Source organism: Gordionus sp. m RMFG-2023, chromosome 1, assembly GCF_954871325.1.
Source record: "Gordionus sp. m RMFG-2023 chromosome 1, tfGorSpeb1-WG-v2, whole genome shotgun sequence".
Classification (NCBI taxonomy): domain Eukaryota; kingdom Metazoa; phylum Nematomorpha; class Gordioida; order Chordodea; family Parachordodidae; genus Gordionus; species Gordionus sp. m RMFG-2023.
In genome coordinates this window covers 924,091-996,179 of record NC_088775.1, presented here as the reverse complement: position 1 = coordinate 996,179, position 72,089 = coordinate 924,091, and the positions used below count along the sequence as shown (strand labels likewise).

The following is a 72,089-nucleotide window of genomic DNA, read 5'->3' as shown; positions in this document are numbered from 1 at the left end:
ATCATTGGATATTAATAATAAAAAGTCCTTCATTGAAAAAGATACATGGAGAAAAGATGACAGATATGAACTTCCTGTTCATTTGGAAGAGAAACTAAATCTCTTTTTTTTTAAATTAAATGGCACTTATTGTCAAATTTTTGCATTAGGCATTAATTAAAATTTTTGCATTATAACATTATAATTCTTCTTAACATAATATCGAAAATATTTTTTTTTTTTTACTAATTTTGAAATAAAATAAATGAAAATACTCCAATTTATATAACAAATTTCTATACACATCTCATTCAGTTAGTATTATTGGTCCGCAAAGGCAAAAATTTTAAGCCCGAACAGGATGGGGTTAGTTTTCGCTCGACCCGGCTTCAAATTTTAACCGAGGTTGTCTGTTCCGGTCAGGTTCAGACCGGGTTTTTAAATAAGGCTAACTGATTAATAATTACCAAGTTAGCTAAACTATATTTTGAGTCGTGCATTATTATTATTCAGTAATAATTTCTAAAAATGGGATCTCAAGTTTTCCTAGAAATTGTAAGGATGCATTCTTATTAAAAAATGGAATAGGTATTGATTCGATGTATCAACACTGAACTTATTGAATATATATATAAAAAAAATTTGTGATTTACCCATAACAATTCAGTTTCAACTTATAATCTTTATAGACGCAGTTACATTCGATACAATTTACATCTGTATATACTGTGAAGGGTTTCATTTTCTCATGGCTTCCGAGGGGCAACGTACAATTATCTAAATCATAAAATATTCAATTTTTCGTTTTTATTTTAAGTAAGTGTTCTAGTTACAGGTTGTCACTTTCAATAGTCGCAAGTTGGTTAATAACCATATACATAAATATTCCTTATACTATGTTATATATAAAATAAAATTTTAACGTAAGCTAAACTAAAAAAAAAAGTTAGAAAGAAAGAAAGAAAGAAAGAAGTTGTAAAGTTTGTGGGGTGGTCCGAAATAAGGGCGTGGTTTTCTATCTCGAATCTCCGGACCGAAGCGGCGCGAAAAAATGGTATTAAATTATTTTTTTTATATTAAAAAATGTATTAAATCATGCATTCTAAGAATAGGAGTAAAATCATAGAATAAGTCATTGAATGAAATAATAAAAAAAAATGATGTAGTCCTTACCGTCACTAAATAATAATGTAGCTCCATCGTAATGATGGGATGGCCATATGATGACACATATCAAAAACAACTCGGTGATTAGATGGGACCGTAAATTCTGTAATCGAGGCATCATCGTTTGATTCTAGCTTAATTTTATATAAAAAAATATATATAATTAGTTGTAATTTAGCTATTGGCCAAATCTTCAGACGCTGACAGAATTTTTTATGCTTACTTCAAATTGAGCTTTTAATTTTTGGAAAAAAAAAACTGTGAGCTGATGTGAAGCGGATTTTTAGCTGGGAGAACAATAAGGGATTCCATCCTTCCTTACCACCCACTGTTTCATCTCGATAAAAAACTTATTCTGTATCCTCATGATAAATTTTCATATGTTTTCTTCCAGTGATCTTTCGCAATAATTTCCAAGCATATCTCTAAAGATTTCAAAAATGGAAACATACCAGAGATTTCTACTCTATTATTGATTATGCATAAAATTTAATTATTCCTCCCTCTCGCTCAGCTAGAGTCACCAGTTCCAATCGTTTAGTTTAAGTGTCGTTCGTTTCAAAATGAATTTGAGTATTTGTCTGTTCCAAGTGATTATATTTTAATCAGAAACGTTAGATGATTTATTTGATCAAAGCAATCTCCTATAATTAATTTCTAGGGAAAGCCGACCAGAATACGGTTTTAAAAAACCGTACGGGTTATATTTATTTTAATCCGCCAATAGGTTCTATTTAGGTTTTCGTTTCCCGACTTAAAAGAATAAATCCTATTGATTGTGGAGGGGGTTTAAACTGGTTGGGTTGAACGATATAAACTATTTTATTTATTTTTAAATCTAATTCAGTAATTACTTAAAAAAACCTGATAAAAAAAATTATCACTGTTTAATGCGATTTGCCTAACTTTGATCGTAAAGTCATTTGATCGTAAATTTGGTCCATTTTTTTCTGATTGGTCTATTTAATCGCAACCCTAACCCTAACCCTATTGATATATGTTTATTAATAGGTATACATTACTACATTAATCTTATATAAAGAATTAGAAAAATTACGTGCATATAAATTCATATGAATGAAAAAATCGTCCATTTTGACCTAAAATGGACCAAATGGACCTTTTTACGATCAAAATAATACGATCAAAGGAGGCCCTCCCCTTAATGCGGGTTAAAATTAGAAAATATTAAGATATTATCACCCACTCCCCCTCTCTCCTCGCTATAGGTAGAGGCCTAACGCAAATAACTCGGGGTCCCTTTAAGATACTTTTATAGATACATGTATCTCCTGTATATGTAAAAAAAATTGACTTGAATCCTTCACCGCTACGGGGATGTATGCTACCCCCTCAGTTTTCACATTTAATCATTTGGCTTCTATATTATGGCCCTCGATATGATTTTTGCTACCTTACAGTCCAGTGACTCACATAATCTATTCGTCATAATCATGTAGAATCCTATAGGGTTAGCCTGTTTCCCAGCTGTTATATTATGAGTTTAAGATTTCTTCCCTATAAGCTTATACTGAATTCGGGTTTAGTCTTTAGAAAAAAATTTACCACGTGGTGTCATAAGCAATTTCGGACAAATATTTGGTTCCATGCCTCTAATATGATCTTCATTTCTATACTCAGAGCATGCCACTTCACTCCCTACCCTCATATTATATTCAACTGGTTGATGCGCTCTACTAATTTTTTTTCACTGCCGAGGAACCACGTTTTATATTTTAATTTATTATATCGTTCCCATTTTAGAACATTTTACACCCCCCCCCCCCCACTTCCTTAAAAACTATTTTTATTTCCTTAGGGAATCATATTCTAAGCAGTTACAATTCTCGAGTAATATCACTTAGCAATACTTTCTTCTGTCCTTAACATTCTTAGTTATCTGTCTCCTCTTTAATCATCTTCTGATCCAATAATCAAGTCTCTCTTCTCTTCCCTGTGCAGCAGCAAACATTTCCTTTCAATCTCCATAATCTTACCAAGATTTATTTCTCTCTCAGTGATTTAAGGTATAAACTTTAACCTTAGACTTCCCTCCAGTAAAATTCAACCTCCTCCTCCCTCCCCCCACTAACCAAGATTTACATAAAATGAAAAAGACTAAAGGGTATGGTTAAGGGTAGGAACTGAGATCTTAACCCCTGATATTTTAATTGACACAATTGAATGTTAGAGGATCTTAAACTTCCCCAAACTTAGATTCATTTCCCAGTGTCTAAGAAAATATTTAAGCCATCAGACAAATATTGTTTTTTTTGTAAAAGATTCACATATTTTAAGCCAAAATAATTTAGATTAACCTGTATCCTCAAACGATCTGATAGAATAAAATTACTAGTATCTCCTTTTTTGAATGAATACAGGAATAATATATTTTTTTAAATAGAAGTTGAAAACTTTAAATAATTTTAAAACATTTTTTAGCAATAGAGAATGAAAATTTAAAACTTTAATTAATTTAAAACTTTATATTTAAAACTTTAATTTTGTATTTAAAAATATTATATTCAAATAGTTTAGAAGAATAAAATCAAAATTAATTTAGTAATAATCGTAATATTTAAAAAAATAATATCATAAACACTATGATGATCTCAACAATTTAAAAAGAACGTCATACATGAAATAATATATAGTATTATCATCATAAAAGTGGTTTTTATAATAATTAACGAGTTATTTATATTTTCCCATTCCTCTAAAGATGAACTAGACCTAGTTGTCTTGAGTAGTGGTAAAAATTTGTCATTATACCGATTATTAAATACCCATATTAAAATTATAATATTTCTAATGATAATAAGGAAATTCCTATGATATTAAAAAAAAATGTCTAAATTACTTAAATTAGAGCCCTGAAATAAATTCCATGTGTAGTGTGATGAACCAAAAAAAAACATAAATAAATATTTTTCTAAGTATCTTACATTTTACATAAAGTTATGAAACTGAAACCTAAGTGAAAAAGTCATAAAATATATTTATTTTTTTATAAAAAAAATTTCAAAAAGTATATATTTTCCTTGTGAATAATAAATTCTTCCATAAAATTAAAATAAATAATATTACATATACGCAGTAAGAGCATATAATACAAATTCGTTTAAATAACTACAAATATAGTAGCTAGAGAAGAATTGAGAATATAAAAACATACAGCTGACGAATAAACCTCCTCCATTTTGAACCGTTACCTCCCCAAAATCTCTAAAAGTCATATCTGCCCCTATCTCCTTACTCATAAAATATTCGAATATTGTAACTCGACTCATGATTTGATTGTAAAAGATAAATGGGTCCACAATCTCAAAGTTATTTAACTAGTGTAAACAAAGAAAGAAAGAAAGAAAGAAAGAAAGAAAGAAAGAAAGAAAGAAAGAAAGAAAGAAAGAAAGAAAGAAAGAAAGAAAGAAAGAAAGAAAGAAAGAAAGAAAGAAAGAAAGAAAGAAAGAAAGAAAGAAAACTTTATTTTTTATAATCTTCTCTGGATATTTTTCTAGTTCTGTTAATATTTGGACTGAGGGCTCTATTAGTTAATGTGTCATGTTCTTTAAACAGTAAGTATAGTAAGTCGCTTTTCTTCCTTTATCTTCCTACTATTCGTTCCTTACCAGATATCCGCAAAACTCGATCCGTTTCTGACCTTTAAGAATCTTTGCTTAAGTGTCCGCCCTATATATTTAGCCCAACTTGCTCAGGCCCTCTTTTAAAATCAAAGGAGTGGCTCTGAAACCTTAAAATTTTTACGAAAAAATCTAGCATTGTCCATTAAAAGTTTTACTATCCAGTTTAGGGCAAATTGTTTTATAGGAATTTTCATTGTGTTCACACTTTTTTTAAATAATAATATCTTAAAATCTATAACTTTTTTTATGTGAATTTACTATTTATATATTTATAAGATTTTTAGCATTTTAACTGTTTAATTAATTTATGAGAGATCGCACTTTACCTAATGAACGAAAAACGAAATAAAATAAATTTTTATGATTGAGCTAGCTAGTATTGTTAAATTTCCCAACGTGTGTCAACTATAAAACAGCGTAGTAGCTAGGTATTTATCCAAAAATATTAGAATCGATCTTGAAGTTGAGGACTCAACTTAAAGGCTTGATTTAGTTTTTTAGGCTAAAAGCTTGACTAGACCACAAGAGAAATGAAAATAGTCAAAGTTAGTTAATTTATCAACTCTAGTTAGAGTTAGCTAAACAGATTTAAATATAAAAGGTAACACTTGTTCAAAAAAAACATAAGTATAGGAGTTTTAAAAAAAACGGTATCGTCCCTCTAATTCGTATGAAAATTTAGGAAATAGGTTTTTTGTCGTATTGCAATAGTTCGTTCCCAAAAAAAAGCCAATTTGCAATAGTTCGTTCCCAAAATAGTTTGTTCCCAAGATAATTATGAAAATCCAAGAGATTAAAGCTAAATCGCAACAATTATCAATAAGAAAATTGTAAAGTATATATTATTTAATTTGCATATAATAATTAATTTTTTTAGAAAACTAGGCAAAACAAAGAGTGCATATAAACAAAGCTATTATTCAAATTCTAATAATCAAATGGTTCAATATATGTTTGATTAAATCAAAATACAACAATAATATTATCTATTCTAACAAAATTTTAATTCAATTTATACATTATCATGCAAAAAAAAAAGAGATTGCATTTTTATATATTAATTAAAAATTTTATTATGAGATATTTCATATAAATTTTAATAATGTTATATCAAAGATATATTTATAATAAAGAGTTTGCTAAAATATTGTAAATTATCTGCTATTTATATCATTTTTAAACAAAGCTATTATACAAATTCTAATAATCAAATGGTTCAATATAGTTTGATCAAATCAAAATACAACAATAATATTATCTATTCTAACAAAAATTTAATTCAATTTATACATTATCATGCAAAAAAAAGAGATTGCATTTTTATATATTAATTAAAAATTTTATTATGAGATATTTCATATAAATTTTAATGATGTTATATCAAAGATATATTTATAATACAATTGTGCTGTCTATTATATATTAATGGATCTAGAGCATTAAGAGTTTGCTAAAATATTGTAAATTATCTGCTATTTATTTTTTAATATATACTGTTCTTGTATTAATATAAATATTAATTACAATTTAGCCATTTAAATTTAATTTAAAATAAAAAGCATTTTTTTATTTATTTGCCAAATCTGTAACAACGTTTCAAAATTATACAATTTTATAATCGCTTCAAATATATTTGTGGCCATTTTTGGTCATTTGACGTTTTTTCACAAATGTTCATACGATCTAGTGGACCCTAACCAAAAAAACATTTTTAAAAAACAATGAAATAAGTTTATTTTCATAAATCATGAATGCTGTTTAAGATTAAATTTTAAATTGAATTCGCAGTTTTTGAGTTGCATTAATGCCATCTATTTGCTTAGTATTATTATAATTAAAAGAAGAAGAGATTGACAACATGTCAATAAATATTCGGAGAGTTTTTTTTTTTTGAAATTTAAAATAAAATAATATAATTATGAAAGGTATCTTATGAAACAAAAACAAATGAATTTTACAATCAGCTGTTTCCTTTATATCACCTTTAAATTTTTTTTATAACCAGCCCATTATATCTGTCCTATAATATAGTTTATTAATTGAATATTATTATTATTTGTAGATTGACGTTAAACAGATGTTGTCAGTGGCATAGTCATTTCCAATGGGATTTGCATGATTTATTTATGTTAAGATCGCCAAACTTGTTTTCTTATCACGTTTACTTGTAACTAAGCCAAAAAATTAATAATGAGAATACAAAAAACTAGGAGATTGATTGTTACTAAATTAATTTTTTTTTTTGTATTCTATCTATTGTTTCAATACAGTTTTAAATACAAATTTAATGTTTTAAATACAAAGTTTAAGTTTTTTTTTTTTTAAATATAAAGTTTTAAAATTAATTAAAGTTTTTAAAATGCAAAGTTTAATATTTTCCCAGTAAATTTTTTTATCTTCTTTTCCAATTACTCTCTCTCAATTGATCGAAAATATTTTAAAATAATTTTTAGTTTTCAACTTCTTTCAAAAATAATACCCGGATTTATTCAACCGGTAATTCAATTCTAACATATCATTTGACGTTACAGGTTAATTTTAAATATTTTTGGTTCAAAATCATTATGAATTCTTTACTTAATATTTATCTGAAGCCTATATTAATACGATGCCACTGGAAATAAAACTAAGCTTGGGAATTTGTTCATAAGTATTAAGGTATCTAATGAGAAATTGCGTCATTAAAATATCAGGGGGTTAGAACCTCAGGACCTAACCATAAACATTAGTTATTATCCATTTTATAATTGAATAAATTTGTATACAGTTTCAGGAGGGCTGAGCTGAGTTTTTTGATTTGACAGAAGAGGTGTTTAAGGTTCATAATATTATTATGATTGTTTACCTAAACCCTTGAGAGAAGAGCTAAGTACGATTATGAAGATTGAAAGGAAACTTTTGCTGTAAGGCACAATATAGAAGAAAAGAAAGGCATGATCATCAGATCAGGAGATGATCAAAGAGTAAACAGATGACTTAAATTTCATGGGTAGAATAAAGTAGGGTTGTTAATGAACTGGAGAGGCGAGTGACCTATAATATTACAGGTGATAATATTGAAATTGTAACCTTACATCACATTTGGCTAAGAAAACTATTCCCCTAGGAAAGAAAGTGAGATTAATTTTAGAAGTGGGGTAAAAAAAATATTAGAAATGCAAAACTTTTAGGGTTTTGTTTAGAAAAATGTAGAGGATGCCAACATGTCAGAGATATGCTCAAATTACAATATATGATTTTCCGCAAAGAGAAAATTAGATTACCATTAAAAGTGGCTTGTTTTTTGTATAGAAATGAGGATCATATTAGAACCTTGCAACGTAGTTTTTTTTAGCCAGAAGCTGCCTTTAGACCTGTGGCAAAATATTTTTTTAGACTTAGTCCTGAACTTTGAAAAATTTTGTACGTTTAAGTATATTATTCCATTTATTACAAAATATGAGAAAGTTAATAATAGTAAATTATTTTCCAACTAATTTTTTTTTCATTTTATATTTCTGATATTTCATTCAATCAGACAAAAAAAACAGGAAATAAATATAACATTCACTTATCAGTTCCGGAGGGAATGGCGCTGATAAGCATAATCCTACAGAATTCAACATCACGTGACAATTCACCATGCGAGTCGCTGAGAACTGGTAAGGTAGTAAAAATTATATATCGAATGGCTATAATGTAGAACAAGAGATATCGATTAATAATTTTGTAGATAAGTAGAGAGTAGATGAAAAGAGTTAGATAGTACGATGAAATGGAAGATACAAATAAGGGCAGAGGTCATAACAGACATTCCCGGCAGAGCTGAAGAGGTCAAAAAATTTTTTTACAGGTATATAGGAGATAGATGAGGCCTTAAATATGGGAACATGGGAAAGAGATTCGTAAAAATATATGCAGAGGACTCTAATGTATTTGAGTCAAACCTCTACATCTAGTGATGGTAGGAGAGATAAGGGGGGGGGCATGATATCTTCTATTTTAAAATTTTTAACAAGCATTAAATATTGATGGGTTAATTTATTTATATTAGTTTCAATTATTTAACAAATTTGAGTAATTACTGTTATACCATATATTTGATTATCGATCGAACCATTCAAATAGATCCACAACAAAAATAAGATTGCACTTAAGTACGAGTTTAAAAAATAATTTTTGGAATCTAATTTACTATTATAATCGATTTGGTTCCTACACCTGTATTCTATTTTTAAATCTTCCTTGGGGATAGGCTTGGCGACATTAGCACGGAATCGTTTAGAGAAGCGGCAGAAATATTTATCGTTTGAGAGTTAGTAGCGAGGTGAGAAAATATAATATACTACTCTATGCAAAATGAGTTATTTATCGATGAATCTGAAGAGGGGAGAGGAGGTAGTTATAAAATGTATCATTTTTTAGAATTTTAACCCACGTGACAACTATCGCATCTGCTATGGGAGTTTGTTCTTGAAAATATAGCGCAGGTTAGGGAGAAAGCTCGAATATTAAATTTGTGCCTCGATGCTCAGAGGATTTAATTCTGCAATCGCCTTTAGCCAAATTAGCTAATTTTACCCAATACACCAAACTACTAATTATCAAAAAATTTTAAAAAGATATCGAGCAAAATCAAATAGATGTATCAATCAAAGAATTTTCGGTCTCTTCTAATCATAAGAAGTTTGTTATTGACATGTGTCATAATATGGTCGTCCAATTACGTTCGCGGAAAAACCTACTTCGAAATAACTAGCAATGGTGAGCCAAATTTTTTTTTGTTATTATTTAATTTATATCGAATAATTAATCTATCACGTCAATCATTTATAGAATGTTTAATTATATATAGTTTTTTTTAAGGCTATGCGTCCTAAATGAAAAAAAATTAATTTTGAAGAAAAAAAATAACATAAGCTAAAGAAAGAAAGAAAGAAAGAAAGAAAGAAAGAAAGAAAGAAAGAAAGAAAGAAAGAAAGAAAAAAGTAAAATAGTGTTCTAAATCATATACACATATATTTTAATTATAAATGTGACCGTTGCTACATGAGGCGCGGTTGGTAAATGGTAAAATATATAAATGATATATTAGACTTATAATATTAATCTAAAAAAAATTATACTAAACCTACCCTCTATATGGCTTTATAGAGATATCGATTAGATATGGCATTCAGAATTTATTTTATTTTTTAACACTAATTATACTTTTAGAACCCCTTGCCAACATTGAGCCTCTTTCCATATCTGATACTTAACATATTAACTAACCAACTCCAACCTCTTATCTTATATGTATTTTAAGAAAGAAAGAAAGAAAGAATGAAAGACATAGTATTGGCAAAATATTTATTTACCAGGTTATTTACCTACTCTTGCATCTTGTATCATCTATTGAGAGTCAGAGACCTGCAGGCCCCGACCCTAAGCCAGGCTTGGCCCGTCGTATTTTAATTTTAAATTTAGCCCGGGCAGGACCTGAAAATTTTTTTACGATATCCGGGCCGTACCGTATATTTTAAAACCAAATATTTGAAATCGCCATTTTTGCTGTAAAAATCAAAAATATATAAACAATATTTTAAAAACATCCGTGCCGGGCCTGAAATTTTTCTTAATTAAAAACCGGTCTGGGCCGGGCCGTACAAATAGTATCTCTCGGCAGTTCTCTGAGACAAGTATCTGTAATACTTTTTAAATTCCAAAATAAAAAATGAATTTTTTTCATGATTTAGGTAAATGTTCGCTGTATTTCTTAGAGCTCAAGGATTCTTTCAACCCCGGCGAAATGTGGAAATCGCCTCACGACATTTGTATGGAATGTTCTTGCACGGCAGAAGATGGATTCATGCAAACGGATTGCAAAGAGTAAACTTCACGAAACATTTTATAAAATTTAGTCGAAAAATTAGTGTTTTATGGATCCTTCCGCGTGAACCAATTCACAGATAGCAGCTGTAAATAAAATGTTAGAGACCTGTATAATTTAAAATATCCTCTGAATTGAGATAAATTTTTTTTTCTCCAGCCCTAATGAATGAATAAATCTCATTTATTGTTACGCCTGCAAAAGTCGTAACAGTTAGGAAATATCGCCAACCATAGCAAAAATCATTTACTGATGAAGTCGCACTGCTAGAAATATATTTCTTGGGGTTAACCACATAATAAATAACTATACTAAATATAGCAAATTTTTTTTCTTTTTTTTATCACAAATTAGATTTATTTGATGCTTCTTAAAATATTTTTTAAATTTTAAAATATCCTCAAAATTGAGATAAATTTTTTTTTCAGCCTAATGAATGAATAAATCTCATTGTTGTGCGCCTGCAAAAGTCGCACTACTAGGATATATCGCCTGAACCAACCAGAGCAAATAAATCATTTACTAAGTCACACTGCTAGAAATATATTTTTTGGGGGTAATCACATTATAGCAAATATTTTTCTTTAAAATCACGAGACTTGTTTGATGTTTAAACATTTATAAATTTTAATATTATGATTTTCTATGTCATATGAAAGAGAATTGTATATAATTATATATAAATTACTAAATTTATATCTATTGATAGATATAGCTGTTAAAACTAAGTAAAGATTAAAATATCAAGGACTTTATTCATTTTGTTTATAGGGCTTGAAAAACGTAACTTAATCCAAATACCAAAACATTCAGGTTTTAAGATCAAAATTGATCTTTATATCCTAGAGAATTGTTGTACAGAAGTCCCAGCTCTGATAATAACCTGTATTTTTTTTTACTATAGAGTATTAATGGTGTTCAATAGCTTGTATTTCATGTAATCGAATAATTCTGGATATTTGAAAAACTCTTAATTACAATGTTGTGGTTTATGAATATATCAAGTTTAAGGATAATTCTGGCAGCATGGCTTGCACTTCTTGGCCTCCTATAATATCGATTCCTAGTTGGTTTTGGCGCTAAGATATCGGAATTATCTAACTAAATCTCAAACAATTAAGTATTTATATGTATAGTGTTGAACTCTATTGACTTTTTTTTTAAAATGTGCCTCTTAAAGTATTAGAATATTATCGTAATTTTATTCCTTATACACAAAAAAATTTTTTTGTTTCGAGTAGCGTCGGTGTCCTAGTCGGTTGAGGGATTCTCAATATTCTGCTAAACGAATCCATCTAGAATAATGTTTTTAGCCGACTAGGTGGTCACGTGATTATTAGTGGGCTCGTTATCATTACTAGGTCAAGCCTTTGCGACATTTGAAATCGACAGGCGATTTTCAGCCCTTGTGATATCTAGCAAAAAAATTAGTATTAATTATATTTATTTATTTGTCACGTGATTAGCCTAGAAATATTTCCTAGTCACGTGTGACACTTTTGCAGCCGCTCGGTGAGATAAAATCGAACCTACCAGAATGAATAAATGAATGAATAATTTTATACTCTAACATTTTACCTTTTTTTTTATATTTTATATTATTCGGTAAAACAGCTGTGAATTTTTATTGGCACCATGTATTAATACCGACAATCGGACATTATACCCTGATTGTTGCTCGAAGACCTGCGAATCCGACAAATCCCTAAACATCCTGGATTAATATTTTTTTATTGATTTAACTATTTTTTTATTGATTTAACTATTTTTTTGAAGATAAGTCACAATATTTTACGATATATATATATATATATATTACACGAATTCCCTCACAACAAAATAAATCTCATAAAAATGTTTATAATCTTTTCTTTCTTTCTTTCTTTCTTTCTTTCTTTCTTTCTTTCTTTCTTTCTTTCTTTCTTTCTTTCTTTCTTTCTTTCTTTCTTTCTTTCTTTCTTTCTTTCTTTCTTTTTTTTTTTCTTTCTTTTTTTCTTTCTTTCTTTCTATCAATATTACATATATACCAAAGACAAAGATAATTATTTCATATAATTGTAATTTAATTACAATTTAAACTTTCCAATTACATATTACAATTTTAAATATTTCAATTGTCTATACAAATATTATATAAATTATTTGGAATTAGTAGAAAAAAATACCAAAATTTTTTCGAAATAATATTCTTTTCAAAAGATCGATTTTTTGACTTACTGTCAATCATATACTGTCACGCATACTTAGAGCATTTCTGGTATCGCCTTAGCCTTATTCTTCCATATGCTAGACACGTGTGTATATAATATTTATACCATATTTTTCTTCGATTTTACTTATCATTGATTCAAATAAATTTCCACCCTAATTTTATCATTTCGAAATTTTCGTCTTCATAGAAAATTCCTAGATATGCAACCTATTAGGGACCCATTTATAGTGAACAGGATTTAACGCGCAACATCTATTCCCGCGGAAAGTAACGCTACGACTACGTTTATAGTAAACGAGTTATCTTAAAGCGTTGAGTTATTTAACTCGGCATTATTACAGCTGATTCAGTTATTAGTTGAATCGTGTCTCACATTTTTTTTAAATCAACGCATCGAAACATATGTTTTCCAAATTTTGTCAGCCATTATCATCGTTAACTCTCTCCATATTTATCATTTGCTATAGGAGAAAGAGGAGGGGAGGGGATATATCTAATTCTATAATTGCGCATGCGCACTGGAACTTTATGAAATAAGAACTTTATAATATATTGTTGATAATTAGAGAAAAATACAAACTTTATATCTTTTTTTTCTTTTTAAAAATTATGGTAATAGAATTCAATTCCTTTGTCGTGAAAAATTGGAGAACATCATATGAATAATTAAGATCCCCATTTTTTTAACCACTAATAAAAATATTTGCATTTTTAAAAATAACACGAACAAACATAGCCCATCAATGTGTCCCAAGCTGGAACCCCCCCCCCCCCACTTCTCCACCCCGGAAATAAAATAATCAGATGATTCTAATTTTATTGCCTTTCAGCCATCTTTCCCAAGTAATTCTTATTTACATGTAAAACCCCAGCTAACATGGTAGAAATTATCGCTTAGAAACAAAATACACGGATATTGAATTAGAAACAGTTATACCCCTCTCCTAGCGGTAGTAAAAAATTCTTAGGATCCATCCACCTGTAAAACAACTGCGAAAGGATCTGTTTACTTCTGTATAGAGGGCAAATATTTTGGTTGGATTTACTTGCAAAACAAAAAATAAACAAAGGTTAGCTGAAAGGAATAGAACTTACTTATGCCTCTAACAAAATCACGGGCAGATGTGTAATGTGGTTAGAAAAGATCCCGGACCAGACTACCCTGGATTCCAAGACCCCCAATTTTTCAAAATTTAAAAAAGATTCAAGCACTTAATTTTTTTTTTTACATTTCTAAAATTAGGACATTTTTGTCCGGTGTCTTCTCTTGGTCCTTACTTTTGTCGAGGACATTTGTATCCATGATTCCTATTAACCATAGGAGGAGAGCACATTAAACTTCATTTTTTCCGGAAGTAGATAAAAAAAACAGAGATTTTTTTTGAAACGCATTTATTATACCGATAAATAATTTCAAAATAGGAAAGAAAAATAATAGATCTGCCCTAATTAGACAGGTGTGCTCAATTTGTTTTGAGGTCAGTAAAATAATTCAATATTAAACTATAAAAAAAAAATACAAAAAAGAATGAAAAATTAAAATTAAAGACAATTAAACTTTTTTTTTCATTTGTAAAATTTTTTAAGAAATTTTTTTAAGAAATTTTTTGGAAAATTCTAAAATAGAATTTCTAAAATTCTAAAATGGAATTTTCTAAAAAAAAAAAGAGAATTTAATTAAAATCTTCTGACAATTTTTAAATTAAATTAAATTTTTAAAAATTTTAATCAATATGTTTCATTCATAATTAATTCAGTAAAATCACAAAAATAAAAAACAGTTTTATTTAAACAAATTAAACAATTAGTTTTTTTTTAAATATAAAAAAAACATAAAAAAAACTTCCCAAAATGGCGGAGTGCAAAAAATCTGCCGAATCTTGGATTCTACTATCGATTCTCACATATTCCGCCATATTCACTCATTTCTTCCAGAATGTCGTTACGGGTAAAAAAAAATTATATTCGTAAAACGCGATGACATAAAATAATACCTAGGCTGACGGAAGCGTCGTTGAATGGCAAATCAGTGGACACGCCATTTTGGTTCGTGTTAAAAAAACTAATATTAAATCGATAACTTGCTTTCTTATTATCTAGAGGATCAGAACAATCTTTTTGATAAAGTCTGCGCGTCAGACATAGGAATTACGGGTAACAAAAATGGCTTCTCCAGCTGTTTTTATTGTTGCACACTTTTAATGGATGCATCGTCAGTCTAGGTATTATTACTATGTCATTGGTAAAATGTTAGCTTTTTCGATTTTGTTTTTATTTTTCAGCCGGAAATGGTTTTTTAAAATAAGATATTCCGATTATGCTGCTGGAATAGCTGGAATGAAAAAAAAAATGTAAATTCCAGATTTAAGAATATCTACAACTCTCCTAAGAATTTTTTTAATTTTTTTTACTATTCATAAGTATAATTAATTTTAAAAAACTTTCCAAAATGGCGGAGTGTAAAAAATCTGCCAAATCTTGGAGATTCTCTTATCGATTCTAACATATTCCAGCATATTCACTTATTCTTTCCAGAATGTCGTTGCGGGTAAAATTCTGTATCAGTTTAAGTTTATTATATTGTAAAATGTTATAGCTTTTTGATTTTGTTTTTATTTTCAGCCGGAAATTGTCTAGAGATTAGATTAGGAATATGCTGGAACGAAAAGAAAATGTAAAATCCAGATATAAGAATACCTACATTCCCTAAAGAATTTTAGATAAATGACATTACGTATTTTTTCGGATAATGAATTACAAACATTTTAGATAATTTAATGACAATATAAAAAAAAATATTAAATAACGTCATTTATATAAAGGAAGGAGAGAAAGAAACAAAGAAAAAGAAAGAAAGAAAGAAAGAAGAAATAAAAGAAAAGAAGAAAGAAAGAGAAAAAAAAATGTAAGAATTTTAGAAAAATAAAATTTTTACAAAAAATTTCTATGAATTACAAATTTTTAAATCGAATTTTTTAAAATTATTTTACCAAATAAAAAACGATAAAAATGTCACATAAATTTTTGTTCTTTTTTTAAAAAAAAACAAACAATGGATTTAACTTGTCGTTAAATTTTGAAAAACTAATTTCTAATAATCCATAAATATTGAACAATCACTTCTTGTCACTGAGAAAGAAAGAAGGTAATAAGGAAAGAAAGAAGGAAGGAAGGAAAGAAGGAAAGAAGGAAGGAGAAAAAGGAATTAATTTGAATTTTTTTTATATAGAAAGTACAGAAATAGGACATAAAAATGAAGCGAACTTGACGACAATTATTTATTTACATCCGACGCTGTTGGTGCCTAAAGCATTTCTCACTTCCGGTAAATCTGATTCGGGTGCCGAAATCAGGAAAACAACTTTAGGTTAATATGTATAAATTAAATTTGTGAGGTTTTGTTTTTCGTAATTTTGTCCTTTACGACACATGGGTTTCTCCCATTTTAAAAAAACTTTTATTTTATTATTTGTAACCGAAGAATCATAATGATGTCAATCATTTAATTCTTAATTCGATGTTACATTCTACCAAAGATCATTCCATCAAAGATAGCCTGGATTTTGAATTAACCAGATCAAAATCTCCCACCATTTTAACGCCATCTGATTTGGGTAGCGGTTTAGAAATGGATATGTCGAACGTTTCCGAAAGTCATTCGGGAGACGCCACACATAATTTAACCGCCAAATATGGCTCTGGGAACTTGACTTCCGATTTGAATTCCGTTCCCTCGAGATGGAATTGGCTTTCGACTACCGGAAGTTCGAAAGGCGTCGATACTACGTCGTATAAGCAAGCCCACGAGGCCGCGTTGAACGTCACGATGAAGCGTATCACTTTGTCGAGCTATTCCTCCACAAGTCATTTCATTTTCGTTATTGTGTAAAAATTACGTATATACCTAGGTGGATAAGCCATCAATTTACTTACATTAAGAAAGTGCCACATAAATATTTTCAGTATCTATATGACAATGTTTTTGATAAAATATCCCTTTGCAGATCGTGCTGAAGATGGTGCCAGTATTCTCTGCAAATCGAACTGCTCGAGTAACGATGCTAACAAGACCGTACTTCTCCCCGCCAAAATTTTGACCATTCCGCGGAAATATTCCAATCTTACCGCGCATCGCGATTCCGTTCCGGCTAGTTCCACATCGGGAAGCGGCTTAGATTCTTTCATCACGAATGTTTAAAAATGAAATTAGCTATTTGAAATTTAGTAGTTATTATAAGTGAAATAGATGAGGAAGGAAATAAAATATAAAATCGAAGAAGATTGAGGCAGCGGGGGGCTATAACTGGAATTAGAGAGCGTACTAGCCCCCCCCCCCACCCCAAATAAAATAGGTAAGATTTGTATTATCATTAAAATTTTGTCATGAAAGCCACTATCGGGATAGCTGTCTTAAATGAAACAATTTGAACATCTTTGCAAAAAATAAAATAATAAGAAGAAAATATAGGTAAGAGTGTCAAACCGAACCTCTAGAACTTGCATAATTCAATATTTTCTAATTAACCTGAACAACCGATAAATTAAAAGAGGTAACCAAACCTTTACAACTTCAATAAACTGATCATCCATAGTATCGAAGATAAAGATATGTCGAATTCTATGTGTCTAAGTCGACATCTCAAACATGAGCTAGAAAACATCTCATACAAAATTGGCGTATAATTGAATCACGTGATAATGAATGTTTTACGATTAACAATTCCCCTTCCTTTCGATTGGTTCAAAACCAAATAGATTATCCTGGTCCTGAGGAAAATTTTTGAATTTTTCGGAATGAAAAAGAATTACGAAAGATCTCCATTATTCTTGGAATATATTGAGAAGGAAGAAAAGTTAGGAAAACCTAATCTCAAACCCTGTCTATCCTAGCAACATATGTTTCGGTCGGGAGAGGCCTTTCCAAGATTAAACTTATCCCTAAATTTATCATAAAAAAAATATTAAAATTATTTACCCAGCTGTATTCGGGCGGTTCTAATTCCGGCGGATACAGGGACCGGATAGTATCGAGCCGGGCCGGGTTTAAATTTTTTTTAAAAAAATACCCGGGCCAAGCCGAATATTTTAAATCGTCATTTGTTATCTATAAAAAATTTTAATTAAAATTCAGGCCGGGGTGCGAATGATACCTCCGCAGGTCTCCGATATATATATGAATGAATGCTTCATAAAAAGTTTTTAATTTTTTGAACTTGAGCCTTTATGCAAAATTCCTGAACCGAACCCAAACCTTTTACATTTTTTTGCATCCTGGAAACATGTAAGAAATAAAAATTCAAACAGCTGGAAGAAGTGAATGATGAGAGCAATGAATAAAGGATAAGGTATCCATGTGTTCTTTCTAAATACCAATAAAAAAATAAGGTATTAAGATTAGGAATGTAAAATAAAAAACAAAAAAAAATGAAAAAAACACACAAAAAACATACTATTGTTTTTTTTAAAAATAAGCTTAATTTTTTTTAAAAAAAAGGAGTAATATCTTAAATGATTTAAATGAAAAAATTTGTAATGAAATATTAGTAAGACCTTATTTTTCCACAAGTAATTGTTTGTATACGAAAAGTAATTAAATAAGAATGAAAAGAAAACCATTTTTATTTGTGTTTTATTTTCCTAAAGGAAAAATCATTTTTCTTTCATCTTTAATTGAGAGATGTTAATTATCCTTTAAACAACTTTAGATGAAAAAAGGAGAATAATTAAATTTTTTTTTATATATCAAAGGTTAATGAGATGGCGGATTCCGCGACCACTAAAGAACAGAAACTTTTCACAAATATTTCAGCTCTGGCTCATGAGATTTTCGGTGCCACGCAAGGAATGGTGACCGTCTTATTTTCCAATCTGTCTTTGGAGCAGGTTTTACGCATTTTTTTTAACGCAAAAGCTCAACTATATAATGTAGTTTCCTAGATAAAGGAATCTAAGAAAGATGGCCATCAACTTCTACATGTCTTTACATTAGATCAGGGTCAGAATATTCGCATTTCTGTAAATATTTGAGTCAGGGTTTTTTTGTATTTCGACATTTTAGGCTCGGTGACCTCTTATATTTGCAGCCTGACCATATAATATAATATTAGAACAAATATTCCATTCGAATCATCAAAATGTAAATAACGGTATGATGTTGAAAATAAGATATTTATACGTATAAGGAAATTCTCGTAAAATTGTTATATAGCTACCGCATCTACGAGAGCGGGGGAGAGATAAGGGCCTTTAAATTTCATGTATCCTGGAGAAGGGTAGGGGGTAGGCTTCTAGGAGTTAAGGTTAGAAAAAAGAAGGCAAATCTCGGGCGTGTTATCTTCGATTTTTTTTCTTACGTAGACACTGTGTACCGGAGAATTATTACGTAAGATTAAATAAAAAATAAAGTTGTAATGTATATACAATTATTTTAAGTGGCAAAAGGTGTTGAAGGTAAGCCTAGAAAATTTCTTGATTACGTATCTATGGACCCACTACTCGGACGTCATCGCCCAATCTGAGCAGCCTCCTCGCATGACAACGTCAACCGCCGCTCACAATCATTCGATTTCGGAAGAGGAAGGTTTATTTTCACTATTATACATTAGTATTATATATGTCGGTATGGAGATATGGTATCCGTGGGGATAAAGAAAGAAAGAAAGAAAGAAAGAAAGAAAGGAAGGAAGAAAGAAAGAAAGAAAAATCCGATCTAAAAATGTATTCTAGCATGTGTTAGAGTATTTGCCCTATACATTTCAACCAATTTCAGCCAGAGACATTTTAGTATTTTTTTAAAATTTCTATGATAAATCCATATAAAAATTAATGTAAATTAGAAGTTGAAATTCATGGCAAAATTGTTTTTAAATTTACGGTTTGGGCAACTCTATACATGCCGAAATGCAATTCCTTGTAAAATGAGATTCTTAAAATCCAAAAATCGCCAGAAGTAAATGATTTAAAATTGAGAGATTCCCATAGTGTTGTTAAAATACCTAACTTTGAACCATCTCTATTGTGTTTTAGTTAAGCTATTTAGATTTTAAAAAAAATTGAATTAAGCTTCTAAGTTGAGCCTCGACTTGAAGATTGATTAGAATACTTCTGGATAAAAATATGGCTAGGGCTGATTTATATGGTTAACTGAAGATAGGTAGTTTAGCAACACTAGATTCCGAATCCCCGTACGATATATATATTATGTTATAAAGTTGATATCCAATTATACTGTATTTGTCCATTTTACTATCCCGCATGTTTTTTGAGCGGTGTCTATACCCGAGACCTACTAGGTCCGGGTATAGCGGACCTGGGCCGTGCATGGATTTAATTTTTTTTAAAATAAGCTTGAGCTGGGCTTGGGTAAAATTATTGAATTTAAATTTAGATCATTTGAAACAAGTTTGCTAATTTAAAGAAATATTGTCCTTTTTTTCTTCTTCTAATAATAATAAATTTCAGTATTGTAAACAAAATTGTCGCCCTAAACATATTTAAATATTGTTTATTTTCATTAAATAAATAAAAAAAATTAAATTTTTGGATATGGGCTAAGGCCGGGTTCGGGAAATTTTTTTTGAAACTTATCGTGGGCTTGGACCGGGCCCATTTTGGGCCTAAAAAAATTTCTTTACAGCTGGCCTGGGGTGGGTTTGGTCAAGAAATAAGGCCCATGAAGGTTTCTGGTGTCTACTCATGAAAAGAGGGGGGGGATATAAATCTAAGCATGTTACCTAAGAAGATTTTCCTCTTTCCCAGGAAAGATGCTGGATTTAAGAATATTTTATTTAATTTTAGGAGCATAACAATTTTACTCTTTAAAAAAATCGTTTAAGCAATCGAAGCGCACAATAGAAAACCTACGTTCCTCGCGAAACGCCTCAAACGATTGAGCGGAAATGGGGATTCCACATTAGAAATCGTCTACGCAGAGGAGCCGAGCCCCCAAGAGAATGAAACTCTTCTAACCACGTTTTACGTCGCCATTCGTCACAGAGTCGGACCTAAAAGTTTATAAAAAAAATATATAATTTCCTACAGGTGGGATGGTTCCCAGTAAGTTAGCATTGTTTTCACATTTTTTGTGGCTACATCGAAAAAGCAAATCCCCTTGGAATATAGGATGATCACTAAATATAAGTGCGCATTGGATATATTGCTGATTGACACTTCAACCTCAATTTCGATCGCAATCGAGTTTAAGCCCCCCTTTATATGACAGCATCACTGAAAAATTAATTTTAAATGTTTTTTTTTTATTTAATAAAATATAGTTCTATCTCTAAATAAATTTTAGTTACAAACCTACTACTACTACTACTACTGCTAGGAGAGAGGTAAAGCTTGATAACCTTAACGAAAAATAAGGATAACTAAATTGTTATTGAGTTAAAGAAATTAGGGTAGCATTTTAATTTTACTATTTACAACTTTTACACAAATTGATTGTATATCAAAATTTAGTCAACACTCAGCCAAGCTGGGAAGACCATAATTACAAGTTTAGCGATAATTTTCAAATTATTTTTGCTTTTGGAAATATCCAAAAAAAAAAAAGGTTTTTACTATGTTTTACTTTTAAAATTAAAAAAATAAAAGTTTATGCTTTTCTCTGTTCTTGGAATTCTAAACCCCCTTCAGAAAAAAAAACTCCGTTCTCTGTGTCCCCTTATCTTCTTCCACTCTAAAATAATTTTCTCTTTCTCTAAATCTTATCCGCTTCCTCCCTTAATCTCATACTTCGTTCTCATCTATCCTAAACTCTCACTATATCACACTATCCGAATTTATCACCACTTATCAATCTAGCATCCGATCCCTAATAATACCACTTTTCATTCCTGATCCATCTACGCACTTGAATATCGAAATTTAGACTAAATATATTATAATAGTAATTACTTCCAAACTCCTTAGGAGATTCGTTGGCTAGAATAATAGTTGGCTAATTACTATATTTTTAGCCGGCTAAACCAAGTTTTCAGCCTAAAACTATCACTTTGTCCTTGGAGTTTTTCTTAAAAAGATAGAATTTAAAAGACACTAATAAAAATTTAAAATGTCCTAATGATAACGGATTATTTCCGGCAGGCGCTAAAAGATTGAGTCAAATTAGTCGACATTTAGCCATTATCCAACTACTTGGAAAATCCTGAATATCCCAACTAGTGTTCTGTCTCACGTTTCAAAAATATATTGTTTTTTTTTTCAAAAAATAAATAAATTTTTTCATAGTATATTAATTATATCTTTAAAAATACATTTTTCTAAATACGTTTTAGTTTTTTTTGCCAGAAAGGTCGTTTTTTTTTAAATTTTCTGCTTTATTTGGTCAAGCAAGAATAATGGTTCCCGTTCTAAATCTCTAAAACAAAAATCGCTAAAAATTGGGAACATGGCTTATATCTCCTAGAAAATTTTTAAAGTAAATTTGAAATTAATATTAATAGATACTAGGGGACTAAACACTTGTATTTAAATTGAAAATTTAAAAAAAATCGCTAAAATGGAAGAAATATCATCCATATTCCCAATCTGATTCCCAAAACTGGGATTTTGGATGATATTTCTTCCATTTTGGAGATTTTTTTTAAATTTTCATTTAAATACAAGTGTTTAGTCCCCTAGTATCTATTAATATTAATTTCAAATTTACTTTAAAAATTTTCTAGAAGATATAAGCCATGTTCCCAATTTTTAGCGATTTTTGTTTTAGCGATTTAGAACCTATCCTTGAATATTAATATAGCTTCAAATCTATCTTGAGTTTCTTATAACTGAACAGTTTATAAAAAAATAAAATAAATATTATTATTATTACGCTCAACAGATGTAACCGACCAACCTAGATTGGATGTTCGATATTTGTTGTGGGCCTTAAAAAGCTTCGAAAGAACGACCCTTAACCAGGTACGATTTCAGCCAAATCACCTGTTTTTTTTGTTTGTTTTCAATTTATTTAAGAGAACTTAATTCTCAAAAAAAAACAAAAAAAAACATAGAACAACATGAGCCACTCGAAAATGTTGTATTTTGCGGTGAATCCCTTCCTGTCACGAATCATTGCCGACAAAATTTCGGAACTGTTGGACCGATCTTCCTACCCGTTCAAAACCGTGTCCCCGAAAATGATCGATTGCAAACCCGGGATCAAAATAGGAAGGGAATCTGGGACCGATAAGTGCGAACCCGGGTCGATTTGCAAAACGGATGTTAACGGATCGGCGGAGAAGGTAAACGGCATCGGGAGCGGGGAGAGCGTGCTCATGGGGGCCGTGTTCGCCTTCTGCGCGCTCGCGATTACCGGTCTGTTCGCTTATTTCGGTTTTTCGCGCTTTAGAAGATCCAGAAGAGGGAACTTCCGGTTACCCGGCCACGACTCCTTTAATCGCCTAACGGCCAATAGGAGACAATCGATGCGACTGAATAAGATGGATAAAGATAAGGGGTTCAACGATTTGATGGTATATTCGAGATATACCCTAATTTAATTATAATTTTTAAACCAAAAACCTCCCGATGAATAAAATGCATTTCATTTTATCTTCAGTCGACGTACAAACCTGAACACGTTTATTCTATTTTTTTTTTATTATAAGCAAAATTAAGTCAAACTATGATAGAACTAGTGTTGCTAAAACGACTCGATCTGAGCCGACTCTTAAAAACGGATAATTCGAATATTTTAGTTCGCTAATAGGCCGGTTTTTAAGATTCGGCTCAAATCGAAACCGTTTAGCAACACTGAATAGAGGAAGGCATGTGAGCTTGATTCGTAAAAATAGGTTAAAACTAGAAATTTTTTCTTTAAATGCGATTTCAATCGTGAAAGATTATTTATGTATAGAATCGCGAAAATTTTTTTTTGGAATTTTCGGTAACCTTTAATCCAAGAATCATAAATCCTTAGGAGGGATTAAAAATCTCTTCATATTGAAGAGCATTCCAAACTCTGAATTTGAAAGTGTAAGTTTGGACAATTGTATTTTAATGCGTGAGGAGTAAAAACAGAATATTAAGCTTGAGCATAGTTTTTTTTTACTAGTTTTATTTATATTTTACAGGATAGAGCCGAAGAAGGACACCAAGGCAAAATGAATTCTCTCTTTTACAGAGTAAACGTTTTTTTTTCCTTAATTTTTTTTTTGTCAAGGATGTGAACCCTTATACAAAAAATGAGGGTTCGGTCACATCCCTAAATTATTTGACTGTTTATTTTTAAAAAAAATTTCTCATTTTAATTTAATTATTTTTAAATTGTTTATAAATCGATTTAAGATTTTTATATTAAAAATTTTGTTTTGTTCCACCCCTCCACTTCCTTCCCAACACCTCCAATCAAAAAAAAAGAAACCCAATGTATTCGGGCTTAACAAAGATAAAAATATGGATGCTTCTAGGGGACTTGAGGAATTGAAGAGATTACATCCGTTACCAGAAAGATTGGAGGATAAGGGCGAAGCAGTTGGGGACGACGAGATTCGTATTACCAAGAGTGCCAGGATATCTTCATTCGTCGATAATTCGAGGAACGATGATCTTACCAGGAGTCGAGTCTAGATGCGACTCTCACGCTGAACCATTTTTGTTTAAAGTTGTTAATTCTTTGTGTACAATAAATTATCGGGATACTTATTTTTTTCTTTTAACCCTCTCGCCAATTCACTAAAAAAATGAAAGTCTGTATAGGGGAAGCTACCATTGTATATAATAGTATCGTTATAAGTATTATAATTATATTTAAAACTAAACTTAATAATTATAACAATTGATTGTTATATATATATATATATATATATATGTATATTATACATTATATTTAATTTATAATAAAATTGGATTATATATTTAAAATAACAACACTCACACAAAAGTGGAGATAAATTGATAAATCCCCAATAATGAGATTCTTTATATTTGTAATTTATTAAGCGCTTTATTTAATTTAGGAATTTAGGCAAATTTCTTTTCTCTATAAAGAAAGTATTGTAACAAACCTAACATTTGCTAATGAGGGCGGAGCGGAAAGAGATAAAGCGATTTATCTATATGGGGGGGGGGGGTTTATAATTGCATATATATCTCGTTTTAAAGGTTATTTTCCAACCAATAACTTGGTATAAATAATTTCGTGGGATATAGAGTCCACGATGATTCGAATTATCTCAATATTAAATTATTTCGTGTGGTAGCTTAATCTGGAAATTTTGATTAAATCGGAAATATATTACAAAATCGCATTGAAAATCTTATATTGATTATAGGATTCAGCGGATCGTTTTAATTTTAGTTTTAAGGTAGTTAAAATTACTACTATTAATTTTTATATATAAATAAAAAATCTATTGAAAAAAAAAATTGTCGAAATTTATTCTGTACGCCACTTTAAACGTGCTGTGATAATTTCTGCTTTCTACGAACGAGTCCTTCAGCCTTGCGTTACATTTTTTTGGTCTAAAATATTGGGTTATAACCGTTTAGAAGAGAAGAGAAGAGAAGAGAAGAGAAGAGAAGAGAAGAGAAGAGAAGAGAAGAGAGAAGAGAGAGAGAGAGAGAAGAGAAGAGAAGAGAAGAAGAGAGAGAGAAGAGAAGAGAGAGAGAGAAGAGAAAGAGAAGAGAAGAGCAACCAAACCCCCCATCTCTCTCCAGCTGCTTATTTTATTCGAGTCAACACTCATTAGTTAATTTTTTTATTTTTAGCTTTTATTTTATTTTATTCATCAAACCAAACCTGATATTATTTATGATTTAAAAAACAAAATATTCTTAAATTTGAAATTTAGCAAGGTTCAGAAGAAAAAAAATCAGATAGATTTTGGTAATATTTTATTTTGTTAAAACTAGTGTTGTTAAAACAGCTAGTTTTGAGCCCATTTTTTATAATGGCTAATGCGATATTTTAGCCGGAAAATTTTTGCCTAAGGCCGCAATCATAGTGGATCCCATCCGACCCGATTTAACAGCTGATCGGTTTTTAAAATCGGTTTATGAGATGATCAATTTTTTTTGTAATAATATTGATTTTGTCTTTAATTCTATACACAATAATAACTTATGAAATATTGGTTTTAATAAAGAAAAATTGATTTCTCATAAACCGGTTTTAAAAATCGATCAGCTGTTAAAACGGGTCGGATCGGATCCACTATAAATTTTGCCTAAGCTTAGAGCTTTCGTTTATACATGTCTAGATCTTGATTCCTTCTAAGCAAAATCTTCAGGGGGTGTGTAGTATTTTTGGATGAAATATCGAGTTAGCCGTTTAACAACACTAGTTTAAAAGTGAGGGAGGAAATATACTTGGTGTTATTAAATTAAAAAAACCGATTCGGGTTTGATATTTCAAAACGGCAGGATTAAGATTTTAGCGGAGATTCGGCAATAGATCTCCAAGCATTTCTGTCAGCTATGAGCAAAATCCTTTATGTTAGTGTTGTTTAAACGGCTCATTTTGAGCCGATTTTTAAAAAAGGGCGGTCGAGTTAGCCTTTTTAAAAAATCAGATCAAATCGAGCCGAGCCGTTTAACAACACTACTTTAGGCTTACATAATGTTATTTTGGTTATCTTTCTTTCTTTCTTTCATCTTTCTTTCTTTCTTTCTTTCTTTCTTTCTTTCTTTCTTTCTTTCTTTCTTTCTTTAATCGGGCCGTTATTAAAAATCGACCCGAAATAGGGCTTGTTTAACAAAACTAAATATACTATATAAAAAAAAGTGCAATGAAAATAAAAAAAAATTGCTAAAATATTTTAAGTTGCATGTATATATAAAAAAAAATGAATTAAAAAATGTAAAGGATAAATATAAGAAGCAAGATTGAAGTAACGAGCGGAGAATGGGATGATATATAAGGAACTGAAGATAATAAATGTCGTGATGACGTTGAAGAAGTGATGGGCTGTCAATTATTATTAATTTATAGTTTTATATAGAAATACATATACGTGGATCTTGTTTATATGATACAATAGATTTAGATTAAATACAAGTTGCCGAAACAGAGTTGCCATGTCTCCCCCCATCAGCTTAGTTTACACGCAGACTTCTCTCTCCCGCAAAAATACCGCAATTGGAAATCTCCCAGCAAAAATCTATCGCAATTTTTTAATTTCTCCCGCAATTCTTTTTAATAGTATTTTTAACGTTTTTAATATATAAATAATAATTTTGAGAGACATTAATTGATTATTTTTATATTTTTAAAATAAATTTTAAATATTTATTCGAAAAACATGTCTCCTGTTTTATTTTTATCCAATAATAAATCAACATCATTTCATTTATAGTCAGTACAGGGGAGTATATCAACATCGATTGCAATACAAAAATCATCTCAAAATAATAAATAGATGCAACTACATTTGCGGAAATAGTATACATCTATCATGTATATCAATATTCACAGAGCTATATCATCACAATGTGGGTCGAATCTTTTTCTCATAATATTTAACGACTCTAATATAAGTGCAAATCTTACTTGAGGCAGAACAAAAATGAGCAAGGCTATCATAAGTGTTTTAGTACCTGAATCCTAGAGGTCAATTCTAGACGAGATGCATCTAATATCAACAAGAATAAGAACATTTTAATAAAACTGTTAAAAATTTTCCTCGGTTTGTGAAAAGTCCAACAATGTAGCTTGCCACATAAAGGTGTATATAGCTGATTCAGGGTTATCAATGATTTGCATGTCAGCTTTCTATGCTGATAATGCCTCTGTAAATTTTGGCAACAGCCAAAGTTACCGAATTGAGGCAGCACAATAATTAATTAATACCAATTGGTTGTATATGCCATAGGCGATTAATGCCCTATCTGTGGATGTCGAAATAATTGTGATGAAATGTTTTAACTTAGTTCTTCAATTAAAGAATTAATGAATTAAAAGAGTTGGTGAAGTGTTCTGACTTAGTTGTTGCTATATATACCTACCATGTGGTTGTCATTAATACCTGTCATCGATAGAATTTTATAATTTTACAAACCTTTAAAAAAATACTTCTTAAATAGAGATTTTAAAAGCTGTCCTAAAATTTTGAAATTTTTTCGAGTATGAAATGGCAGAAGCACATTTGTGATTCGTTTTACATGTAGGAAATCTACTTCATGCAGTTAATATTCAGTTGCAATCAAAATATTCTTTATTAAAAAGGATTTACAAAGTCATGCTGCAGCTCTGTTCATCTCTACAGTTAAAAATTGATAATAAATTTTATGGCGCTATTGCTAAAAATATTATATTAAAATGTTCAAATAATACTCTAATTAGTACATTTTTAAATGAAGCAGATATTTTTTATTAAGACAATTTTAGAATATTTACAATTAAAATTTGATTTTAATAACTCTATTTACAAAGTTTATCAATATTATGACCTTGGAACAGAAACCATCAATTGATGGTTTTTATAATTTAATAAATATATTAAAAATGCCGAAGACATTGATGTCTTGTTTGAGGAGATTGTAATTCTCTCTATTTTTTATGATTCGCCAAAATACTTAAAGTTAGATGGTCTATAAGCAGAGGAGAAATAGGTAGAATTTTTTCATAATAACGATAAATCCCCATGCTTGGATAAAATATGCGAGTATGTCTTCTCCTTACCTCATTCTAATGCCTCATCAAGCGCATTTGAAGCCTGATGAGGACTGCCTGGAAAGAGAGAAATTGGATTGCTTTAACAACATTAGAGGCCGAGTTAATGGTCATGCCAGGAATTTTATAAATATCTCAATAACGACGGTAAACATTTAGTTCTATTATTTAAATCTCAAATAAAATATAATTAAGTTTTAACAAAGGCGCCATAAAATTTATTTTCAATTTTTAACTAAAGATGAACACATCTGCAGCATAATTTTGTGAATCTTTGTTAAGAATCGCATGTAGATTTCCTACATGTGAAATAATTCCTAAATATACCTCTGCGTTAGGACAACTTTTATAATCTTTATTTAAGAAATATTTTTTTAAAGGTTTAAAAAATTTAAAATTCTATCGATGGCGGGTATTAGGAACATATCGTAACCTACATTGTGCTGACTCAATTCTGTAAATTAGGGCTGTGCCGATATTAAATATCGGATCGGTACCGATATTTAACTTTTCCCAAAAATAACGGATTCGGCCGATACCTCTAAAAAACCCGATCCGATCCGATCCGATCCTTTTACTAAAAATGCAATTCTTAAAACTTTTGAGTAATAAAACTTTGAATTATTATTACATCATATTTATTTTATTTTTTTTAAAATATTTTTTAAAAAAAATATATAAAAAAATAATAAATTTTTCCGAGTTTCAGTGAGTTTCTATTTTACATTAATAATATTTTTTTTTTAAAATAATGCAAATGTTATTTATTTTTTTAAATAGATTTTAAAAGTTTTTTTTATATAAATAGAAAGGAAACACCCAAAGTTTTATTTAATTTTAATTTTTTTTTAAAAAAAAATAACACTAATTTTATTTATTTATACTTTAAATAAAAAATTTATTTTTTTCTGAATTATGGAAATATTTTGATATAGATAACAGAGAATTTTTGCAAAATGCGTTATCTCCGGAAATTCTAATTTCGCGGGGAGGAATAATGGAAAATTCATTTTAATACAACAAATATTCGGAAACAATTTAAGCGATTCCATCAAAACGAAATTCGAAGAGCTAATAAGAAGGAGAAATATTAGAGAAAAAAAACAAATCAAATTTTTTTCAAAAAGAGAACCCTGAAAGTCAGCCAACAATATTAGTAATTCTTAATAAAACTAATATTTGGTAAAATATTTTGATCCTATGCCTGAAAATCTAGAGGCCCTCATATTTATTTTAAAAAAAAAATCTAATACATTATAATTTTATATGGTTAAATATTACAATTTTATAAACCAACATAAAATGGATATATTATTATAATTATTTTATCTATTATAATATAATTTTTTTAAAATTATTGTTGAAATAAAAAAATTAAATTAAATGCATTTGCATAAAAAATATTGATTTCTTAATTAAATTTGGTTCGGGTGGTGAAAAATCAATATAAATATCGGATCGGTATCGGATCGGTTTTGTACCAATATCGGACCGGATCAGTTTTGAACCAATATCGGATTGGATCGGTTCGGTGAAAATATGTGGATCGGCACAGCCCTGCTGTAAATACACTCTGTTTTTACAAAATTCACTGAGGCATTATCAGATCAGAAAGCTGACATGCTATTTATTGATAATCTCGAATCTGCTATATTTACCATTATATGGTTAGCTATGTCTTTGATTTTTCACTATTCGAGGGGATTAATAGTTTTATTGAAACGACCTTAATTTTGTTGAAATAGCGGAGGATCAAGGAAAATATTTTAATATTTTCCTTATTAGATGCATCTGTTAGAATTGCATATGTATGTCATCTTTCAAATCGTCAAGAATTGACCTCCTGGATTTAGGACCTAAAACATTGATGATAGCCTTGCTCATTTTTGTTCTACAAGTATAGTTTTCATTTGTATTAGAGTCGTTAAATATTATGGGAGAAAGATTCTACCAACATTGTGATGATAAGTATCTCTGTGAATGTTGTACTACAAGATAAGTGATTACAATTGCCGCAACTGTAGTTGCATCTGTATTATTTCTTATTTTTAGAGTACCTTATTATGTATTTAAACGTGTTACGTGATAATTAAGCGCCTATCCCTATAATGTTATACACACACATACGGTAGATTTCCAATGGCAGTCGTTTTGCGGGACATTCGCATAAAATATATTTTTAATTTTAAAATTAAAATTAAAATCGTTTTTTTATAAAATTTTATCTTGTTTACATTCTTTTATATTTAAAAAAGATCGTTGGTTTTTTTATATATTAATATATTTTAATAAATCAAGATGTTATTTGATTTTGAAAAATAGTTGTCGACTTTGTATAATTATAAAAAATAATAGGCGGATAATTAAGTCAATTCAAAATCCCGGACGATGGCCGGCACTATGCGGGCTTTCGGCCCGCAATTTTTTTTTTTAGCAATTTTCATATTTCTACCGCAATTTTCAAATTTCTCCCACATAATACCAAATTTCTCTCGCAATTTGAAAATTTTGAACTGGCAACCCTGTGCCGAAACCCGGGACTGAACCAGGGACATGATAATGATACAAATAAAGGGTCAAATGGAGATTTGGGGGTGATGATGAATGATGGGTATTGCGAATGATACAAGATGGATAATGATTTGGAGAACAATGGTGAATTAGATGAGGAATGATGAAGAATGGTAATGGGCAAATGATTAACAATGGTAATGGTCAAATGGGGATTTGGCAATGGTCAAATTTGATTTGTCGATGGTCTAGTTTGATTTGCAATGGTCTAATTTGATTTGTGTATTTGATTTGCAATGAGCTAGTTTGATTTGAGGAATGATGAAGAATGGTAATGATAAAATAATTAGGGATGGTGATGGGAATGGGATTTGGATGATGATGAATGATGGGTAATATTCGAATGAGATTTAGCAGTCATATGGGATTGGGATGATGATGAATGATGGGTAATATTCGAATGAGATTTAGCAGTCATATGGGATTGGGATGATGATGAATGATGGGTAATATTCGAATGAGATTTAGCAGTCATATGGGATTGGGATGATGATGAATGATGGGTAATATTCGAATGAGATTTAGCAGTCATATGGGATTGGGATGATGATGAATGATGGGTAATTCGAATGAGATTTAGCAGTCATATGGGATTGGGATGATGATGAATGATGGGTAATATTCGAATGAGATTTAGCAGTCATATGGGATTGGGATGATGATGAATGATGGGTAATATTCGAATGAGATTTAGCAGTCATATGGGATTGGGATGATGATGAATGATGGGTAATATTCGAATGAGATTTAGCAGTCATATGGGATTGGGATGATGATGAATGATGGGTAATTCGAATGAGATTTAGCAGTCATATGGGATTGGGATGATGATGAATGATGGGTAATTCGAATGAGATTTAGCAGTCATATGGGATTGGGATGATGATGAATGATGGGTAATATTCGAATGAGATTTAGCAGTCATATGGGATTGGGATGATGATGAATGATGGGTAATATTCGAATGAGATTTAGCAGTCATATGGGATTGGGATGATGATGAATGATGGGTAATATTCGAATGAGATTTAGCAGTCATATGGGATTGGGATGATGATGAATGGTAATGGGCAAATGGGAGGCAGATGGGATTTGGTCGAATGAATGGAATGGTATGATGCTGGAGTACATTGGAATGGTATGATGCTGGAGGGTGAGTATGAGATGGAAAAAGGAAAAATTGTTTGTAAAGGGGGAAAGTGTCGTGATGACGTTGAAGAAGTGATGAGCTGTCAATTATTGTTAATTTATAGTTTTATATAGAATCTTGTTTATATGATACAATAGATTTAGATAAAATATTCTCATTCGTAATTATATTTGATATGATCTTTACAATAAATAGCGTATATATATAACTAGGAATAAATAATTTTACTATCATTTTATTACATGATCTAACATAGTTATAAAATAATAAGATATAAAAATTAAAAGGCAAAAGATTAAGGGTAAAATAAAAAATAGAATTCTTTCCTAAAATTGAAAAGTATTATAATATTCACAAAATTTCAAATATATATATTTCCTTTAATCCTCATTTACATAGACTGTCATATTAAATAATATCGTAATAATTCTTCTAATTTGAATAATACATTTATCGTTTAAAGTACTCATCTAAAATAAATATTATTAATAATAATGTAGGAAATAATTTAATGCATACACTTCTTTTCTTTTTAATTTTGAAGAAAAGAGTTATTTTAGATTATGTAATATAAAATTTTATTTTTTATAATTTCCTAACCATAAAGGAAAAGGGCTAGTTGTAAATAAGGTAATATTTATTAAATTTTTTTTAATATATATAAAACAATATTTTATTAAAAATTTCTATCCTAGCATTTAAAACACTAAAATTAAAATATTAAAAAATTTAAAAAAAAACAATTTCATATTTGTGTTCCCAAAAGGGAACCATAATTATATCTAAAAATTTCTATCACAATTTTTTGATGCATATATATAAAATACTTAGCTTCGTTTGTAAAATTCAAGATTTATGTATCTAGATTTTTTAAAATTTTTATGTAAATGGCGAAAATTGCCGTTTATGGAAGTCACTATTGGAATAAATAGAAAATTGTTAAAATTTTTATGATCGCTCTTTTTTTTGTTCCTGATGGTGTTAGTGGATTGATATTTATTCTAGAGGAGAATGAAGAAACGCATGTGTAGTCTAATATTAGTGATTTTCCGAGGGCCCAAGGTTTAGTTGTCATACCATCAGGTCTTAAGCTATTAACCCTTTCGCGCCCAGCGAGTTCATTTGTCATCTAAATTTTTAATCTATTAATTTTTATATTTAAAAAACGAATGGTTGCTATTTAGACACATTAATTTACAAAACAATATTTATTCTTTCATATTTTATCATTAACCTGTTAAAATCATTATTTTATTATATCAGAATATAAATTCAAAGTTAGGTATTTTAGGCGCCAAAATTTTTACACTTTTACATCGATTACCATTCTGTATAAATATATATAAATCAAAGGTAAATAATATTTTTATGATAGATTATTACTAGTATTTCATATTTAGTAAAAAAAAATTAACAATAACTATTTTTTATATGATTTTTTAAAGAAAATCCAAATTGGTAACATTTGGATTTACTTATGTAATTTTTTCCATAAATTTTTTAAAATTGAATATTGAAAATATGATATAGTAAGAATTGAATATAGGCTATTTTCCATTTAGCAAGCCACTATAATATTTGCAAAATGTTAAGAAAGTGAAAATTTTATTTTATATTTTTTAAAAAATTTTATAAATAATTTTTAGATGACCTCAACATGTATTATACTAGAGGGAGATATATCTGATGTAGATATTGAGAAGGATGATGACTTTGAAAATGCCACAGTAGTTGATCTAAATATGACCTATGATATTTTACCAGATATTGGGTTGGAACTGGAAAATTATGATAATGATAATGATATTATCCCAAGTAATAGGAAAACCCTATGGCGAAATAAGGATTCATAAATATAATACAGAATTTAAACAAGAATTTTTGCCTCCACCTGATAAGGAAATTTTGCCTTACAAATATTTTAAAAAATTTATAGACGATGATATTATTAACAATTTAGTAGAGCAAACGAATATTTATTCTTTTCAATTATCTGGCAAATCAACAAATACAAATAGTAGTGAAATTGAAAAATTTCTAGGAATTCACCTTTATACGGGCATTGTTGAATTGCCATCAATAAGGCAATATTGGGCTATAGAGACAGTGATTCCTCAAATTTCTCAATGCATGACAAGAAACGGATTCTTGGAATTGAGAAAATACTTTCATATTAATGATAATAATAATATAATCCTTAGGGGCCAGCCTAATTACGATAAACTTTTCAAACTAAGACCATTTATTAGTGCATTAAAAATGTACATGAGAAAGATTCAATTAGAGGAAAAATTATCAATTGATGAAATGATAGTCCCCTTCAAAGGGCGATGTGAATTTAAACAATATATTAGCTCAACAAAACTGCATAAATGGGGAATTAAAAATTTCGCTTTATGTGGATCATCTGAAATGCTATATGATTTCGAAATATATTTAGGAAAATGCACAAATATAAAAAAAACTTTGATGGGAATTAGCGGAGATATTGTTATACGACTATTAGAAACTGTTCCCCCACATAAAAATCATAAAATTTACACGGATAACTTTTTTCCTTCATATAATTTAGCAGTTGCGCTCAAAGATAATGGCTTTATCATGTCGGGGACCATTAGATCTAATCGATTATTAGGATGCCATCTGGTTGATGATAAAATCTTAAAGAAAAAAGGAAGAGGGTCCCTTGATTATAAAGTGGATTCTAATAATAATATTATAATTTGCAAATGGTTTGATAACAAATCGGTTATCACGATATCATTATTTATGGGTATAAATCCCTCATCACGAACGAAAAGATGGTCGGTATCTGAAAAATCTTTTATTAATGTCGAAATTCCGGCTATAATTCAAAATTATAATGCTGGTATGGGAGGAGTGGATCTCCATGATATGTTAATTAAACTATTCAGAATTGACATAAAATGGAAGCGCTTTTACATGCGAATTTTCTTTCATTTATTAGATTCCTGTGTACATCAAACAGAAAGATGATAAATATATATCTCTTTTAGCGTTTAAAACTCGGATAACTAAAGGATAATGATGGTTGGTAAGGAAAATTATGGAAAAGAAGGTAAACATAATTTGAAGATTGAAAAAAAGAGAAAGAAATTGAATAGTTTTCATCCAATCTTAGATATTAGATTCGATAAAATAGGGCATTGGCCCTCGGCGGCTCACAGACCAAGATGCAAGAATTGCAAAAATGGTTATACCAGATTTGAATGTTTAAAATGTAAAATATCTTTATGTTTAAATAAAAATCGCAATTGTTTTATTTCTTATCATTCAAAATAAATTGTATATTTTTTTACATATGAATATCCCAATGATGACAATCGGTAACATTTTATAATTCTATATATATACACTTTTTAAAATAAAAAACGTTGAAAATGTGTTATTTACGTCTTATTTAACTCAGTTTTAGAAAAAAAAATTTTTTGTTCACGGGAAATATGTCGGGCGCCAAAGGGTTAAGATAAATTTGTGGGCTCAATATGGTTCTTGTTGAAATGTTTAAGCCACCATTAAAATAATTCAATAATATATTTTAAAGGGTTTAGTTTATGTTGAGGCAGTTTTCTGAGGGTTAGAAATATGCAAAAAATTATTTTTAAAAAGACTATATCTCGTCTATAATTAACAAGAAATAAAAATAAATTCACAGGAAAAAGTTTCTTTCTGGGAAAAGATTTTAATGGGCTAAATAAGGTGGAAAGCAGTTTTCCGAAGTTTCCAGCTTAGATATGGACCTAATAAACTTATTTATAGATAAAATCATAATAAAAATTTACTGAGTTAAAATTTTAATTAAACGATATATATATTTTTTAGATCACTATATTATATTCTCATGTTTATAAAATATATTATATAACTTAAGGTAATTTCATAAAGGATAATTAACCATGGGTTATTTAAAATATTTATATTTGTTAAAGCCTTGTGAATATATTCTTATAGTAATATTTCTATATATTTAGTTTAGATATTAGTCAATATAGATCATTGATATTTTAATTTAATGTAACTTTAATTTTACTGAACAGTTAAGGTAATTATCTTTCATTTTTCGCGGTAGTTAATTTGGTCATCAATTACCATTTTAAATTATTTTCAAAAGGTGAGGTTATATTTTATTGCAATGAACATAACCGAAAATTTATAAATATATAGATCATTTAAAGAAATATTTGGAAATATCAGTTTTTATACTTTTCATGACCATTTTTTTTGAATGAAATCACATCTACTAATTAGCTATAAGGATAATATTAATGAGTGATCATCAAAAGCCAGCTCAATTGATATCATATGAATACTCATCCACGTCAGAGATAGAAGATGATGAAAATTTAATTGATTCATCTTCCATTAATGAAACAAATTTAGAAATATCTCCAATTAAGCAAGCATATGAATCGTACTCAGAACACACAGAAATAGAAATAACTGCTAGTAATATATCACCCATTGATTCCTTGCAAGAGTCACCCCAAGAAAATGTGTCAGACAACGTAAGTGAAGAAGAAAAATATGATTTTGAAATATCAGGTATGAATATATTCATACAATATAAAGTTTAACAAAATATGACATCATAATTTTTTTTATTATCTAATATAGATGAAGAATATATAGCCTCACCACTAAAATCACAAGCTGGCATCTCAGCTATCAAAAGTTTACTATCCTACGGTGCTGATCTTAATACAACTAATGCTACTTTAGACCCTAATGATAGTCTTACTAATGATGGACTGATTGTTGCACCTCATATTCCAACTATTGATGTGAAGAATAAAGAAACAGATTTTTTTGAACTAGATCAATCAGCTGAAAAGCCAAAATCAAGAGCAAATTCTGGAAACTGGTCTGATTACAAAAATGAGAACCCACAAGAAAATAATGAATCACATGTAGATTCAATTCATTCTTCCCAATCTAAAGGTAATATTTAATTATATTTCTGTTTTAATTTTTAGTTAAATTTTGGATTAGCACCATTATCAAAGTAACTTGTGGGAGGGGGAGGGTGCTTATAAAATACATTTTTGAAAACTAATTACACATCAGTTAAAATGAATATTTTTCTAGTCCTTAGTGTGATAGTAAAAAAATTTATTATTGCATAAGTTTTTTTATTCTTCTATAGATGACGAAATGATAAAGATGGAAAGCTGGCAACAAGACCTCATACAAGAAGCTGATGGTAATGATGATGAAATGGATGTAGAGGATGATAATATGGGTTCAAATCCAGATGAAGGAAATGACTTTGATCCCAATCTTTCAACAGAAAAGCTCAATAAAATATTCTGGGAACCAGATGGGCCAGCATGGGCTCTTGCCTTGGGACTCAAAAAGATTTCTCAATCTAATCCGGATATTATAAGTTTTTTTTAAAAAAAAGCAATATTTTATAGTTGTTCCTGAAATAAGATACTCGATTTAAGAAACACTTAATATTATTAGGTTTAGGCTACTTATACTCTATTCTTTAGCCAAAGCTTGAACTTCTATCTTAAATTTTTTATGAACCAGAATGCTTTTTAAAAATTTTCAGCAACTTTAATGCATTCCTAAAATTAATTTTTATTGTTCAAAAATATTAACAGATAGATACTAAAACTTCTTTTTAGAAAAAATGTTTAGAATTATTCTGGCTTTAACTATTTATATTTAGATCAACAATAATGATTGAAAGTAATTAGTTTTATATTATAGTAACAAATTTATGATAAATGGGATGTGAGCTTGCAACTTAATTATTATTAATAAATATTAGGAAAATAATTATATACCAAGATGTAATTATTTGCAATGACAATTTTATTGGTTGACCAAATATTTTATTGGTCAGGTCAGACTATTTAGGTAAGCATTAGTATTGCAGTGGCTAGATGCCCCCAAAAATTGGAGATATATAGAATTTTTCTAGACGCCCCCAAAAATGGGGTATATAGAATATTGGTGCCTCCAAATAGATTAATTTAAGCTTATTAGATATATATATTTATTATGGGGGCAATAAGAAAAATAGATGCAAAGGCTAGGTGCCCCCTTTTTTTGAATTTCTTGTCAATTTATTTTTACAGTTATTAAAACTATGGATGGTACAAATTCCAGTATAAAGGTATACAATTTACTTATAACAATGTTTATATTATATTTGTAGATAAATGCCAAATTCTATTCACACGACTTTTCTGATTTTCATTTTATCCCAATAGATATTTCTATCGTTGGGTCCTTGGGCCCTCAAGGCTATCATTCTTTTTAAGATTTTAGATCTAAAAAAATTTCTCAAATTAATGGTGATCATGGATTCTCTTTTAAAATGTTACCATCAACTCAAATCGCTCTATTTCGGGGATCTCAGTTCCTCGGATCTCAATGAGGCCCTTAACCACCCCCCCTCCCACCCCATAGTTTTTTTTTTTACAAAAAACCTAATTTTTATCTTTTTTTTAAAATTGTTTACTTAATTTTTTAAATGTTATTTAGATTTATATGTCATGTTATTTTTTTTAATATAAATAAAGGGAAATTATGAATTTACACAACTTATTAAGAAAAAAAAAGAAAAATTTAATGGAAGATTCTGAATGTGTTTCAATTAATTTTTATAAAAGTTTATAAATTAAATATATTTAGGTCATATAGCCTAAAGTATAAAAAATAGTTTTTAGACCATTTTAATATTTTATTCGATAAAAATAAACATTTTTTAAAATGGTTGACCCTCTCTAAATGCTTCCCCGGTTTTTTTTCTTCAGATTCACATTCATGATTCTTCCGAGAAAGGTAAATTATATTATTTACTTTCCTCCATTTTGAAAAGTGGGCACTGTTTCTTGAATCTTATGGTACGTCTGAATTGTTAAATTTTTCCATTTACAATGATTAAACATCCAATTCATAGGTGAATAAGGCTATTTTTTTCATATTTAGACACCCCCGTGGATGTTTTATTGCCGGAACCTATAGGGAGATGTTCGGAAGCTTTACAAGAAAAATTCAGGATACTCCACGAGAAACGGAAGATTTTCGAAAGTCAAAAAAACAATCATTCTTCTGGGTGAGTCCATGTTTTTTGCGTTTTTCCCATTTTCCTTTCTTCCTATCCTGCTTCTCGCCTTCACCCTTTGACTTTACAAATCATTGGCATTTATATATAAATTTTGAGTTCCGAAAAAAAAACCAGGAAAAAATCCCCGGGATTTTTCTTTCTTCCATATTTATAGAATTTACTTAAGATCTAATAATATAGGGTATATTTTTATTTGGATTGTAATTATACTAATATTTATATAAATGGACAAATTAGTATTTTTAGAAGAAAAAAAAATATTATATAAAATATAATTTATTAATAAGCTAAAAAAAAAATTTAGGCTCTAATTCATTATTTAAAAGATTACACTCAATATACCCTCCATAAAAAAAATGCTTAAACAAGATGAAATGCTGATGATCAAAATTGGTAACTGGGGGAATCTAATACCTTAGTAAAATAACCCACGTATTTCTTATTTTCGTAAAAATTATTTGCTATAGCAATAAATACAATATCCATCCTTAATTACAATATTAATAAAACTAACTTTGACAAAATTTTGTAATAAGATATATTTATGGTAAAAATCATGATTAATGTAAAATACCAATTTAATAATTTAGATTGATAATTATATGGGTTGACATAGAATATTGGAGGAGGAAACCACTCTTATAAAATCTGGAAGGCTTCGCACCCCACCACAATATTCCTAGCAGTTTCTTTAACCGAATCTGGTTGTTAGAACTCTGTGATTTTGTTTTCGATGTCCAACTACCTGCGCGCCATCTTTCTAGTTTGGTTTCATCAACAGCCACCTCGCATTTCATTTTTTTAATGAGTACCCAGATTGATGGATGTTTATTCCCAACCAGATTAGAAAAACGATGATTCCAACCTTCGCATTGATTATTTGTTCGTTATTTATTGGATAAAGTGCTCTGATTCACGTTCCACTGAGGCTCAATTTGATGTGTCTGGTATTAAGAATTGCTTCTTGTGACCTCCCTTGATACTCCATTGATATAATTTTTATCGAAATAATCAAGAATATCCTTACCATTGCTCGGAGTAACCGATCTCAGGAACGTCATAGCATTGCCCATATCACATAAAGGAACAAATGCTAAGCCATCCATGCCACAAAAGAAGTTTAGAGTTTCATCGGTTCTGTATTGGCTTTCCAGACCTAGCTTCTGAATTTTTCTATGGGTACTTTGACACAAATGGTAAAAGCATCCTCTAATCACAATGTGATCTCCTAATTGAAAAAAATAAATAATTAACAATCATACCAATCATAGTTTTAACTGCCATCATTGCAGACTCTTTCAAAGTAAATTATGGTTCCCAGAACTCAAAAGGATTTTTATTATTTGATTATGGCCCAGTTTGCAACTCATGAACCCTTAAATTTAATAGCAAATATGACAGCATGGTATATGGATATAAATTTTGAATTTATGTCATTAGAGTTTCAATTAACACATTCCCGCTATTTTATTGTGTACTTAAAAAAAACGCAAAATACTTACAAAAGAATATTCGAAATATACAGATTTCGTTTGCTAATGATTATTAATATGTTTAATTACTTATTTTTTTCAATTAGGGGATCACATCATAATCATAGGATTACCATTTGTGTTAAAAGTACCCATAGAAAAATTTAGAAGTTAGGTCTGGAAAGCCATAACAGAACCGAAGAAGTTTTAAACTTCTTTTGTACCCTTATGGACTGCTTAGCATTTGTTCCATTAGGTGATATGGGCAATGCTATGACGTTCCTGAGATCGGTTTCTCCGAGCAATGGTAAAGATATTCTTGATTATATCGATAAAAATTATATCATTGGAGTATCGAGCGAGGTCACAAAAACCAATTCACAATCCCAGACTCCTCCAGAAACTTGGAACGTTAATCAGAGCACTCTATCCGACGAAGAACTCGCAAATAATTAATGCGAAGGTCGGAATCATCGTTTTTCCAATCTGGTTGGATATAGACACCCATCAATCTGGGTATCGATTAAAAAATTGAAACGCGAAGTGGCTACAGATGAAGCCAAACTTGAACGATGACGTGTAGTGAGGAGTTGGACACCAAAAAAAATCGCAGAGTTTACCCAGATTTGGTTAGAAACTTTGAGACGAATACCGTGATGGAGTGCCAAGCCTTCCAAATTTTATAAAAGCGATTACCTTCAATATTCCATGTCAACCCATATAATTATTATTTCAGATTATTAAACTCGTTTATACCATATGATTTACCGTTAAAATAAATAGCGAATAATTTTTACGAAAATAATAGAAATAAGGTTATTTTACCGGGATATTTTTTCCCCCAGTACCAATTTGAATATCAGCATTTTTATCTTGTTTAATCATTTTTTTTTATGGAGGATATATATATGAGTGATCTTTTAAATAATGAATTAGGGCCTAAAAAATTTTTTTATAGCTTTATTAAATAAATTATATACATAAATATTATTTTTTTTTTCAACCTAAAATACTAATTTGTTCCATACCTTTATAAATATGAGAGTATATCCATTTAACTGGTGACGGCTAATTTAGAAATATTGCGCAAGACTGAAGATTTTGGTCTAAGATAGCTCAAAGGATTATACATCTATTAGCGAGGCCTCGAGGTTCTGACCGACATTTTTCTGGCTAAAATATTGAGTTTAGGTCCTAAGTAAATTTTATAAATATGAAGAAAAGAAAAATTCCGGGGGGGTTTTTCCCGGGAAACGCGCGTTATTTGAATAGCGAGTAAAACGAACGCGTTAGCGCGTCTTTTCTATTTGAAGTGACGTTTACAACTCTACTAAGTCAATCATTTTTAATATAAAATCCCCTGGTATTAGCAAAATGGAAAAAATGAATTAGACAATAATATGCCATACGATTATTAGTAACGTAATAAGATGGGATTGTCAATTAGGTAAGATCTTGATTAAGAAATTATTTTTCTAGATGTCCCTGGCCTTCCAAAAATGTCTTACGTTGTCACCTTTTTTGGTGTAAAATAAAAAGCTAAAACAATTTTTTTTTCTCCGCGCCAAAAAAATAAATAAAAGCGAATCGGAGGAATCGATGGAGAAAGATTTCAATGACGTCATTTGCGATAACAAAGCCTTCCGCAACCCCAGCATATACGAAAAACTGCTGCAATATTGCGACATCGACGATTCGGGGACCAATTGCATTCCTACCACCGACTTCACTTACCATCAAAAAAGCTCCACCGACGCCAAAATTGTCAATATAGGTATATATATATATTACGATAGGTCTTCTCTGGTTTTGAAGGATGGGTTGGAAAGGGAAATTGGTTTTTTTTTTAAATTAATTTTTTTAGTACTACTGCAAACACTACGATCCTCGTGGGAAATAGAATCTGCCAATTTTTTTACATTCTCTTTCTTTCTTTCTTTCTTTCTTTCTTTCTTTCTTTCTTTCTTCAAAATTTAATTATCGACTATAATGATTTTAAATTAAGTGGCTAATTTTGTTGGAAATCAACTTTATTTTAAAAAATCGTATTCCCAACAAAATTTCTTTACAAAATATGAATATGGTGTTTCTTCTCACAATTGTCCAAAATAAATATATAATTTAATAGGGTAGTTAGTCTCTGTTTTTTTTCAATCAGTGTGTTTATTCTGGGTTAACTGTCAGCGCCAATTCCTGGCGAGACAGCATAGTTGGATAATTTTCCGCGAATTTGTGCGGTTTAATCAACGAATCTTGATATCATTTTTTGAGCGCGTTTTTTTTCCCGCTGTAAATTGTATTTCAGCATGTGCGGAAAAACTTAATACGATTTTTTTTTAGAAAAATTTACTAACCTATATTTGGTTCATTTATTTTTATCTAACTACGATGGGTAAACGTAAAAGAGGAAGGCCAAAACTTCCATGGAGCTATAAAGTTAGAGCCGTTATGAAGAAGTATAAATTAGATAAGCAAGATAGCAATGAATAACATAAAGTGGAGAGAGAGATATTGAAGCTAAAAGAGAGAAAAAAAATGTATTTATTTTAACGATAAATATATTTTATCTTTATGTATAAAATAAAATTTAGATTACAAAAAAAAATATGATTTATTACAAATAAAAATATTTTTAAAAAAAACGATTTGTAAAATTATAATTTAAAAAAATATATTTAAATCAAAACGGAAGTGAAAAGGGAGAAGAAAAGTTAAGATTCTTGATATAATAACGAATGATAAAAGATTAAAAGAGATTTTTTTCCGGGATAAAATCAAGAGAACCAAAATAAAATTTATTTGCAACAAACAACCTAACAATTATCATCAAAACAAATATATATTTATAAATATTAATTATTGTAAAAAAAAATTATATAATTTTGCAATCGGTAGTAAAGGTGGGTTAGGGAATACCATATGTGTTGAAGAGTGTTTTCGGAGAAACGCTTGTAATTCAATTTTAGGATTTTAAATTGGATTTTTTCTTGTTTGAAGGTAAGGGGGGGGCTCTTTTTTAACCCCCCCCTCCTCCCCCATAAATGGTTCAAAAATTAAGAGCGATAATTGTCTGGAATTTATATGGGTAGATATTTTGATACATGTTTGAAATACAATTCTAGGTTAAACTCTGCAGTTAGCGCAAATTAGCGGTGTGCCGATTTTACATATCGGAACCAATTACATTTTATAGTAACTAAGACATGATGCATTTTTGGTAATTGCATTTGGGCGTCTTTGAATGCAAATCAGCTGGGCCCGCCATTTTGGTAACCATGTTAAAAACTACTATTAAATTGATAACTTTTTTCCTTATTATCTCGATGATCAGGCGATTCCTTTAATAAAGTTTGCGTCAGACATAGGCAATAAATTGGTCCACTTCGTTTAAAATTTTTAATAACGATTATGGGTAATCAAAATAGCGTCCACAGCTGTTTTCATTTGATGTACACGTCAGTCTAGGTATTATTACGTATTATTGATTGGGACCGATACTTTTAAAAAAAACATGATCAGATGTCGATACTTTCAAATACACACTGATCCAATCCTAAAATTTTTTGTTTTGGGTTGTAGGATGATTGTGGGGAACGAAAATTTAATTTATTTTTGTTATATGTATATCTGCAAAAGAAATTTATTTTAAATATATCCCCTAATACGAGATAATCTAGAAATAATATGGCGCTCACCTTAAGAGATTTTGCACATAAGTGGAACCAAGACCTGGACATCTATTTGCCAAATCTCCAGGTTTTTAGGCTATATTTTTCTGACTAAAATAATTAGCTAGCCATTTTTTTTAGGAATCGGCTCGAATCTAACCGTTTAACAACACTTAGATTAGGTACAACCAAAATTAGTATATCAAAGATTATAGAGAATCTAATTATCGAATGTTTTGCCGTTATCTTCTTTTTTGTGTAGGAGTCCTAAACTAAATTCCGAAATCTGGAAAATAGTCAATCCTAGAGTCTTCTAATGTGAAATGGATCACTCTTATGGGAAAATGAGTTATCTGGTCTTCCGGTTGCTTTTTTTTTCTTAAAAAAAAATCCAATTGAGATTCTAAATAAATATTTTTTGTTCAACCTAACCAATAACTATTACTAATAGTTAAAAAATAGTAATTTGAATATTCATTCGGAGTAAAAATAAATCTTCAAATGAAGATTTTTTTGAGAATGTTTAAGCAGCATTTTGGTTAAAATATAAGATTAGAAGAAAATAGATGCATCATCAACATACATCAATTAAGGTTTTTGAAGCGCTTTAATTCAAATAAATTTCTTGGACAACGATCTTATTTATTGACAGTAATCCATCAATAAGTTATTATTGGGATTGTATGCAAATAAAATGTAAGAAAACCATGAATTCCAAAAAAAATTTAACTAGATATAAAATAATTTTCTTCCTAATGAATACTCTGTGTAAGGTATGATTAAGTTTATCTTACGTTTTATAATTATTTTTAATTAATTATTCTTAGTATACTCTGCGCTAAAAATAATTTTAACATTTTTATATTTAAATTCGAGCCACACACTTATATATATATACCTTTTGATCTGGGTAATTAATTTGAAAGTAAGTTTAAATGGGGAAATTATATTAAATTTTTTTTTATATATATAATAATTTAATTTATTATTAACATACTATATCTATATTCAATAAACACTAAAATTATAAAAAATATATATATTTAAAATAACATGCATTGTAAAATAAAATTTATATAAAATAATAATTTAACATTTAATTAGGCATGATCGACGGGGTTTAATGACTCATGTATGGATATGCAGTTAGAACAACAGATTTCAGTTGATATTCCCTGTCGAAGGTAGAAGCCTTCTTTTGGATCACCCGTGATTACTTATCAACGAAGAAGTCAGAATAGCTATAGGTTTTCGTTTAGGCTGCTAAATTGAAACGCCAACATCGATAGTCTAGGACACCACCCCCTACACTGTCGTTTTTCCAAAAGGCAGGTTACCTAGATGCTATGCCATCAATAGAACCTTGAAATAAATATTCCTACGCTGGAACACTTTGGTGGCTTCAGATAATCAAACCAGACAGGATGGTGTGACGCTAATCCCTTGGAACCAAGGTTTACCTTTTGGGATTTTACGTGTGTAGATCTTTTTCTGCCAACTCCATCACGAAAGTGGGAAAACACAAAAACAAATAAATATTGCCACCTTAATAATTTTTTTTTGTTCTGGTAGTCTCACACACCTGTGAACCATTTGGACCACAAGCCATAAAATTATTCAAAACAATAGAGGAAAGGCTTTTAATCACATGGGATCCAAAAGAAGGCTTTTACCTTCGACAAAGAATATCGAACGAAATCTGTCGATCTAACTGCTAATCCATACATGGGTCATTAAGCCCCGACCACCATACCTAATTATATTTTTTTTTAAATTTCCTTTCTTTTAAATATATATTCTTTTAAATAGTATTTTCATCTTTGTTTTATTTTTATAACTGTGCATTGAAAATTATCAAAATAAATTTAAATTAATATTCTTTCTCCAATGATAGTTTCAGAAATTCCTCTTTATTTAATCATCAAAATATTCCCACGTATTCATCATCAATTATTTGATAATTCCGTTTTTTATCTTATTATTCTTTTTCCATTCCAGCATTTTCGCATGCCTGTTTCATTCCAGAGAAGAACATTTTTTTCCCATAGGAATGTTTAGCATGTTAAGGCAGTTAGTCTGGCGAATACGAACTGCTCCTGGTATATTTATTCGGTCTGGCACTTTCCCAGCCCTTTTTTTTAGACTATCCTATTTTTTAAATATATTTTCGGATGGTCCCCTTATTTTTGGGGGAAACCTGGACGCAAGTTTTCTATAGTCAGTAGACGCGCTGTTATCCGTTAAAAGATTTATCAGCTTTTTTTCGATTTCGGATGTATCTTGGGGATTTTTGTATTGCTTCAATGGTTCCCCCTATAAATTCTGGAAAAGGCTTCTTGCCTTAATTTGTTTTACCGACTATTGACATAATAAATATGTTTACCATTATTTTCATTCTTTCCATTTCGGGGGCTAGGAATAAACAATTTTGTTACTATTTCAATTTTTCTCTTTATTCCAACAATTATATTTTGTTACTATTTCAATTTTTCTCTTTATTCCAATAATTATATTTTCTTTATTGGGTTTTTGAATTGGCGGTGAGTTTGTAGGGTTTATTATTGTCTAATTGGCACTTATAATAAGCAGATTGCGGAAAAATATATTAATATTAAAACCTGAAACCCCCTGTACCTAGAAAGAAAGAAAGAAAGTACTTTTACAAGTCAAGATATTAATCCAGTCATTTAAGTTATAGTTATGATTTTATTAACATCCACGGAACGTTTAGTTTATTTTATTAATATGATTGATTTTATTTAATGCCTTTGTTACCCTCTACCTAACTATACTTATAATATTTAGGCAAATATGGCCCCGGGGTTTACAATACCAAAAGATCTACCGGCAAAAGACTGTGGGGTCGACCATCTTTTTACGAGGAACTGGCACGTGTGCAAAAGACCGAAATGGAAAGGTGGGAGAAGGAACGGGTTTTGCACGTGAGCAAGGAAGCCATAGCCAAGGCGAACCAGGTGAGCCATCAGATAATTCAGATGGCCGATCAGGCTGAGAAACTCATAATGGATGACAAAGAAGTGATTTTAAAGTTTTTATTTTGTTTTCGAAACTAAATTTTTTTGTACCTATTTATTTTAATATATTTTCAAGGTCAAAGTTAGCCATCATAAAGAGGAAAATGTGGAAATAAAAATTGAAGTTATAGACAAGCCCCCTCCCGGGTTCGGTTCTAGTTTTGAAAACCCATTTGACGTGAATGCCAAAGAATTAATCATCGTCAAAAGTAAGAAAACCAAGTGGGACAAATGATGATACAACAGTTAGAAACCATTTTCTTTTTTGGGATTCGACGCAATCGAATGTCAGCATAATATCATCGAGTTTTTCGAGGGGGTGCAATATAACCGAACATGAATTATATTAGTTTTAACATTTACAAAAACTGTGATAACAATGTCTCATTATATTTATAGGTTATTATTCAAATTATTGTATATAAATAATACCATATCATAAATATCTAAATTGAAGTTGTAGTAATATTATTATTGTATCTAAGAAGGAAGTCTTAAATTCTGCAATGGAGTTCCTAGGATTGGTTCTATAAGGTTGCAAATGCTTGGAATTGTAATTTAAAAAAAATTAGTATTGCACTTTATACGGCCTATTCTGGGTTCCTATTCCTTTTGACGCTTCTTGGCTCCGCGGAAATCTGATGCCACTTCCTCCCCCTAGAAAATCATGGTTATAATTGTGATTATCATTTTATTTGTTTTAGCGCATATTAACTAGCTCTAAAAAAATTTATATTGTGGGCTTGGCTTCCTTCCTTGAATCTGACATGTTCTATTAAAAAAGTAATTTATTACCTGCTTATTTTTTTGAAATATTCCTTCAACAAATAAACCATTAGAATATATTAGGGGTTAAGGAAGAACATATACAGTCCTTTAAGATACAACTTGAATAATACAAAGTGTCTGGGCATAAATTTGAGAATCAAAACAAAAAAGACAAAGCTCGCTGTTTTGGATGCTAAGTAGGATCGATTGGGGAAAGGATATTAAAATAAATTTATTTATTATCCCTTTTTGGAACACTTTTAAGCCAAATAAACGAAAACTTCTGAATTCGTGGAAGTCTTTATATTTTCTTAAAATTATAGATTTCATATATATTTTTTATGTGCCTATTTTGTAAATGTTTTATTTTTTGGGAATTTTATATTCGGGTTAATGGATTTGCAAGTATTTTTATAAAGTACATTACATTAAAAATTTCCATTTTGAAGGTTATGCTTAGTCTTTTTTTTCTAACTAGTTAATGATAATAAGATTTTAATTGTCGTTATAGGTGATAGTTATTGAAGACCCCTCTGATCTTTCCAAAAATATTTAAGCCCCTCAATGCAGGGTTTCATGTGCCTATGTCTAGAAAGAAACCTATTAAGGTTTAATCCACAATTTTTCAAGTTGAGACAACATTTTGATTATGTAGTATAGTTTGCCATTACAAGAAACTAATCATGTTTTTATATATGATTACCAAATATATAGCATGACCATAAAATATTTTCATCACTAAGCACGTTAATTAACCAATTAATTAATCTTTCAGCTGGAGGGTAGTGTAGCATTTTTCTAGTGGAAAGTATCTTCATTAATTACTCATTTACGGTGTTTAAATATCATTACTAAAAGCTTTACTCAGTGACGCCATACATTACTTAATTCGAAAGGTAATTTTTTTTTGAGTAACGTAAAAAATTTCCTAAATAATTTACGCGGAGCTTTTAATTCAGATCAAATCACGAAAGTTCTTAATTTTAATTTATTGCATATACATTGTTCTCTGATGCTTTAATATATTTTATAAAGAATATATGTCAATTAATAAAATGGAATCAGATGACACATTTTTTAACCAATAAGAGACAATCAAGAGCATTAAGTTTACACTCTGTAAGTGTACATTGTGTCCATGTCCAGCAGTTTAAATCTAAAAAAATATGAATTCACATTAGATTCCGAAAAAATATGAGGATCATCTAAATGAAAAATTATCCTATAAATTTATTTTTTTTGAAAATGAAGATATATTCTTTGAATTTTTTAAATAAATTTCCCTAATTAATATTATTAAATATATATACAATCATTTTATACTCTACACCATTTAAACTTGTGCTTTAGCACAGCGAAATTGAAGACAACGCTTTTCTTTATCTGATCAAAATTTCTGTTGAAAATAAATTTAAAAAAATTTGATTCAGAATTTTTACACTCTATTTAGCGGAAGTTTTGATAGCAGAAACTTAATCGCACTCAGTTTTTAAAAGAGCTCCAGGTTCATATTAGCCCCGGTTTGATTGATTGCCCATAAATCGGTCTCTGTTTGGTCTGGTCTTAAAATGCCCAACCAAACAATTTTAAATTTCTGAACCAGAATTCGGTTTCAAAGGAGATATTGAAAAAATTTAATAAGTATTTTTATTTATTGTTATTTAAATTTGGAGTCAAGCCCAAATTTTATGGTGATTTGCTAATTGATATTTATACATGGTTTAAATGAAACTTGTCTTCTCTTAAGAAATAAACTAGGACAGATATTAAATTATTGTTTCTATAATAAAAATGCAATAATTGAATACCGCATCGTTACTTTAAGATGCCAGATACAGTTATATTTGCTGAAATTTATATAGATCAGATGCAATCTTTTGTATCTAAATATTTTATAGTATACTGTAATAGCTATAGTATCATATCTCCTGTATGACATTTTGGGTATGATATGCATATCACAAACATTTAGTTATGATCATAACTATTGTAAATTAATTTGATTTTTACTTTCCTTATCCGCCCTTAAATACACTTAGACGGAAAAAAGGAAAGAAATCCATCTTTCTTTCTAGAGACCTGCAGAGGCACTTGCACGGTCTCACCCGGCCCCGGTATTTTTTTTTTAAATTTTTTGGCCTGCCCCGGATATGATAAAATTAAAAACGGCCCGGCCCATGTACTCCAGCCGGGCTTGCAGTTCTCTGGACGGTAGGGATATAATTATGATTATGTATTGGACTTAGGGCCTCAAAAAATGCTTAAATTTTATATTTCGCAGTTTAATATTAAACGGAAAAAAATTTATTATGATCTTCTTATGGATAAAGAACATGCGATCAAGAAGTGTTGTCCAAACGCGGCTAACTCAATCTATTCGCCAGAAAATATTTTTCTAAGGCTCGAGATTATGGCTAATAGATGCCCAAATCTTTGCGGTGTCTATGAGCAAAATTCTCGGGCTTGGTGCAATATTTTTCTGGCTATATTATCTAGTTCGCCATTCAGATCAAGTTCATAAATAAAATTAAATAACTAATTTTTATGTTTAATTTTTTTTTTACTGCTTCGTTTAAGAAAACAAGCCATTTTTTTTTACCGAGAGAAGCATTTTATAAGCAGCTATATGATAGGAATTAGAGTGATACACAGTGGCAGACCTTTATTTATTTTAATGAATTTTAATTTAAACCATACCTTAAATTTTTAATTTTGATATAAAATGAATTGTAATTTATAATTGTTCTAGAAAATCACGATTACATGTAAATTGGTAATTGGGTACCGTTTTTGAAAAGGAATTAGTAATTATAATTTTTGTAATTATGAATTTGAGTATTTATGCATGCCCATTCCTGCTTTACCTGAATCAAATAGAAATGCATATTATTTTAAAGAGGAAAATGTTCCTCCGTTTAATTATGTCACTTACTTCCATCTTCTGCGACAGTTAATTTTTTTTTCCAAGCTGACCGATGACTCGATGGTAAAACATATTTTAGATTTAGGCCAGACCCATTGACTTCCCGCAATCTGAAAACTTATAGGAATAAAAATGTCAATATTTATTTTATTTGTCAAATTTACTCATTATTATGCATTAATTTAAATATTCAGGAATAATTTTGATAATTTACATTAATATATTTCAGCCTGTGGGCCGTTAATATTTTAATAATCTTCCGCTGGTCTTGTCCTGTAGGAATCTAACAGCAACTTGTTCAATAGTTGCTGAGCGGAGGTCATATTTTATAAACAACCAAGGTTCTAATGTTGGAAAATTCTTAAAGATTCTCGATCTTATATAAAGATGTGTTTTTTCTCTATATGAATCTTGCTAGTTCATCTTCCTAGTCACAAAAAAAATATATCCATCATAAAGATACCTTTTTTTTTTCTTATTAATTTGTATCGTCGAATAAAATACTTTCTTATTCGTGCGAATAATAAAAACGTTATCCGATTTCTCGAATATTCGATTCGAGATCTAAATTCTTCAAAAATCGTTCTTCATTTATCGGTTATCAATATCGAAAAAAATGTGATTTATACAAAAAATTATAACATTAAATTATTTGATAAATATTTTCGAATAATTTTTTTAAAATTTTATGAATAATTAAATGTTTAATAAAGGACAAGAATTTTTACACATGTTGCCCAGTTAATTAATAGAAATTTACCTATTTAATATTTTTCCTAATGTCAACTAAAGCACTTCTGTATTTTGTAAATGGATCATTTAATCAAATTTCAAGCATCATAATGCAAATTAAAAGTCCAAATTCAAATTTCGTAATAATGATTATCGTCTGCTTTATTATTTCAGCCATATTCTTAAATATAACTATGATCTAAATCTTATAGCATCTTGATGAGACAATACAAATTAAGAAATGTAGTGTGATCAACAACATAAAGCAATACCTAGAGTTACGATGCATTCATTAAAAAGTGTAAATCAATGAAAACAGCTGGGGACGCCATCTTGATTACCCATATCGTTATTAAAAATTTTAAACGAGATGCCAATTTATTTCCTATGTCGACGCACACTTTATTCAAGAATTGTCTGATCATCGAGATAATAAGGAAGCAAGAGTTATTAATTTAATATCAGTTTTTTAACATGAGAATAATTATCATATGGATTACCAAAATGGCGGATCCAGCTGATTTGCATTCATCGACGCTTTCAGATGCGTTATTATGAATGCGTTCTAGGTATTATTTTATGTCATTGCTTCCCCCTTATTACTCTTAACTGGATAACATAGGGGTCTCTCGTTAATTTACGCACGATCTCATTAGAATGGGTAGTAGACCAAGTTACGAATGGATGGTTTAAAAAAAAATTTTTTTTCGCGAATTTACTATTTTATTTATAGATTTAGCATGTTAATTACATATTCAATTCTTAAAAAAATACAAAGAAATAGTAGGCATAATCGCAATTTATATTTTTAGATAATTTTAAATCAAAATAATATTACATCGGTCAAAACCGGTCGATTAATTTTTTTAACCGACCTAATCCGTTTTAATATTTTCCTAAAAATTCCCTCCTCAATAATCCGTCAGCTTCAGTATCACTAATATCGTTTTCGTCATAAATTTTGCCTTTTTTAATTTCAAAAAAAAAATGAATAACGTAAATATGTATAAAGTATATGTAAATTATAAATATTAGTTTAAATAGAATTGAATAAGATGCTTGCCTAATAATTTAGCAACATAGTTTATATCTTTATCAGAGAGAATATCTATCAAAATCATATCTCCTTGCATATCTAAAGAATTTTAAAAGAAAGTTCGTATTCCGTTATCACTATAATGTTGTTTAAACACCTTTGTATTCGGTTCTTAATATGACAATGTCGTTACATTTGATTTCTTGTCAGGCAATATCTTTATAAGTGAATAAAATTTTTTGAAACGAGCAAATAAATACATCCCAAACCTTCTAATAAATGATTGGTCATTCTTCGTTATGAACTTTAAAATTTAAATCGTCGTTCTCCATTAAAAAGATGGATAATTTTTAGAAATAACAAAATTTGATTTTTATTTTTAAATAAATTTAAAAAATTTTCTGTCTGGATTGTTTGTTATCGTTGTTTTGTTTTTAATTAATAATTTTAAAAAAAATAAATAAAAATTTTTCCAAAAAAAAACAAATACAAAAAATTAGAATTTTATAACAATTGGGTGGGCTAAAAAAATTTTAAATATAATTTGTGATTTATTACTAAATTTTTATAAAATAAATTAATAAAGAATTGAGTTGTTTGAGAAGATTAGGAGAAGGGGGATGTATTAATAGATCCTTTGGCTGAGGTGTAATCTCTTAGTTAGGTTCTAACAGTATCTAGTTTTATCGCCACTCCCACATCTAGCCGTTTCATAAAGTAATTGTTAGAACAGATTTGATAAGTTAAAAATTAGGTAAAACAAGATGGCGGGAAACACAGGTTTACTCCCGATAGCTACTATAACTGCGCAATAGTTTTTGTACTTATTAATAAATTCCTTTAGGCAAAAAATTCCATCAATAACCGAAATCTTCTATTGAGAATCTAAGCAAAATTTAAAAGTAAAATCAGTTTTAATTTTTTTTTCTCGAATAATGTGGCACTGGAAGTTCTCTTTATATTCTCAAACTAAAATAATTAGATATATTATAAGCTTGGAAAATAATGGAAGATGAAAAGTCTTCTGTATCTTTAAACTATATCAAGTATAAAATATATCTAATAAAAAAAAATTCCTGACTTAAAATTCTCATTAGTTTCTAAAGCCTATTAAAATATAAAAACACGAATATAATAATTACGAAGTAAGGAAGTAATAATGTTTTTACTGGAAATAATGTATATCCGGCCTTACTATACTTATGCAACGCTAAGGAACATCAGTTCTATAGAAGCAAATAGGTTCTAAGGCTTAGATGTTTTTAATGGCTTCCTTTTTTTAAAAAAGGGGTGCACAAAAGATTAAATTTTAGCGTGCCAAAGTAGGAAATGACGGTGAGTCAATTATAAGACGCGACGGGTAAGCGTTGGCACCTATCGTCTAAGAATGTCCAGTAGACATTTTTGGAACATTTATGCAGGACACTATATCATGTATATATCAATAACAGTCAATTTTCGAATAAATTCATTTTATTTTTGAGGAAAACAAAAATTCATTATATAAAAGTAAGTTATTCTCATCTACATAATGATAAACGCAAAACAAATAACATTTATAAAAGGTATTTAATTAGTACATTCGTTATTCGGTATTTTGGCATAAATTTTGAACCAATCACCATCAATTGCACCTCTTAATGTCGACCGTCTTTTCGCCTATGTTTATTTTGTTATAAAGATATGAATATATTGTAAATAATCTGATTATTAGCAACAAATTTTTTTTAGAAATTAAATACTTTATACTTACACTTTACATAAATTTCCATAGGACTGCTACTTTGAATTAAATGAGTAATATATAAAATATCTCTACCGGATTCTAGATCAAACACAATCATCTCCTTCTCTGAATCTAGTAATTTCAAAATTCTTATTATTATTTAAAAGAATTTAACCTTTGTATTCTGTCGACATTATGGTAACATTTTTACATTTGATTTGATTTTGAATATCGTAAATATATTCTGGAATAGAATTTGTCGAATCTTTATTGAAATTCGTTCCAAATCTTCTAATAAAATGACCGCCTGTATTCACTTGGTAATGTACTCTAAAATTATAACTATAAGTCATAAAAATAAAAAAAAATTTTTAAAAATTATTAAATTAAAATAAATTAATAAATAATTCTTGTCTGATTAATTATTTGTGTTGACTATTTTTTGAGCAAAGTCATAAAGTTTAATAATGAATAATATGCTAGATATAAATAAATAAAATATTCCAATTTAATATAGGTTTTTTATATAATGATAAATTTATGAAAAAAACAAATAAAACAATGCGTTCAAAAAAATAACGATAAAATAATTTAAAAAAAAACAGAAAAAAAATTACCACCCAACATCGAGGGAAACAAAAGAAAGTGTTTTTTCAAATCTTATGTAGCTTATTTTAATCAGAGTCGTTAAGGTGTCAAGATACAAAAATTTAGTAACTGTAATTATTTTTAGTTATTCTTTAAGATAGTTTTGAAAATTATTTTATCTTAAAAATAATTAATTTTGAGTTAAATTCGTTTCATAATTTCTCTTAAGTTTATTACACTTACAAAAATTTTTGTAACGTAATTTTTCAGAATTTTTTAAATATTTTGATAGTTAGAATTAATGTTTAAAAATATTTATTTGTCAATCCATTTATAGCCTTTGAGTATATTTAAAAGAATTATTATTGCGATTTGGAAATCTATTAATTGCAAGAATTCCTAATTTTAAAAAATTTGTAAAAATTAGTTATTTGTTACATTTTGTATAATTTATACATAATTAAACAACTAGAAAGCTTAGTACCCCCCCCCCCCTTTATTATTCTTTTCTCAGGGTTACAAGGTTTTGTCGGCTTCCTTACAAAAAAAAACCACTGGCGCTAAACCAGTTTTAAATATTTTTTTAAAATGACAGACGTAGTCCAGGGTCCGGACTGGACCACAGGGAAAACATCAGTTTTAAAATAATAGAATTATCTAAGAAAGGTAAAATTAAAAAAAATATAATACTATTGTATCTACAAGAATGAATACATTTTGGAGCTAATTTATTTTTAGATATATATATTTTTAGTATATATTGTCAATAGTTACAAAAATTGATAAGTAATAATGGATTTAATTTAACTTCAAAGCTGCTACATTACATTCTTCTCATTTAAATGAAAATTTTTTATATTGCAGGTAAGAAGTTTAATATGCGTTAGTTACTGCAAAGTGAAAGTATAGTAGCAATCTGCTAAAATTTAGTAAAACTAGTAAATGTTTTTTTTCAAAAAAAGTAATGCCATAAAATTTGTAAAAGCAAAATGTTTTGTCATTTCTCCATATATTCATTTTAATTTTGATAAAATAAATTTGATATCTTAATAAGTGCTTACAAATTGAGCGTTTGTTATTCAATCAAATGAATGAATATTTCAGGCAGTTTAATTTAGCCAATATTGGAATGATCAGTGATTTAGTCATTCTAGACCTTATTTAGCCATTTTATTTAATGATATTTGACGCGTCAATCGTATTACCTCATTGAATTAGATACTTTTCGTTACTTAGTGCATCGTTAAATTATCGCAATTTGGAATGTATTAGAAATGCTATCAAAAAACAATTTTAATTTGTCATAATATAAATTTCAGGCGTGCCAAAGTAAGAAAAAAAATGAAGGTTACCGCTCTCTTGTACTGTAGGAATCTAGCAGCAGCACCCGTTCTGCTGACCGGACGGTATAATTTATAGAGAAGGTTTTAGTTCATAAATTCTTAAAGATTCTCAATCTTATAAAGATGTGTTTTTTCTCTAGATGAATTTTGATAGTTCATCTCAATGACATATAATAATACCTAGACTGACGATTCATTCATTAAAAGTGAACATCAATACAAATCAGCTAGAGACGCCATCTTGGTTACTGTAATAAATATTAAAATTTAAAACGAGAGCCTAATTTTATATCTGATGCAAACTTTATTAAAGAATTGCCTGATCATAGAGATAATAAGAAAGTAAGTTATCAATTTAATATTAGTTTTTAACATGAAAATAATTATTATAAAGGTTACCAAAATGGCGGGTCCAGCTGATTTGCTTTTAACGACGCTTAAAAATGCATTTTAATGAATGAATCGTCAGTCTAGGTATTATTATATGTCATTGGTTCATCTTACTAGTCACAAAAAAATATATCCATCATAAAGATACTTTTTTTTTCTTATTAATTTGTATCGTCGAGTAAAATACTTTCTTATTCGTGCGAATAATAAAAACTTTATCCGATTTCTCGAATATTCGATTCGATATCTAAATTCTTCAAAAATCTTCATTTATCGATTTCAAAATTTAAAAAAATGTTTTATACAAATAATTTTCACAAATCTCAAATAACATTAAATTATTTAATAAATATTTAGGAAGACAAGAATTTTTACACATATTGCCCAAATAGAAATTTACCTATTTGATATTTTTCCCAATGTCAACTAAAAAAGCACTTATATCTCACGACAAAGGCAATTTATTGATATATATCATGATATAGTGTCCTACACAAATGTTCCAAAAATATCTACTGGACATTCTTAGACGATAGGTGTCAACGCTTATCCGTCGCGTTTCATAATTGACTCACCGTCATTTCCTACTTTGACACACTTAAACTTGATTACCATTAAAAACATCTAGTCTTGAAACTTATTTGCTTCTATAAAGCTGACATGTCTTAGCGTTCCGGATATATATTATTCCGAAAAATAAAATCATTACTCCATACTTTATAATTATTATATTATTGTTTTCGTATTTAATAGGCTTTAGAAACTAATCATACCATTTACAAAATTACAGATATGAAAACACAAATTGATTTTTAAAAAATCAATTTTCGAATAAATTCCTTTTATGTTTGAGGAAAACAAGTTATTCACAAAATATATAATAAATACAAAACCAAAATTTATAAAAGGTATTTTATTAGTACATTTTTGGGTAGCCCTATTTATTCGGTATTTTGGCATAAATTTTGATCCAATCGCTATCAATTGCAGCTCTTAATGTCGACCATCTTTTCGCCTTTTTTATTTTGTTATATAAAGATATGAATGTTGTAAATATAATCTGATTATTAGCAAACAAAATATTTAGAAATGAAAATATACATGGTATACATTTTACAAAAATTGTTATAAGTCTTCTACTTCCATAAAATAAATCAGCAATATATTTAACATCTCTTTTGGATTCCACATCAAACACAATATCATAACCTTCCAAATCTAGAAATTTCAAAATTAATTTTACTTATTATTTAAAAGAATTTAACCTTTGTATTCTGTGGATATTACGGTAACATTTTTATATTTGATTTGATTTTGAATATCGTCAATATATTCTGGGAAAGAATTTGTTAAATTAACAGCTTTGTAATTCGTTCCAAATCTTCTAATAAATGATTTGCCTTGATTCACTATGTAACGAACTTTAAAATCTAAATCGTAAGACATATAATTTTTTTAAATTAAAATAAATTAAATAAATATTTCTTGTCTAATTAGTTATTTGTGTTGCCTAGTTTGTGCAAAGTCATAATGTTAATAATGAATAATAAGCTAGACATAAATATAAATAATATACTCCAAAAACACCAATATAGAATTTTGTAATAATTTAATATAATAGGTTTTTTTTATAATGATAAATTTGAAAATAAAAAACAATTAAAACAATGGGTTCAAAAAATAACGATAAAATAATTTTTTAAAAAAACAACAGAAAAAAATTACCACCCAACATCGAGGGAAGCAAAGGAAAGTGTGTTTTTTTTCCAAATCTTCTAGTAGCCATAGTTTTATCAGAGTCGTTAAGGTTTCAAGATACAAAAATTTAGTAACTGTAACTATTTTCAGATACTTTTAATATAATTTTTGAAATTTATTTTTATTTAATTTTTTTTTAATATTAAATATAATTAATTTTGTTACAAAAATATGGAAAGGTCTTAAATTTTTACATATTTTTAATTTAAATGAATTTCAAAAAAAATGAATTTTTTAAAATTCAAATATTTTTTTTAGTGAAATTAAAATGTTTAAATTCGAAAATAATATTTATTTTGTGAATCCGGTTAATTGAAGCATGAATACCCAGCCCATAGAGCGTTTTTGAACGCGACCCTCAAAATATGTTAAATCTAGGAAGACCCAATTTACGGAAGATTAGATATCTACATGAATTTATTTGAAGTAGTGAGAAAATATAAATCTATTGAATAATCTTTTTAAAATTTTCTAAAATATTTGAGTCAATTGTACGCTCAGATAATATGTAATTAGACTAAAAAGCTTATAAGTAATTGTGACCATTGAGAGAAGAATCATCTGTTAAAATAAATTTTATATAAGTCATTAAAAGTACCCAATGAAAGTAGGAAAAACAAAGTGGAGAAGGTATCTAAATCTCAAATCTGCACACGGCATCTTTATAATCCACAAAGATTTTTTTTCTACCCAACTTGCCTTGCCCCTTATTTAAAAAATATTTTAAACAAAAATATGTGTAAAAATAAACAACCAATGGTTTTCGATAATAAAAATATTTTAAAAATAATTTAGCCAATCATATGACAGATAAATAAAGTTTTTTTTAAAAAAAATGGTTTTTATTTAGCAAATTGCGATATGTTGATTTGACAGTAGAGTTGTATTTAAAAATGGCTAACTCATTATTTTAGCCAGAAATTTTTTTGCCTAAATCTCAAGATTTTTTTAAGAGATGTCCAACACTTGTCCACAAATGCTCAAAATCGTATAGCGCACCTATGAATGATTCCTTTTTTGGAATTCATCGCGATTTAGTCCATCGTTAAATTATGCAATTTGGAATGTAATAGAAATGCAAAAATTTTTTTAAAAAAAATTAGTTAGAATATAAATTTTAGAAGTGCCAAATTAAGAAAAAAAAATGAAGGTAGGCCAAATAAATTTTCTAAGATACTCCGAGAGCAGCTCTCAGCACACTTAAAAACAACTTTAGCATTTAAAAAGTATAACATCTAATAGGAAACTTTTAAGAAGCACTATGAGACACCATATCATTTATACTAAAAAATTCTGTCTAATATATGCATTTTTGGTATTCTTACTGAAATAATAACATCAACATGTTAAAATACTTAAGAATCATTCAAAAAATTTTGCGCGAATTATTTCGAATATCCGCCAATTATTTCAAATAATTTGAAATCATACGAATAACTAGATCGGATAATAGACGGATGATACATTTTCTTTATTGGAATTCGTAAAAAATATGGATCAAAAAAATTGGCTTTAGGTTTATAAATTTTCATTTACAATAAGAGTCAGAGTAATTTCAATTATAATTTTTTTCGATAATTTGATTTTAATTACAAAATTCTCCTGATATTAATGAAATAAACAAAATACATAAAAAATATTCATAAAAATGTCATTTTGTTAGGGCATTTGGGTATCCCATTCATACTTTATTTTTGCTAATAGTTCGGCAGTATCATCATCAAAATTGCTTAAAGGGTCAGTATTTTCACCTTTTAAGATTTAAAAAAAAAAATTTATCGATTATAATAAGCAATTAAAATTAAATTTAATAAAACTCAAAATGATTTAAGAGACGATTATATTTTACCCTTCACATAGAATTCTATAAGTCGTCTGCCAAATAATTTAACGACGTATTTCATATCTTTATTCGACTCAATATCTATCAGAATCATGTCGCCTTGTAAATCTATGAAATATTTATTATTTGAAAATAATATATATGTCTGCTAATAAACCTTTGTATTCGGTAGACTTTATGGTAAGATTTTTACCTTTGATTTCATTGCGAATGTCCTCAATATTCTTATCTTCAACACGAGCCTTTGAGAATGTGGAAGAAATCCCATTGCAATACAATCCGAATCTCTTAGTAAATGTAGATGGCATTCCATATTTCACTTCGTAATGAACTTTAAAATTTATATCGTAATCCATATAAATAAATAAAATATTAATAAAAAATAACGATTAATTTTAAAAAAAAATTCTGTCTAGATTGTGATTGTACCTTTGTTTGTTTTTTTTTGTATGGTAATATAATAATTAATAATTTTAAAAAAATGTGATGGATGTTTTGTTTAATTCAAATTTTAGCAGAGTGGTTAAAAGATACTTTTCAAATGAATCTAGATATCGATACTTCGTATAAAAAAGTATCCGGATAAAGATACATTAAAAAATTAATTACGGATGTTAGGAAGGAGGTGAAATGCTTATTATAGACTAAATCATGTGGCTACTTTAAATCCCCCCCCCCTCCTTCCTATAATCCACAAATTTCCTTTCAATGCGCCGAGTAAAGTTAGCTAAGCCATATTAATTTGCCGCAGAAATTCATCGTATCGCGTTATGTTAAGGCGATTATTTATTTTTAACGAAGCGTTTATTTATAAAATCAAGCCAATTAAATAGGCCTTAATGAAACATTATTACAATATAAATGATAAAAATTTCTGAAGTAAAAATTTTGCTACATATATTTAAAAAAATTTTTGAAACAAATTGAAGAAACTGTTGATTTAGATAAGCGTTAAATAAAAACGCGATGATCGAACGCACACCTAGTTTATACTATAAATGAACGGCTAAATAATCAAATTTAGGTTTGTTGCCACAGTAGGAAAAATTAAGGTTAAACCGTTACTCTATATATAAATATACATATTAATTTTATAAAAGTCAATTTCTGAAAGTAAGTGTTTCATTATATTTTTTGAGGAAAAAAAACTTATATCATTTGAGTTTATCACAAAAATTATTGAGGGAACGTGAAGAGAAAATAAAACAAAATGATAACTATAAAAAGGTATATTTTTGGCGGCCTATTCATTCAATTTCAGCAAAATTCCTGATTTGAGGGCTATCTATGACAGATCTAATAAAATTTATACATTAATATTAGTGTTGTTAAATGGCTCGAACTCAATATTTTACCCAGAGAAATATTGTCTAACCTTAGCGATTTCGGTAACATATGTTTAAACCCTTGTTCCTTCTATGAGAAAAATCTTCAGGTTTGCATGATTATTTTTCCGGATGTAATTAGCCGTTCCTAAATATCGGGTGAGAACGATCCGTTTAACAACACACACTAGTATTATTTAAAAAAAAATACTTATCATCAATATATAATTCTTATATGTCACGTATCTTTATCAGAATCCAAAATCAAACAAAATAATATCGACCTTGCAAGTCCTAGAAAATTAAATAATTGTTCATTATTTTCTTAAAATTTAGTCATGTGTCGTGTTTAAACATTTGATTTCTCTTAGAATATCCTCAATATTCTCATCTACAAACACAATCTGTTAATAATGCTCCAAATAAAATTTAAATGAGATACAAACCAAACCTTTTTTTGGCCATACTTCCATTTGATAAATAATGAATTTTAAAATTTAAAAGCGTAATCCACCAAAAAAAATATAAAAATTTTAAAAATATATTGGTTAAAATAAAATAAATATTTCCGTCTTGATTGTAAGTAATTGTTCTTTTTTTTTGAAATGGATGGGTGAAGTAAAACAATAGATAAATTAAATTATTTAAAAGTACCCCCATCAGTTGCACAATATTTTACTATGAATCAATTGCTTCAAAGGTATACATTCCGATGTTAGAAATCTATTTTTTTCTTTCAATTTATTTTTATATAAAAACACAAACCTTTACGGAGAAAATTGTCTGAAATTTTTAGCATAGGGAATTCTACCCCCACTACACTTAATTTTCGATCAAATCAAAATTTTTTTAGAAATAATAAAATCGATCTTAATAAATGATTTACAACTATGACATTTCGATATTCCCCATGGATTAAAAATACAAATTTGAATAAAATTAATAATGATTTTATATATATATGTTAGCGGCAAGTGTTATTTTTTCAACTTTAAAACAATTTTTTAGAGCGTTTTTTTTAAATTTAAAAATCAGCCGTTATTATAAAACGGCTAACTCAATATTTTAACCAGTCGTAGACCTTTATTCCTCCTATGAGCAGGGTTGCCAGGTCAAAATTTTCAAATTGTGGGAGAAATACGGTATTTTGTGGGAGTAATATAAAAATTGTGGGAGAAATATGAAAATTGCTAAAAAAAAAAAATTTGCGGGCCGAAGGAGAATTACTTAGTTATCCGCTTATTATTTTTTATAAATATAAAATCGAATCTATTTTCCAAAATAAAATAGGTAATTATTTTTCAAAATAAAATAGCCAACTTAAAATAAAATAGCCAACTATTTAAAATAAAATAGCCAACTATTTTTCAAAATAAAATAGCCAACTATTTTTCAAAATAAAATAGCCAACTATTTTTCAAAATAAAATAGCCAACTATTTTTCAAAATAAAATAGCCAACTATTTTTCAAAATAAAATATCCAACTCTTTTTCAAAATAAAATAGTTAACTATTTTCCAAAATAAAATACGCAACTATTTTTCAAAATAGGTAATTATAGTACGACACAAAATTTCTTAAATACTATCTTTATTATTAAAATAACATATTGATTTATTATAATATATTAATTTTGTTTAAAAATAATAACCAACAATCTTTTTTAAATACAAAAGAATGTAAACAAGATAAAATTTTATCAAAAATTGTTATTTTACAATGTAAAAAAAATATATTTTATGCTAATGTATAAATAAGATTTTATAAAAAAACAAACAATTTTAAATTTACAATGTAAAAAATAATTATAATCAGTGCGGGGAAGTTGTTCTACAGTATTTAGTTAATACAATGGGGGAAGGGAATATGATATTTTGAGGCATCAAAAATCTTCAAAGCATAAATCAGTACAGGGCAGTCTATCAACATCTATTGCAAAACAAAAATATTCTTCAAAAATAAGAAATAATACAGATGCAACTACAGTTGCGGAAATGGTAAATACCTATCATGCAGTACAGCATTCAGAAAGCTACTTAACATCACAATGTTCGTAGAATCTTTCTCCATAATATTTAACGACTAATATAAATGAAAAGTATACTTTGTAGAACAAAATGAGCAAGGCTATCATCAATGTTTTAGGATATAAATCCAGAAGGTCAATTCTTGACGTTTTGAAAGATGTGCAAACATATGCAATTCTAACAGATGCATCTAATAAGGAGATATTAAATCCTCCCCTATTTCAACAAAATTAATGTCATTTCAATAAAACTATTAAAAAAAATTTCTCCAGATATGAAATATCCAAAGACATAGTTAACCATATATAATGGTAAATATGGCAGATTTGGCATTACCAATGAATTGCATGGCATCTTTCTGATCTGATAATTCCTCAGTGAATTTGGTAAAAACCAGAGTATATTTACAGAATTGATTCAGCATAATGTTGGTTGACAGGTTCCTCCTAATACGCGCCATCGTAGAATTTTAAAATTTTACAAACCTTTAAAAAATAAATAGATTATAAAAGCTGTCATAATATTTTGAAAAAAATTTTCAAAAATAAATGGCACAAGTATATTTAGGAATTTTACATATAGGAAATCTACTATATGCTGTTAATATGCAGTTGCAATCAGAAGAATATAATTTAATAAAGGTTCACTAAATTATGCTGCAGAAATACTAAAGTAAGAATATTATTACTATTATCGGATAATTATTAATAAGATTTAATATGATATCATGTTTGAGGAGATTGTAATGCTTCTTTATTTTTATGATTTGCTAAAATATTCAAAATATTAATTTTACAATGTAAAAAATAAATTTATTTGATTTTTAGCAAATGTACAAATAAGATTTTATAAAATATAGAAAGTCAAATAGTTATAGTTAATTATATTTTATTTGAGATTTAAATAATGGAACTAAACGTTTACCGTCGTTATTAAGATATTTATAAAATTCCTGGCATGACATTTTATAATTTTGTTTAACCATTAACTCGGCCTCTAATGTTGTTAAAGCAATTCGATTTCTCTCCTTTCTCCAGGCAGTCCTCATCAGGCTAAAAATGCGCTCCGATGAGGCATTAGAATGAGGTAAGGAGAAAACATACTCGCAAATTTTTTCCAGCATGGGGATTTATCGTTATTACGAAAAAATTCCACCCATTTCTCCTCTGCTTTTAGACCATCTAACTTTAAATATTCTGGCGAATCATAAAAAATGGAAAAAATTACAATCTCTTCAAACAAGGCTTCAATGTCTATCGGTAATTTTAATATATTTATTAAATTAAAAACCATCAAATGATGGTTTCTGTTCCAAAGTCATAATATTTATACACTTGTAAATAGAGTTATTAAAATCAAATCTTGATTGTAAATATTCCAAAATTGTCTTAAAAAATATTTGCTTCATTTAAAAATACGTTAATTAGTAATATTTGAACATTTTAATATGATATTTTTAGCAATAGCGCCATAAAATTTATTATCTATTTTTAACTGTAGAGATGAACAGAGCTGTAGCATGATTTTGTGAATCTTTATCAATAAAGAATCTTCTGATTGCAACTGAATATTAACTACATGAAGTAGATTTCCTACATGTGAAACTAATCCCAAATATGCTTCTGACATTTCATCCTCGAAAAAATTTTTCAAAATTTTAGGACAGCTTTTAAAATCTTTATTTAAGAAGTATTTCTTTAAGGGTTCGTAAAATTTTAAAATTCTCTCGATGGCAGGTATTAATGATAACCACCTGATAGGTACATATCGCAACAACTCACACCATTCTAAATCAGACCACTCCACCAATTCTTTTAATTCAGTGACTCTTTTAGTTGATGAAAAAATTCGTTAAAACATTTCATCACAATTACTTCGACATCTACAGATAGTACATTCATTGCCTTCTTGCAAGAATTATGCAGTATATGGCATATAGAGCCAATTGGTATTAATTCATTATTGTGCTGCCTCAATTCGGTAAATACACTTTGATTTTTGCCAAAACTAACAGAGGCATTATCAGCGCAGAAAGCTGACATGCAACTCATTGATAACCCTGAATCAGCTAAATTTACCATTATGTGGTTAGCTATATCGTTGGATTTTTCACTATCGGATGAAAAAAATTTCAATAGTTTTATAGAAATGCCTTTATTCTTGTTGAAATAGCGAAGGATCAGGGGAAATGTTTTAATATTTTTCTTATTTGATGCATCTGTTAAAATAGCATATGGATGTCCTTCTTTCAAATCGTCTAGAATTGACCTCTTGGATTCAGGTCCTGACACATTTGTGATAGCCTTGCTCATTTTTGTCCTACCTCAAGAAAAGTTAGCACTTATTTTGGAGTCGTTAAATATTAGGGGAAAAGATTCGGCCCACATTGTGATGACAGATAGCTGTTAATGTTGAACTACATGATAATTTTGAAAATGTCGAGTGGAGAATTGGAGAATTTTATAAAATATATATTTAAGAGCGGAAAAATAAAATTAAAGAACTAGACATATTTTTCGAATAAATATTTAAAATTTATTTTAAAAATATAAAAATAATCAAATACTGTCTCTCAAAATTATTATTTATATATTAAAAACATTAAAATGTTAAAAAAAAAATTGTGGGAGAAATTAAAAAATTGTGGGAGCTTTTTGTGGGAGATTTCTAATTGTGGGAGTTTTGTGGGAGTAAGATGTATGTGGGTAAACTAAAAAATTGTGGGAGACTCCCACTGATGGGGGGAGACATGGCAACCCTGCCTATGAGCGAAATCTTCAGGCGACAAGAGTAATATTTTTCTGGATGAAATATTTAGTGGGCCTAACAACACTATTAGAAATCGTCGTTTAAATAGTTGAATAAGGTTCGAGATATACTTGTATGTAACTTAATTTAACATAAATAAAATATTATTTATAATTTAAAAAATGATTTAAAAATATAAAATCATAGAAGATAATCATTTCATTTTATTTTATATTAATAATATATTATAAGAATTATTTATTTTACAACTAAGAAGAAATTGTTAAATTTTGTTAATAAAAATTAATAAAATAGTTAAATAAGGTTTGAGATATATATCTATACTTAATTTAACCATATAATTATTCATTCATTGCATGCTTTCATTTCACGAAATTTGACCACTTTATTAATTAATTATTAATCAAGTGTGGGATATAAAAAATAACAAAAAAATTATTTAGGCTTTTAGCCAAAATACATAGTTAAAACATATTGAAGGTATATTAAAGAAGAAACTTTAGGACCGTAGAATGTACACGGATTGAAGGCTTTAAACTTGATAATTATACTAGCTTAGCATTTACATATTAGATACATAGATTATTAGAAATAAGAGTTTCAGAAGTTTGGCAAATTCGTGTTCTCAGGATTCATCTTAATACGAGATTCGGAAGTCTATAATTTGATTCCAAAATATGATGAGATTTTAACCTATTTTACTTCTATATATCTGTTAAAATTAGTGTTGTTAAATTAAAAACTGCTAACTCCATTTTTTAGCCAGAAGAATACTGCCTATGTCTGGAGATCTGGCTGATAGATGTCCAAACCTTTGTACCGTCTATGAACAAAATATACAGTCTTGCATAATATTTTTCTGAATAATATATTGAGTTAAGCCGGGCCGTTTAACAACACTCGTAAAAAATAAACCCAAAAAATATAAATACAAATAATGCTAAAAAAAAAAGATAGTTAAAATCACTTAGATTTCAAAAATATTTTATTATTTTAATTCACGGGGAAATGAGATACCTTAATGCATTTAGATGGGATTGATTTACCAATTTAAAAATAAGATACACTATGACAAAACCCCTAAGGTGTATTTTTCCCCCCATTTTCTCTCTTATATTTTCGAATTAAAATTTTTATGTTGTCGGTAAAAAAAAAATTGCTAAATTATTCCAGGAAACTTAATAAGAATATCTTTGATTCCCCCCCCCCCCCCAAAAAAAAGAAGAAAATATTTTTCATTGAAATTTAATCTAATGGAGAAAAAAGGAATGAGCTAAATTAGTTGTTTTTTTCGAGAATATATATCAGAACCGGCTGGCCGGGCCGAAATCCGGCATTTAAAACCGAAATTTTAAAAACCGGTTCTCGTGCCGGGTTTTTTTTAATCAACTGCTTTAAGTGAATCTTGTAATATGAAATTTACAAATTTATGTATGGTGCTTGAAACTGTCAGTTAACCCCCGTTTTCTCTAATTAGTAAATAACTTGTAAAATAGCTATTATAAAAGTATGTACTTTATATTAAACGAGTTTATTGAAAATAAAAATATTTCTTTAATTAAGCAACGAAATTAGATGTACTAGAAAAAAATATTGATGTACAAGCAAAAATGATTCTGATATATCTAAAATTTGTTTTTTTTTCTTAGAGGTAAAAGGTTCAAGTAATAAAATATTATTGTTATAGAGGCTGAGGGGGTGGGAGGTTGGGTGTTAGGTACATATACATTTTAAACATATTAGATGTTTTAAATTTTAATTTTAAAAAATAATATTTTTAATTTAAAAAATTTTTTTTAATTATTTAAATCTACAAGAATAAGAATTATTCCTTTAGAAAAGATCTGGAACAGAGAAAGAAGATTTATTTAGAAAAAAAAGGTTAAATTTTATATTTTATTTTATATAAGTATAATTATAGTGTTGTTAAACGGCTCACTCAATATTTTAGTCAGTTGCTGAGCCTAGAGATTCCGCTGATAAGACGTTCCAATCTTCGTGCCATTATATAAAGCAAAATCTTCAGGCTTGGTGTAATATGTTTTTCTAGATAAAATGTTGAGTTTAGCTCGTTTTTAAATCGGCTCTAATAAAGCAGTTTAACCACACAACTAGTATAATATTTGTGATTTGGGGGATCAATATGTTGTTACTAAAGCAATGTGCTAATTATATTTTTTTTCCCCCTCTATATTATTATAATTTTTTTTAAATTTTGAAAATATATTCTCCAAAAAATGTATATCCCAGAATGTGTAGAAAATAACCAACCCTTGCCCGACACTTTTGTTCATTCAGTTAATACTTTTATCCATATTATCTATGAATTAAAGATGTAATTTTTTTTTTTTAAACTTAGTTTAAACTTGTTTAGAAATACTTAGAGTTGAAGCAATATCTTTAAATTTTTTTAAAATAATTCGGATAATAATTAATATCCATTCCGATAATCTTTGTAAAATTCTTATTTCACTATTTTTTGATTCCCATTTCTGCCACAGCTGATTAGGTATGTTTGGCGGGAGAATCTTAACTCTCCGAAGCAACAAAACGATGAAATATTTGTTTTCCGTTGTCGTTTTTACGATAGTGTCAAAAAAGGGTGTTCTAACTATTTATTTTGAGATAAATATAATGCCCGATAGATGGATGCATTTTTTTATGGAATTAATAATATGCCCAGTTTTTTTTGAATCAGAAAACGGGCAATTTATAAATTTATTTTGTTAAATTTAATTTTGTTAATTAATTATAGTTTATAAATTTTTGAAAAACTAATCCCATATCTGCAACAAATTTTCTCCGAAACCTAGGAGTTCCTTAAGCAGGTTATCTTAGGGTTTAGACATATGCCGGTTAAGATTATTAATTAAAAATAGGAGCCTAAACTTCTTCTATTTTTATCTCATTTAAATTCAGCTGTGTAAAACATATATACTTTCGCGCGGTTATATAATTTTAGAAATTGTGAAACTAATTGGAAAATTTTAAATAGCCCCCTTTGATTTTTATACGAATTTTGATAAAAATGGAAAAATGGAAGATGGTCTATAAATTAATTATATACGTGCAAAAACAAAATTAATTTTGTAAATATTCAGCTAGCGGTTTAGGGTGGCTATATAATTGAGTCATAGCCAGAAACATCAGGATTTGATTTCTCACCGGAATTAGCGCTTCCTTCTTCTGAATTCAACCTCTTGGACATGATGAGGGAAAAAAAGGAACGCTTTTCCTCTTTTCTTTAAGTATATTTCTGTGAGTTGTGACAACTACGTGGTCAGGGGGGAATTAAAATACGTCACATATACTTTTAAAACACAAATAGAAACTTAGCAGTATTTCTTTTTAATAGATTTTAAAATATATTTAAAAGATTGTTCTTCGATAGATCGATAATTATAGCGATTTGCGTGTGGCGTTCCATCATCGTTTCATCAGGTATATATCTATTATTAATATAATAATGATAATGTGAAAGTTTGATTGGATGGATTATGGATATTATTTAGTGTAGTTAATGATATGTATATTATAATTTTCTTAGGCTATAACAAGATTTAATATTTATATAAATTATCAAAGAAGTTGGATAGAGGGTTGAGATTTAGAGCTGGATTCAGTGCATGATTCAATTCATTTTTTTTTTCATTTTAAGAACGGAAGTGGTCATGATTTTTTTTTCTAAAATTCTTATCATTTTGCGACAATCATCTTTTGGTGGATATAAATTTTCTCGACTGAAATTAAAAATATGACCAACATCATCATTCAGGCCTATATTTTGTTTGTTAAAAATAACTATTTCAGGGCTCGGCTCTTACCGTTTTTATAAGTCTATTCCATATCAAATCAACTAATAATTCAACCCGACCCCCCCCCCCTCTCCTTCAATTTTTTTTCTTTAATATTTGTAGGATGGTAATTTATAACCCTAATTAAATAATTATAATCATTTATTAATTGAAAATTAACGAATTTATTAATGTATTTAGCCGAGCTCAAAATGACGAATCAATAAAATTATTCATTTTTAAATTTAATTACCATGCCTCATTTTAAAAATATTTTCAAGGTCCAAATAAGTATAAGAGATTTCTTTTTAAAAATTAAGTAGACATATAGTTGATAACCCTCTATTATATAAAATTGGTTATAAAATATTAGGTAAAATTACACTTTTACAGACATATAACAGTTACTAAATATATTACAGTTAATATTTTAATAAATTTAACTAATAAATGCTTTTGATAATAAATATAAAACAATTTGCATTCAATTCTTTAACGCCATCTATTTATTAAATATATTGTTAAAAATTAAATATCTTATTATTCACCCTACAATGGATGTAATCTCATTAGATATACTTTTTTTCCTTCTCTTTTTTTTACGTGTTTTTAGGAAAATTATTTTTTTTCCTATTTGAAAAACAGTTTTGAGCTAAATTTTTAATACCAAGTATATTTTTTGATATTATTACAAACTACTATTATTTTAAGATATAATATACCAACTAGAGGTGGTGCGACAATAATTTATAAAATATTAATTGCTTTCTTCATATCACTTTGGTCTTTATTTTATAGTTTCAAAATGTTTCATTTCTAATATGGCATGCTTGGCGTGTAGTTGAGCCCTCTGAGATTGTAAAGGATAGTGATGCTACTGAGGAATATAATGTCTATCCATAAAAAAAATAAGTGGCATTAAGAATTAATGTTCTTTTATGGCTATTTTCAGATTTTGATAAGAAGATCATTTTAGTTATATAAAATATTTTTTTCTAAAGAAAGAATTATAGAGCTATATAAAATTTAAATTATTGATCTTGGCTTAGTTAATTTTTTTGAGATATTTAAAATTAAATGAAATGTGTCAAATTTTGGCGTTTTTAAAGATTGGCATATATATAAAAAGTAAGTAGATTTGGAAAGCAAAATTTATAATTTTTATTAGTGAGTGTAATGCTACCAACATGTATTTTTAAAAGTATCGAAGGGTGGTGGGTTGAGAATCGGTTTATTGTTTGATCTATTTAGCCACTTGCGATCTTTTTTAAAATATTTAATTTAGACCAGTCATCTCAAATCTAAATCTCCTGAACAGGGTCTTACAAGCCTTTTGGTAGAAATCAAATTATATGGGAAATTATTTTGAAATAAATATTTTTCCAATCCTTTAATAAAATATTAAAAATAAATAAATTATTAAAACAATATTTTAAACTTAAACAAACTATTAATTTGGATAATGATATTTTTATTTCAAATATTTCAAATAAATCTACCCATATGATAACAATAAATGTAATGCAATGCCTTTCCTATTGTTTGATTTATTTTTAGATTATGCCTCCCGAGAAAAGTTATATACATAAATATGTAGAAGCTTCTGGAAGGGGGG

General features: G+C 28.5%; 4 protein-coding genes across 6 annotated transcripts; 3 read left to right on the top strand and 1 right to left on the bottom strand.

Annotated features, from left to right (window-relative positions):
• Positions 1–14,566: 14,566 nt before the first annotated feature.
• Positions 14,567–24,578, top strand: LOC135923043 (uncharacterized). Its single transcript, XM_065457648.1, has 11 exons — positions 14,567–14,801; positions 16,083–16,220; positions 16,390–16,716; positions 16,858–17,045; positions 18,602–18,736; positions 19,286–19,433; positions 20,689–20,862; positions 22,683–22,762; positions 22,855–23,316; positions 23,917–23,967; positions 24,203–24,578. Exons 1-11 carry the CDS (start codon positions 14,705–14,707, stop codon positions 24,410–24,412), a joined length of 2,010 nt encoding a protein of 669 aa, XP_065313720.1. The 5' UTR covers positions 14,567–14,704; the 3' UTR covers positions 24,413–24,578.
• A 7,507-nt stretch (positions 24,579–32,085) lies between these two features.
• On the top strand, positions 32,086–35,172 carry LOC135922484 (piggyBac transposable element-derived protein 2-like). The gene is made up of 3 exons (XM_065456851.1): positions 32,086–32,163; positions 33,822–33,990; positions 34,040–35,172. The coding sequence occupies exons 1-3, from the start codon at positions 32,086–32,088 to the stop codon at positions 35,170–35,172; spliced, it is 1,380 nt and encodes a 459-aa protein (XP_065312923.1).
• Positions 35,173–36,290: 1,118 nt separating this feature from the next.
• On the top strand, positions 36,291–47,844 carry LOC135931438 (uncharacterized). 3 transcript variants are annotated; one of them, XM_065468546.1, is made up of 8 exons: positions 36,291–36,307; positions 36,361–36,738; positions 36,811–37,134; positions 37,340–37,579; positions 39,139–39,265; positions 42,333–42,523; positions 47,223–47,455; positions 47,529–47,844. In XM_065468546.1, exons 2-8 carry the CDS (start codon positions 36,462–36,464, stop codon positions 47,685–47,687), a joined length of 1,551 nt encoding a protein of 516 aa, XP_065324618.1. In that variant the 5' UTR covers positions 36,291–36,307; positions 36,361–36,461; the 3' UTR covers positions 47,688–47,844. The 3 variants fall into 3 exon arrangements, with proteins under 3 accessions (XP_065324618.1, XP_065324619.1, XP_065324617.1); XM_065468547.1 differs by lacking the exon at positions 36,291–36,307 and having other exon boundaries at positions 36,336–36,738; positions 47,223–47,466; XM_065468545.1 differs by lacking the exon at positions 36,291–36,307 and having other exon boundaries at positions 36,341–36,738.
• A 12,502-nt stretch (positions 47,845–60,346) lies between these two features.
• Positions 60,347–60,937, bottom strand: LOC135923530 (uncharacterized). Its single transcript, XM_065458334.1, has 3 exons — positions 60,717–60,937; positions 60,566–60,667; positions 60,347–60,467 (listed from the first exon to the last, which is right to left on the bottom strand). The coding sequence occupies exons 1-3, from the start codon at positions 60,913–60,915 to the stop codon at positions 60,376–60,378; spliced, it is 393 nt and encodes a 130-aa protein (XP_065314406.1). The 5' UTR covers positions 60,916–60,937; the 3' UTR covers positions 60,347–60,375.
• Between the last annotated feature and the right edge of the window lie 11,152 nt (positions 60,938–72,089).

Coding starts and splice junctions, on each gene's coding strand:
- LOC135922484 (XM_065456851.1), top strand. CDS start 32,086: ATGGTAATGGGCAAATGGGAGGCAGATGGGATTTGGTCGAATGAATGG. Junction 32,164..33,821: donor TGCTGGAGTACATTGGAATG/GTATGATGCTGG, acceptor AATAATTTTTAG/ATGACCTCAACATGTATTAT. Junction 33,991..34,039: donor TGATAATGATATTATCCCAA/GTAATAGGAAAA, acceptor AATATAATACAG/AATTTAAACAAGAATTTTTG.
- LOC135931438 (XM_065468546.1), top strand. CDS start 36,462: ATGAGTGATCATCAAAAGCCAGCTCAATTGATATCATATGAATACTCA. Junction 37,135..37,339: donor TCATTCTTCCCAATCTAAAG/GTAATATTTAAT, acceptor ATTCTTCTATAG/ATGACGAAATGATAAAGATG. Junction 42,524..47,222: donor CGCCAAAATTGTCAATATAG/GTATATATATAT, acceptor TATAATATTTAG/GCAAATATGGCCCCGGGGTT.
- LOC135923530 (XM_065458334.1), bottom strand. CDS start 60,915: ATGGATTACGATATAAATTTTAAAGTTCATTACGAAGTGAAATATGGA. Junction 60,668..60,716: donor AAAGTCTACCGAATACAAAG/GTTTATTAGCAG, acceptor AATATTTCATAG/ATTTACAAGGCGACATGATT. Junction 60,468..60,565: donor TATAGAATTCTATGTGAAGG/GTAAAATATAAT, acceptor AAATCTTAAAAG/GTGAAAATACTGACCCTTTA.
- LOC135923043 (XM_065457648.1), top strand. CDS start 14,705: ATGGCGGAGTGCAAAAAATCTGCCGAATCTTGGATTCTACTATCGATT. Junction 23,317..23,916: donor AGGGGTTCAACGATTTGATG/GTATATTCGAGA, acceptor TATATTTTACAG/GATAGAGCCGAAGAAGGACA. Junction 23,968..24,202: donor TGAATTCTCTCTTTTACAGA/GTAAACGTTTTT, acceptor TCAAAAAAAAAG/AAACCCAATGTATTCGGGCT.